Raw genomic sequence first — 72,089 nt, 5'->3', positions numbered from 1 at the left:
GATCTCACTCTTGATTTTCCTTCCTCTTTCCCGTGTGACATCAGAAATTACTGGGATTTTAGTATTCCAAAATAGGTTGCCCTACAGGAGAATTGAGTTTGTAACATTTGTAAGAGAGAAAGACAGAGAACCAGTCCAAATCCGTTCTACATATATCCATTGTGGTTCATGATATTACACTATATATTGCTTTTAACAAAGTGCAATACGTGACATAGTATTTTTTTTCCTGGTAAAAACCAATGTACCCAAATATATAAAAATCTGTATAATGAAAAATGCACCCTAGTCATTGAGTACTTGCTTACATGGAAATATAATATCCATACATTCCATATGTATATTCCTAATCTCTGCAATATCATGCAATAGGTTCACTATAACACTTCAAAAACAATCCCCCTTGGTATTTTTCCATCCATATTTTAATTTTTGTGTCACACTCCATTTTGAGAAAATTATAGATACTATCTCATTTAATCAGCAATCAAGAAATATAAACAGCACAGAACATATCAGCACTCAATGTCATTTAGTACAGTGTAGGGAGTGGGCTGCGTGTAGCAACGGAGCTAGTTAATGCCACAGGGCTAGAAGAAAAGGCTACTGATAATTTCCTCCTGTGGCTCAACTTAAACAAGTTAGAAGTAATTTGCATGCCATATTGAATGTTAAGAAACAACACCTTTTTACTGTGACCAGTGGGAAGGTTCACAGAACTGCTCAGAGTTCATATGGAGTGATTTATTCACATGTCTTTCATTTAATGATGTAACATCCGCCCTTCCAGCCTCTCCTTAGCGCTTCCTGTCTTTTTTCCTTCTTCAGTCCTAACCCCTTTGAGCTTTGCTCCTGGGTAAATGGTGGATTATTCTAAGATAGTCACACCTCACTGGTGTTACTATTCCCCTGAAAGACCTGTCTATTGTTTAGCTGCAAATTGAACCATGTTCAGTAAGGAACCCCAAGAGTGGTCAAGGGCCATGGGCTTGGGGCCTTCACCAAGCTCTATCCTGGTGTCCTTAAGGGGAGTCTGGTTCTGCATTCTTCTCCCATGCTATTCAGAGGCTTCTAGTGGCTGATGGGGGCAGCTGGGCATCATCTAGGTCTGTTCAAGGAGAATGATGTTCACAACACACTGAATGTTTTGGTGACTGACTTGTCTCTCGCTCTCTGATACTCAGAAACCTTATTATTTAATGCACAGAAAACCAGCAACACGACAGCTACACGTAAACAACCGTCTCTGTATGAATGAGTCAGGGGATGCGGTATTTCCTATAACAATTTTTTTTTTTTTTTGTAAACCTGGAGGACAATCTGTCATTCATGACTTTGGGAGTGTGGGACCTAAACACTAAGTGATCCTCCTAGTGGAGGAGACTCAGTACATCATTTGAACACTCCAGGAAATATCTGTTTGTAATCCCCGTAAGGAGTTTTTTTAAATCACTGACAGTTAATGACTAAAATAAATTAAAATGTCAAAAATAAGGCCACACCCTTTTGAGTAGAATTTGGGATCCTCAGAGAGATCTCTACAATATAGCATTAATCACTTAACCTTTCACCCAGTCCTCCTGGCCTCCCACTCTTCAGAGCATTTCTATATCAGCCCGTATTCTCAATGCAGTCAAATACATCCCAGACAAGAAGCCTCCTTTTCCCATCCTTTCCATGACTTGACACTGCCCCACCTTTTCAACCCCTGGCCTGCTAGTCATTGTTCTGGAGCCAGTTACACATGACCTTCCTCTCTGAATCATTTCTATTCCCACACGCTGTTAAGAACCAATGAAAAATACAACTTTCCTCTAGTTCCTAAATACTTCCTCCCCCCCTTCCCCCCTCCCACCCACTGTCATGATCCGAATCCTACCTTGCAAGTCTGACTAGACCAGAGAGTGTACACTGGTACAGATGGGAACTGGAGGCACAGGGAATCCACGGCGGATGATCCCCTCAGGAGCAGTGGTGTGAGTGGTGATACTGGGAGGGGATAGGGAAGGTGGGTTGGAAAGGGGGAACTGATTTCAAGGATCAACATGTGACCTCCTCCCTGGGGGACAGACAACAGAAAAGTGGGTGATGGGAGACGTGGGACAGGGCAAGATATGACAAAATACTAATTTATAAATTATCAAGGGCTCACGAGGGAACGGGGACCAGGGAGGGAGGGGAAAATGAAGACATGATGCCAGGGGCTTAAGTGGAGAGCAAATGTTTTGAGAATGAAGAGGGTAAAGAATGTACAAATGTGCTTTACACAATTGATGTGTGTATGGATTGTGATGAGAGCTGTATGAGCCCCTATACAGTACATTTATGTCCAATACATTTCTGTGGAGTACATAATAATGCATACCATGTGTTGGTGGCGGGGTACAATGGTGGTTAATGGTAGAGTTCTCACCTTTCATACTGTGACCCGGGTTCTCTTCCCAGCCAATACACCTGAAGGCTGAACTGATGGCATGATATAACAATATCAGCAGACAGCTGGAAGAAAGGTCTGGAAATCTACTTCTGAAAATCAGGCAAGGAAAACGCCATGAAACACAATCCAATCTTGTCACCTGTGGGGTTTCCATGAGTTGGGGGCAACTTGATGGAATCTAACAAAAACAACATAATATTTTATTCACTTATGTACACATTTGATTGTCCCTATTGAACCAAACTATCTTTCAATGATTAATCATACTTTGATCATCTTTTCTTCTTTATTGCACTATACTTGAACTTAATAGATAATATCTGCTCAATATGTTTGATAAATGAATGCATAAATGAGTGGTTGATAAATGAGAAAGACAACGAGGTTCTATAAACTTAGCGATATGCCCAAGACATCACAGAGTGGAACCAGGGTGGGAAATTAGATGACCCTATGTTTCTATAAACTTAGGTTCTATAAACTTAGCAATATGCCCAAGATATCACAGAGTGGAACCAGGGTGGGAAACTAAATGACCCTATGTTTCTGACTCCAAATCGTGCATCCTTTACCATATAGTCCATGGAGAGATAAAAATTACTCTTTGTTCTGACATCACAGTGATTGTTCAAGAAAAATACAAATAAACCAGTAAAAATAGACCCAAGACATGAATAGACAATTTACCAAAGTGGACTATCTTATGAAGAAATGTTTCAGTGCATTAACTATAAGAGAAATACGAATTAGAACAATAATGAGATACCACCTCACACCAACACTTTTAGCAAAATATTCAAAAAACAGAAAATCATAAATGCTGGCAAGGATGCAGAGAGATCAGAATGCTTTTACATTGCTGGGGGGAACTATAGAATTGTACAAACACTATGGAAATCAGTATGGTAAGTCCATAAACAAATGCAAATATGAGTAGCTTAAGATCCCTCAATCTCTCCACTTGGTATATACCCTAAAGAAATAAAAAAATACAATAAAGCAGACATATACACGGTTATGTTTATTGCAGCAATTTTTGTAATAGCAAAAACATGAAAGTGACAGATAACTCCTATTACAGAGGAATGAATAAAGAAACTCTGGTGAATCCATACAATGGAGTATTGTATATTAATACAAGGAGGCCATAGACGGGGGTGGGAGCAGGGAAAGGGGAGGAATAGGATATTGAGGAGGGAGGGAGGAAGGATGGGTGGGAACAGAGAAGGAGAACCAAGGAGAATGAGGGCTTAACAGGATTTTGTTGGTTTTCGTTTCTTGAGATGGACTTTGTAACTACATGCAGTGTGCTTCTTTTAAAAAACGATAGAAAATAAAGTTCATCTGAGCAAAACTGATTGTCCAGTTCAGCGTTACAGAAGTTCTCATGTGAAAGGAGCCTTAAACGTCTTCCAGCCTCACCAGCTAAGTGATTTGTAATAAACTCCATCTTCTTCCTTCCCTTCTCTACCTTCATGAGGCTCTTGTCAAGTCATAGTTAGCAATTGCCAATCCAAGAAGCCCAGAGACTTGTGAATTCCACTGCCCAACCTCTCAGACAGCCAGTTCTCAACCCACTGAATGTCTTCACCCAGGGTGCCAGTCTCTACAATTCCTCATGCCTGTTCTACAGCTACATTGTCCCTTCCATCCGTCAGTAGCTCATGGCCCCATAGCATCGATTCCTATTCAGTGCCCTCTCTCCTGGAATCCCTGAAGGATGCTCATGGGAAATTTGAAGATGTGAGTCCACCGAGAGGCACCTTGGAAGAAGGGCATGATGGTCCACTTCTGACAACTCCGCCGGGGAGAACCTGGTGGAGAAGGGTTGTGCTCAGGCATGTGGGTCACCGTGCGTCAGCTCTGACGCTACCTCAGCTGGCATGTGCTATATGCGCTCTTTCAATCAGCCACCAAATGATCTATTTTCTGATGTTACTTCAAGTTCAGTCCGGGCCCCTGGAAGCCCAAGGCTTCAGCAAGACTCTCTTCCAGGAAGATTCAGAGATATGAGCAATAAAGGTATGTATAAAGTTATCCTTTTTTTCCTAGTCACGTTTGAAATGACATCTTGCTCTCCTAACATGCATAACAATCCACCTGGTAGACCAATATTTATGCAGAAAAAAGTTTATCTTTTAAAAATCATCTATATCCAATACAGTACTTTCAATACAGCCAATCTAATTCATAAATGTGCCCAAGGACTAAGAGCCGTTAAAATGAGATGTCTCCTATATTTTCTCCCTCCCCCACCAATTGATGCCCAAAGGAGAAGCTAGCCGATCCTGCTGTTTACAGAATGACATCCATCACGCAGGTAATGGCTCATCTATCTCAATGCTTCCTTTTAAGTTAGCCCTTAAGAAGCTTGTGATCTCCCAAGTCAAGGGCCTCGGGAAATCAATCAAACCTCGTCCTATCAGGCCACCAGCCAGATCATTTTCCACCTTTTAACAAGGCAGTGGTTATTAAATGCCTTGTTTGAAAGCCCAAGTGGGGTCGTCAGACTTTCATGATGAGAATAATCCATCAATTGTCTGTGTACTACCTTTTCAGGGTCTTTGATATGAGTGATCAAGTAGGTAATGGCCTATGGTTTTCCAATATCTGAACGTTGTCTCCTTTTTCCCATTGGGGTTGCAGCCCAGCAAAGGGAATTTCATGACTAGAGGAACTTGTTAAGAAAGAAAAGAATTTCACTGCTTTGTTTTGATCAATGGGCAAGATGTGCCATGGGCCCCAGCCTCGAGGGTTGAGCCCCAAATTCTCTGATTTCTTTACCCAGCTTTTCAGTGACGAGAGATTCAGAAACCCATGCATTTCAGATAGGATACATCTTGTCATAAGATGCATGCCATACTCCTTCATTAGATGGATTCTTGCCCTGAATTTGTAGGAAGAATTCAAGATCCAATATTATACAAACTAAAAAACATGTATTCAAGTTGAACTCTTTTTAAAGGCAAAACAATCTAAAACCAAACAAGTAAATATCTATTTATAAGTACGTGTGTGTGCATGTGCACACACAGAACCCATATAATTGTAAGTGTGTCTGTGAAAACAAATCTGTCCTGGAGTAGCTTTCCTCTGCCATGATTGCTAAGGACTTGTGTCTGACACTCGCAGACATCTCGGTGAAAGATAAAAACAATCCATCACTGGACAAATGTAAACTACTTCTCTCTTCCTTCTGTAGTCTGTTTGATTTGCTTGCAAAGCCTGTTGGGGTTATACACGTTCCACTTAAGATCCAATCCTTTTTATTGTTTTTAAATTAATGAAGCAATTAAAAAGGAGACCACATCAAAACCCTCCCTGCATTAATCCAAATTTGCAGAATTAATCAATAGAAGTCAAATTTCAGCCTATGATAACTTCCAGTAAAAGGTGATTGCCTGGCATTTGACCAACTACATTTCTATTAAGCCAGCATTCCCTCCTTGTCAGGGCCAGGGGAGTAGACGTAGTAGTGGGAACCCTGAGAAATGGTGTGATCTTAAAGCATTTTAAAAAATATTAAAGGGAGATTAAATATGATTATATCGTTTTAATGTTCCACATATTTTTGAATTTTATTTCTTTGAAATTAAGTAATCCTTAAATGACATATTTGATCATCTCAATGTACCAAATATTTAATTACTTCCCAGCATTCGATTTCCACCATAAAGCGCATGAAGCGGGTGACGGAGAGTGAGCTTCTCATGTCGTATTCCTGTGTTACCTCAGAGATGACCTCTGGCTCCAGGCCAAGGAATGGGGTGAGGACACTTTGCACATACCGTCGAGCTTTGCTCACTTTCACTTTTGTTGAAATTAATTTAGAGATAAAATGATTTAGAGATGACTAAGGGAAAAATTATATGCGTCAGCTCCAGCCAGTTTACTGTCCCCTGGTCCTGATAGGAGTAACAATAGAAGAAAGACAATGGTTCTAAGATCCAAACCAAATCTGCGGATTCCAATTCATGTCCGTCCGTAGGCAGGAGTGGAACAGTTTCAGGGAGGTTCCAAAGCGGAAATGTGTGCAGAGCTCGACGATCACAGCCTTCGCCCGTGCAGAAGCTAGTGGGTTCTCACCAGCACTTTAACTTAGATACAGGGCTCCTAGTAGCTAAGGAATCATATGCCTTTTATTTTTATTTGTTTAATGCTTTAATTAGAGGGCTCTTACAAATCTTATAACAATTCATCATTCAGTTGTATTAAGCACACTTGTACATATGTTGCCATCCACATTTCCAAAACGTTTTCTTTCTACTTGAGCCCTTGGTATCACCTCCTTTCCCCCGCCTTCTTCCTCCCCCCTCCTACCCCCGTGAATCCTTATTCAGTTATAATTACTATTGTTATTTTGTGCCTTATACCCTCCATTGTCTCTCTTCACTCACATTTCTGCTATTCATCCCCCTGGGGGTGGGCTATAAATCAAATCTTGTGATGGGTTCTCCCTTTCTCCCCTCACCCACCCTTATCATCCCCCTACTCTCATGATATTGCCACTCCCACTACTGTTCCTGAGAGTTTTATCTGTCCTAAATTCAATGTGTCCAGAATCCGTATCTGTACCAATGTGTGTACTTTCGTTTAGCCAGATTTTTAAGGTACAACTGAGTCATGGGAGTGGGAGTGGGGAGGAGCATTCAGGAACTAGAGTAATAATATGTGTTTCATCGGTGCTATACTGAACCCTGGTTGAATCATCTCTTCCTTGTAAACCTCCTGTAGGGGGATGTCCAATTGTCTACAGATAAACTTTGGGTCTCCAATCCAACTCCCCTCATTCACATCCATATAATTGTTTGTTTTAGATCTTTTGATACTTGAAACCTGATCTCATAGACACCTCGTGATCACCCAGGATGGTGTGCTTCTTCCCAGTTGACTTATTTACTTCCCTGCTAGATGGCTGCCCGTTTAACTTAGAACCTTTAAAACTCCAGAGGCTATATCTCTTGATAGCCAGGAGCCATCCACTTTCTTACTACATCGGCTTATGCGCCCATTTTGTCTTCAGTGATCTTGTCAGGAAGGGGAGTATCAAAGAGTGCCAGGTTATTATAACAAAGTGTTCTTGTGTTTAGGGAGGCCTTGAGTAGAGGTCAAAAGTCTGTCTGCTATGTTAATACTTAACTTATAAATGCATGTACATTGGCCTTGATCCCTTTCGTTATAAATTAATATATTTACATATATACATGCCCATACCTGTACCTCTGTAAATATGCCTTTTATTATAGATTTAAGCATAGTTTTCAAGACATTTGCACAGTGTTATCCAACTTTTCTTCTTAAAATACACTCCTGGGGGAGAAGTTCGGGGTGTCATCTCTTTGCAGACAATCTGCTTTTACTTCACATCCTCGCTCTACTGTCTCCATGCTGTAGGCCCCCGAACGAGCTATTAAAGGCTCTCTGTCTCCGATGCCGCCTCCATCCGATAGACTTGATAATACTTGCATCATAAAGTTGACTCAAATTAGGTTTGGATGATTAATAAGATTATCAAGTGCTAAATGCAGGCCTGGTGCCCTGGTCGCGAAGTGGTTACATGTTGGGCTGCTAACAGTTCAAATCACCAGCCACTCTGCAGGATAAAGAGGAGGCTTTCTACTCTTGTAAAGCGTTACACTCTCAGAAACCACAGGGGCCGTTCACCCTGTCCTACAGGGCCCCTGTGAGTTGGAATCAACTTGATGGCAATAAGTTTATTTGGTTTAGAAGCGCATGCCCAGATGTTACGGATTGAATTGAATCCATAAATGTAATCCCTTAAAAAGACATCTATCTTGAAGTTTTACCTTGTTATCCATGAATGCGACTTTGTTTAGAAGTAAGATCTTTGAGAATGTTTTCAGGATAGTCAATATGAGGTCATATTGGAATCAGATGAGTTCTAATATGAGGTCAGAGTGCACTGAGGTGAGTGGTGTCCTTATAAACGGGGGAGCGGAGGCATAAAGAGCATTGGGGGAAGGTGACCGTGTAGAGATGGAGGAAGCTGTCAGAGTGATGCATCTGCAAGGGAAGGAATCAAGGAGTCTCAGAACCAATGGTACTGACGGAAGAAGTTCCAGCTGTACTGAAAGCATTACTCAAAAACAAGGCTCTGGGAATTAATGGAATACTACTAGAAATGTTTCTACAAGCTGATGAAGCAGTGTAAGCACTCACTTATCTATGTCAAGAAATTTGGAAGATAGCTACTTGGCCAATTGACTGGAAGAGATTCCTATTTGCACCCATTACAAAGAAAGGTGACCCAATGGAATGCTCAAATTAAAGAACAATATCATTTATAATCACATGCAAGTAATTTTTTGCTTAACCAAAAATGGTTGCAGCAATACATTGACAGGAGGCATCAAGCCAGATTCGGAACAGTACGTGGAACAAGAGATATCATTACTGATGTCAAGTAGATATTGGCTCAAAACAGAGGATTCCAGAAAGATGTTTGCTTGTGTTTTATTGACTATTCCAAGGCATTCGACTGCGTGGATCATAACAAACTATGTATAGCTTTGAGGACAATGGGAATCCCAGAATACTTCATCGTTCTCATGTGGAATTTGTACATGGATCAAGAGACAAGTATGCAACAGAGCAGTGGGATCCTGCATAGTTTAAAATGAGGAAAGGTGTGTGGCAGAGTTGCATCCTCTCACCATACTTCTTCAATCTGCATGCAAAACAAACAATAAGTGAAGCTGGATTATATGAAGAAGACTGTGGCATCAGGTTTAAAGGAAGGCTTGTTAACAACATGTGATATGCAGATGACACACCTTGCTTGCTGAAAATGAGGAGGATGAAGGTCAAAAAGGACAGCCTTCAGCGGATTGCAACTCAATGTAAAGAATGCCCAAATCCTCGCAAGCGGACCAATAGGTAACATCATGATAAATGGAGAAAACGTTGAAGTTGTCAAGGATTTTGTCTTACTCTGATCCACAATCAATGGTCATAGAAGCAGCAGTCAAGAGATCAAGAGCTATACTGCATTAGGTGAGGTGCTGCACAAGAGTATTGAAGAGGGAGGGTGTGACTTTGAGGTCTAAAGTGTACCTGAACTAAGCCATGTATTCTTAATCGCCTCATATGCATGTGAAAGTTGGACACTGAATAAGGGAGATCAATGAAGAATCAGTGCATTTCAATTGTGGTGGAGAGATTATTGAAAGTACTATGAACTGCTAAAAGGACAAACAGGTCTGTGTTGGAAGAAGTACGGACAAAGTGCTCCTACAGGCAACGATGGTGAGCTTCATCTACATATTTTGGACATGTTGTCAGGAGAGACCAGTTCCTAAAGAAGAACATCTTGCTTGGTAAAGTAGAGGGGCAGCTAAAAAGAGGAAGGGGCTTCGATGAGTAAGACCGACACAGTGGCTGCAGCAATGGGCTCAAGCACAGCAACAGTTGTGAGGCTGGTGCAGGATCAAGCAGAGCAGAGTTGTGCATAGACTTGCTATGGGTCAGAACGGACTTGATGGCACCTGGCAATAACAGCGCATGTATAACCTATGTGCATGTATGTATGCTTCCATTTATTAATAGCTATATACACTGACTCATAGTGACCCCTCAGGACAGAGTAGGACTGATTTTGTGGGTTTCCTAGGTTGTAAATCTTTACGGGAGTAGAAAACTTCATCTTTCTCCAGCATAGCTGCTGGTGGGTTTGAACGGAAGGCCGTCTAGTTAGCAGTTCAGTGCATAGTCCTCGAGGCCACCAGCGCTAGAAACTACAAATAGAGGGGAACTTGTATTATATTAGCACAGGACTGGGCAATGCTTCATTCTGTTGTTCACCGGCTCATTATGAATCAGCACCAACTCAACGATGGCACCTAGTAAGAACAATCATCTTATCACTTGGCTTGAGACGCATCAACTCTCCAATTAAGATTGGCCTGCCCTTCCTTCATTCCTATTGTTATGATTGTCCTTGTGTATTATCCCACATTGAGATTTAAAATTCAGTCTGGTGGAGTGCCATTATTTACAATGCATGAAGATTACAAAAGACTTGAGAATTCAAGATGCCAGTGTAGGAATCCAGAATTGTCACTAAACCGAGTCACAGACCACAGCTCCACTCTGTGAGCCTGCGGCTTGACAAAAGTCCTGCAGTAGCTGAAGTTTCACTTCATTAATAAATTGTCTTCCCTAACTTATAGGCGTACTAAAAGTGGCAACAACAACAACAAAACACCTCGAAGCATACTTGTTTTAAATCCCACAAATTCACCAGTGAATTAGAGATACAAGGGGGGCTTCAAAAAGTTTGTGGAAAAATTGAATTAAAAGATAATGGCACTTTTTCACATGGGTTTTGAAGCCTCCTCTCATATCTGCTACACACAGATATGTTTATTTCTACCTCTTAGATTCCATTTAGTGTTTATCAACCTAAAGACTCAGGCAGGAGAATAAGAGACAAAAGACAAAGCAAGCACAAAGGAAAGATTGCAGAAGAGGGTTTGCAAATACATTCTTGGCCTTTTCTTCCAGGGGAACTATAAAAATAAAATGACTCAGAGCACTGAAGACCAGAGATGTTACTAGCATCACCACACACCTGCTGACAGACAGGTGATTTTGCTAATATACTAAGTGGAACTTGAAATATTGAAAAATCGATTCCCTTTATACTGTAATGACCCAACCAGTGAAAACCGTACATTCCTATTGATAAGGACAACCTTGGAACAAAGTGAAGGAGCCTGGGCATGAAACAGAGCATTTTCCAACATCACACCATGCGCTCTTCCAAGAATGCCACATTCCCTAGCTTACCGAATGCTGCGGTGACTTATCTTTGATAAGTAATCTATGGAAACAAGATAGGTAAATAGATACTGTGAAACATATTTATAAATTAAAGATAATCATCTAGTGACTCTACCAAGGCAAAAGTTTAAACTCTGCTGGATATCTGTCCACTAGCATTATTAATGTATGGGGATATTCATAGTTTTTATGCATGATCGCATCGATGCATGATAGACTGAAGTAAAGTATATAAAACACCTGTTTTGTAAATAATTTTAGGACATCGTGAAGCTATAGCATCGTTCCCAGTGGATCATCAGGGAGAGCACTAACCAGGAATGTTTAGAACAGTTTCCAGAAAACTTTTTCCAGTGACTCTTGGATTTAGAAGGAGCAGCTTTGGTTTTGAGGGTCCTGGCACAATGAATGGATCACAGGTTTTGTTGGCTAGGTGGAGTAACAGTTTTTAATAAAGAAAAGCAGGTTTAAAAAGTTGTTGGCTATTGTCGAAGATATGTAATTCTCTAGTAACAGGTCAAAACAACCTTAAGGCTTCCTTCGATTTCCTGAATCCAGACATTGACTGAGTTTATTGGCAAGGATAATGTTTAGTGGATGTCTAGGATGACATATGATGAGCTAACCTGTGGACTAGAAGTCCTTGACAAGACACAGGGTTGGAAGAGCTTTCTGGAAAGGACAATAAGTAGTGACTTGCTATCATAGCCAGCCTCAAAGATGACTTCCAATAACCCCTGGCTCCTGGGATTTACTCTTCACCCACTGTATTAGAACTGGACGTGTTCGATGGAATGTGGTGGAAGTACTGGTCTATTACATCTGAAGCTAGATCACCAAGGGATTACTGTTTCAGCTTTGATCTTTTAAAAAAATCATTTTATTAGGGACTCATGCAACTCTTATCACAATCTATACATACATCAATTGTGTAAAGCACATTTGTACATTCATTATCCTCATCATTCTCAAAATATTTGCTGTTCACCTAACTCCCTGGAATCAGCTCCTCATATTTCCCCTCCTTTCCTGCTCCCCCTCCCTCATGAACCCTTGATAATTTATAAATTATTATTTTGTTATTTCTTGCCCTGTCTGACGTCTCCTTTTACCCACCCTTCCATAGTCCGTTCCCCAGGGAGGAAGTCACATTTAGGTCCCTGTAATCGGCTCCCCCTTCCAACCCACCCTCCCTCTACCCTCACAGTATCGCCACTCACACCACTGGTCCTGAAGGGATCATCTGCCCTGGATTCCCTGTGTTTCCAGTTCCTATCTGTACCAGTGTACATCCTCTGGTCTAGCCAGATTTGCAAAGTAGAACTGGGATCATGATAGTAGGGGAGGAGGAAGCATTTCAGAACTAGAGGAAAGTTGTATGCTTCATCATTGCTACATCATACCCTGACTGGCTCATCATCTCCCCGAAACCCTTTTGTAAGGGGATGTCCAGTGGCCTACAAAAGGGTGTGATTTAAAAGACAGTGGTTAGGAACAGTTACTGAAGTGTGACAGATTTGAATTTTAATCCTAGTCAGGTTATTCTGAGCACGTTTTTTTCTAGTTCCTCATCTCTAGAATATGGATAATGGTAACACCTACTTGTGAAGAGACAGTGCTTCGAATGGCCAAAAACTTTACGACACTCCATTTCTCCCCCTCAGCTGACATCTTTAGGCTTCAGAGACAACCATGGTACATCTCCTTCTGAAGCCTGTATATGGTTTTCCTATATTGGCAGCAGGGCCAAAGAGATACAATTCCAGTAGGATCACTCTGGAATGACACCCTGTGGATGACTCCCTCCCTCTTTGGGTGATCAGGCAGGAAAACTTGCACTGCCCTCTGGGCAGGGATGTAGACAATCCTTGAAGATGGAAGCTGGCGTGGAAGATCCTCCTGGTCCTAGGGCCTTTTAAAATTGCACATTGTCTGTTATCCGAGTTTACAAATACTTTCACTACTACCAACTAGATCAGGATAAGTACTTTCACTACTACCAACTCTAGATCAGGATAAGTGAACTTAACATCTACCAGAGTGTTTATCACTAAATAGAATTATTATTCCAGTAGTCTGGTGGGTACTCGGAATCTAGAAAAAACCTTCAAGGTGACCTACATGTGCAACATACTACCTATTATTATGGCCAAGAGTACGTACACCTCATTGGACTAAATGACCTTAGGATCCATTCAAATGCTGTAATTCTGAAGATTATACATATAAACACATGCATACTTGTACATGACATATATGCTTATACCTAATTACACATTCAAATATATATTCATACTGTTACATACAATTTTAGTTGAATATTTATATATCATTATTCATAATTATATATGTGTATGTATGTGTGTGTGTGTGTGTAAAAGAGACAATGCTAGTTGAGAAGAGACATTGCTGTGGACTAAGGACTGCATCCTGAATGCTTCTGATCCTGGCTATAGTCACCTCTAATAAACCATAGAATTTTGAGATGATGTGTGAGTTGGGTGTGCCCATTTCAATAAATGATGGAGCCCAGCCTGGAAGCAGAGTGCCACGAGAGGAATGGTTGCTGTCAGAATAGGGTCAAAGAAGGATGGAGACTGAAGGCGCGGCTGACTGCGGCCATGTGACAGTGTGGCGCTGGAGCGCAGACCAAGGAGGGCGCATGTGGCCTCCGCACTGCTCCCTTTGGAAGAGCCCGTGGAGCGTTTACTCTGGATTGGGTATTGGGAAAGGGAGGCATTTTCAGGCTGTCTCTCAGAAAATTGTCTTGCTGGATATCAATTGGGATCATATCATTTCAAAGTCCCCTGCTGTTAGAAGACCTGGTCGAGAATGAAAGTTGTATAATAAAAGCTACTGAATGATAATCAAGTTCTATTGGAACAAATTAATCATGTGCAAAAACGGGAAAGCATTTCATCAAGCAGAAACCAAGGAGAAGGCTTTATTATAACCCAGTATGAGCTGACACTTCATACTCCGGGGACTGGGGGAAAGCAATCAATCCGTGGGTGCTTACTCCCGTAAAAATCGGAGGCTTCTGGAGAGACTTTGCCCTGGGGATTCGATACAGTGAGTCTGGGTCAACTTCCTGAAAGACTCCTGGCCTACACCCAGCTAGATGCCTTCTAGCAAGCCAGGCTGTGCTTTGATTTACAAAAGAAAAACAAACAAAACGAAAACCTTTATGAAACTAGCCTTTTGTGATTGAGACATGGAAACTCTCCAGGCTTTGGGGATATATGTATTTTTTTTAATGTCAGCATTTGGAAAAGTATTTCACTTTGTTTTGCGATTGTTCTTGCCTCCCTTTCTGCTCTCCCTGCATTTCTGATAAGGCCGAGAACCATGGGCATTATCATTCCACAGCCTCTCTCTCTCTCTCTTTTTTTTTTGCCAATTCCAATTTGTTCTGAGTCCTGCAATAAATGAAATAAATAATAAATGAAAAGGCCAGAGGCAATGGCACCATCACCCTGCACACCCAGGGGAGAAGCCAGAGGTTGTAGTGAGCTCTCTGCAGAGAAGACGGAAAACAATGTCTCAGGGGCCCAATTATTTACTGTAGCTGCTGAAATGAGATGATTTATGTCGGTGACAAGGCTGTCCTGGAAATAGTAACAAACTGGTATAAATTTAGATCTATTATTAAAAAATCTTCCTTGGACCCAAAAGAGTCCAACTTAAAAAAATTTTAAGACTCTTTGTATGAATAGACAGATATCAAAATCTAAGAATCATTGAATGTTCTGATATATTTAAATATATTATATATTGTATGATGTATTCTAAAACATAAGCATGTATCGCCAGCTTATACTGGCACTCAAAACATGTGAATTAGACTGTAGGTAGAGGAGAAGGGACTTGTAATTGAGGACCAGCTTTAATTTTTCTGGTGCTGTAGACACATACCACCATGTTTAATTGGCCATGACCTTGGCGGAGAAGCAAGCATGGATTAAGCTCACCAGATTGAGATCAGGATTTAGTTACTTCAAAACAGCACCCTACAAGGTCACGTACTGAAAATTCAAAATGTCAAACAGCAAGGCTGGCTCCACTGGAGGAACATCCAAAGGAAAGTCCTGAAAGCCCTGGGAGAGCCCAGGGCTCCTAATTCCAAGGCCCTTCAGAGTCATTGGGACCGAGGAGCCAGCAGTTGACTGAAGTTTGCTGGGTCAAGTTACTGAATTGTCAGGATAGTTGGTCATACAGTTTTTCAAAAGTATACACTATCAATTAAAGAAAAGTGAACATCCCCCCGAATACATGTTCAATCATTCTTAAATAGGTGTTTTACTATGTGTCATGTACATTTGAAAGTACACACAAAACAGCTACTCAGATGCAATACAGAAAAATAATCAGGTGTTCTATTATATATCTTCTGATATCACATCACAGATTATAGGAATGTGGCCAAGATTTGCAGTTGAGAAGGATGAGGGTGATATAAATAGAATGGAATGGAGATGGGGGCACGTAGATGGCATCAGGAGCCAGGGACATTTGGTGTTTTTATGCCCACTGCCCATTGCTCAAGGAAACTGTGAATGAATATGAAGGCTGTCGGTGTAATTGCACACCTCTCCACAAAGTGTAGTATTTCTGTCCTTGGGATTGTCAGGAGTGTTTGTTCACAGGATATGCCTTCTTGACTGATCTTCATTCCACCCTTTTAGCACCCTGCCTTCCCACAATCCATATGGTAACTAGGAGATCGACCAGTAACACAGGCAAGACAAAGAAATGAAGACAAATTAATCCATGCAGAGGTGTGTCAGAGGTGAGACTGATACTAGGTAATTTACTCAGACTTTCGTTTTGAATCATCTGCACAGAATAATTGATTAAAGTTCAGGTATCTAGATAGTAACCTTACCTCCAAACAGTCTGCTGCAGTTAGTCTGCTATGGAGCTAGGAATCATATTTATACTAGTAGCCAGATGATGCTGATTCAGGCGACTGGTGGCCACTGTAAGCAAAGACTGGTCTTCCAGATCCTGAAATCATTGGCATCCTGGTCCTATCTCCATCATTCCACTCTCATTCTTTCAAAGAAGGTAAATCAAGATACTGGATGTGAAAGAATGTGCTAGAAGCCCTAGAAAGAGAATTGGGTAAGGCTGTGTTGAAGAGGTTCCAAAAATCCTCATGCAGCCCCAATAGAGCTTTCTCCTCCAATGATTGGTCCAAAAGTCTGTACTCAATCCACAAGCCTTCCGCTGCAATCTCTGACCAGAGGCAGCTCTTCAAGGTAACTTGAATTGTAGGTAGCATATTGCAAGAGGAATTATGGGGCAGTCATTGTGAAGCCTGGGACAGGCTATTGTGAAGAAGTGGGTATAAAGAAGGGGAATGTGGGCAATATGAACCTAGAGAATACTCAGAATTTTGGGCATGCACTAAGGGAGAAGACTAGAAATTGATGTAGGGACACACAAAGGAGGGTATTGAATATGCTATTTTCGTATATCACAGTCACAATAGGAGTCCTTGACGTGATCTTAACAGAGTTAATATGTAGAAAGTGCTGAGTTTAAGGAAACAAATCTCATAATTCTGGTGGTGTGGTGGTTAAAGACTTTGACTGCTAATGGGAAGGTCAGCAGTTCAAATCCACCAGCCTGCTTCAGTAAAGATGTACCAGCTTGGGAACCTTATGAGGTATGTCTATTCTGTCCTATAGGGGTGACGTAAATCAGAATCAACTGGACAGCATTCAGTTTACTTTTTTTTTTTACTCTACTAGCAATCAATAAGAGCCTTGAGAATTTGAATGCAAGAAAACCTGGCATGCATGTAGGCTCAATAGTTCAGAATGTTTGGTCCCTTATTAGGGAATTAATTATAAAAATTTATAAAGTCTTAGCCAGCAACTATCCTAGTAAATAAACAGCAACAAATGATGCTGACTCACAGTGATCCTACAGGGCAGTTTAAAACTGCCCATGTGAACTTACAAGATGAACTCTTTACAGGAGTAGAAAACTGAAGGATAGAAATGAAACGATAATTCTCGTATATGCATGGCTGTCCACAAAGAGATACATGGCTGCCTAGTCACAACTATGCAGGAGCATGATCCCAAAGGAGCCTTCAAAGAAATCAGCAAGTTTAATGTTAACACATCCTCTCTACTCCCAAATCTTACTCCCCGATCCTCTCATTACAACCAAGGAGCTACAACAAATAGGAAAAATCTAATCATTCAAATTTGCATACTTATTTCTCCTTCTTGGCATGTATAAGTCAAATACGACTTAAGAGGCAACGTGGTGATCCCTGGTGGTGTAGTGGTTATGTGTTGGGCTGCAATCTGCCTGGTCAGCAGTCTCAACCCACCAGCAGCTCCACGGGAGAAAGACTGGGCTTTCTCCTCGGGACACAGTGACCATCTCAGAAACCCACAGGGTTGTCACTACGAGTCCGCATGGCCTCGATGGCAGTGACGTTGGTTTGAGTGGTCGAGTAAGAATTATCATCCTTTAAACATTCAATTACTCTCTTCAGGATAAAATGTGATGCAATTGGGAATGCCCAAGTTTTCCATCTATTTGAGGTCACAAACACTATCAAGTTCTGCTATCAAGTGGACTGTGATAACTGTTAAAACAATTAGAACCATTTTATGTCAAATCTCAGATGATTTTGTCCCCATCTCAGTTTCAAAAGCCTTCCGACTTATGAATTTTAGTGTTAATTCATTCTAGTTGCCATCCGAAATGAAGCTGATGCATTTTAAATGGTTATTTTATAAGAGATCCTCTTTTCTATTCTAGAAGAAATGACCTTTATAAATTCTAAGACCTAATCATTTTAGTTAATTCAAAGCAGGTGGGAAATACCTTATAGGAAGTCATTTGTTATGCACAAGATTAAACCGAAATGTCATCACCTCTCCGTTACCCTCTCTCTCTTTAAGACTTCCTCCTAGATGGAATTAATTGTCCCTCATCGGTGTTTTCCTAGCATTTTACATAGACCCTAGTTTCAGAATGAATCGCATTATACTGTCATTATTTGCTTACGTCTTTGTGTTCCCCATAAATTTGACCTCCTTCAGGCTGAAGGTGTGTGCATCTTGCATGCCGTTCAAGATCTGATGGTGCATAACAAGGCGGGGGAGGGGGAGAAAAAGGAAACCGAGCTGATTCCAGGAACCCAAGTGGAAGGCGAATTTTGAGAATGACAAGTGCAACGAATGTATAAGGGTGCTTTGCTCAATTGATGTATACATGGATTGTGATAAGAGTTGTATGCACCCCAATAAAAATATTTATTAAATTAAAAAACAAGGCACCAGCTGAATGCTGGGGAACACACTGCTCATGCTTCTTCCAGCACATTGCAATTTGTTTTATGTGTTTATATGACTCTCTGTCTATTAAATTATGACCTATTCAAGGTAGGTAATATATGCCAACGGTCTATCTTCAAACTTCAACTTATGCAAAAGTATTTTACAGGTTTTGTACTGGAGTGGCATGCATTGTTAATTAAGTAATGAACTGCCAACCAAAATGTTGTAAGTCCAAACATACCTAAAGGCATCTCTGCTGTAAGGCCTGATGAGCTACTTCCAAAAGGTTACATATGGCCTTGAAAATTCGATGGGGTGGTTCTCCTCTGAAACCTGAGATAAGCATGAGACAGAATCAGCATGACACAACCAGCAACAACCATATCAGAGGGGCTTTGAAAAGTTCTTGGGAAAATGGGATTACAGGATAATGTGATTTTCCTATAAACTTTTTTTAAAAACTCCCTTGTACATAGTACAAAAGGGAAAAAAATAGATAACTGGAAACAAAAATCATGTCTGAGAGTGAGATGAAAACATACCAGACACATTTCAGAAAGGGAGCCAGAGAATTGCTTTGAGTTGTCCAATAGCCAAAGCAAAGAGGCCACTTTTGAATTATTCGATATAGTATCTGAAACATTCTAGCACAGCTTTTTTTTGTGAGACAATGATGCTTTGCTTTGGTATTTTAAATCTGTGTTTCTCTTTTTCACCGTCCGCCTGAATTTTGTCAAGCCGGGAATTGTAACAATGTGTGGCAAATGTGCCAGCTTTTTTACACCTAAATCCTGAATGTTAAAAAGCTAAGTTGTCCTTTTGATAAATAAATTGTGCCTGACTCAACTATATGTAGCCTTTATTTATTGTCTGGATGTGCAGCCTCATATCCAGACAATCAATACAGAAGATTGGAGAATGGATGCATTTGAGTTATGGGGTTGGTGGAGAATATTGGAAGTATCATGGACTGACTGCCAGAAAACAAAAAGTCTGTCTTGGAGAAAATGCTACTAGAATGCTCCTTTGAAGCAAGGATGGCCAGAGCTAGTCCCAAGCACTTTAGGCACGTTATCAAGAGAGACTAGTGGCTGGAGAGAGACGTCACACTTGCTAAGTAGAGGGTCAAGGAAAAGAGAAGAGGTGGAGGAGTGCAATGGCTGCAAAAACGGGCTCAAGCTTAGGGATCGTGAGGCTGGGGGAACGCTGCAGGCCAGGCCAGTGTCGCTGTGAGTGGGAGCCCGCTGGACAGCACCACGGCGGGTCCTCAGTTCACCGCTCTCTTCTCAAGAACACAGTGCCCTCAGTTCAGAATTGAATGAAGAAATGTATCAAATTGATGGAGAACTCAAGCAGAAGGAGAGGGGGATCCGTCTGAAGCATGTTATATTCTGAACAAATTATATTAGATTTTCGTACAAATAATCCCAAACTGGCATATTCATTTCATCATTCTAGGTCTTATCTGTGAAAGAAAACATTTGACCCATAAAATGGCAAAGTTTTCATGTCACTCTCACATTTTCAGCAGACTCTATTACCAACCAAAGCTTACAACAAAGCAATTTCCAGATACCACTGTACCTTTTCCTTCCATTTTACATACATTCTCAAGATAATTTGGAGAGACAGTTGCAATATTACAACTCCTTTAAACAATATTTTTGGCCCCAATTCACACTTGTTGTCTAGGAATTGCTTTCATGTGAGATCAGAACATTGAAGCCAGCTAGAGAAAATGACATGAGGGAATCACATTAGTGGGTTTAGTTGTGCCGCAACTATCGGGTTTAGACAAAATGGGAGTGCACACACTTCACACAGATCATGTATGAAGTCCATAGGCTTGTTCAACTTCACACTTAACTCTCAAGAACTGTAATCTGGCATGTGAGAATTTCCATGTGCTACAGAAGGAATATCACTAAGACCTCAAACAACGGACCACATTTCATGAGGTTCCAAGGAAATTAGTATGAATGAAGGGGGAGCTTCCATCCATATGTGAAAGTTTCAGGGTACGTTATATCCCTACTCTTAACCCTGAGGAACCTCACTGCCCGCACATACACCCCATGCACAAGGACACACAACTCGTGTGAGTACAGCATCGTCTCCATGGACAAGTGGAAGTCTAGGATTTTATGAAGAATTGAGGTTTGTTGCAAGAATGGGAACCTTGGCTTATCTCTCCTAGAACCCAGGTACCATGTCTGCCTCCTCCAGTTTCCTGAGATGCATCTTGCTCACGCAGTTTATATCTTTGCATAGTGTGTGGCACACAATCAAGATTAAACACAAACTTGTCAAAAGATTGAGTGACTGAATAAATAAGCAAATGAACACAAAATTAAAACAGTCCACTGTACACTTGACCCCACACAGAATGACACTTCTCATCTCTTGTTTGCTCTTGTTGCCCATACAGGAGACAGATAATAATGCTGTAGATTATAAAATGATGTTAACGTTTAGAAAGCAAGTTCATATCTATAAAACTCATTTTATTCCTATCACAACTCCTTATACACATTCATACATACATACAAAGTTCATGGAAATTTTCCAGTATCTTTTCATTTCACTTTCCCTTAAACTGTTTGATGTCTTTCCACATATATACATACACACCTAAAAATAAATGACATAAACATGCAAAAAGCCCTGGCAGTGCAATAGTTAAGCACTCTACTGATAACCAAAAGGTCAGTGCTTCAAACCCATGCAGTAGCCCTGCGGGACAAAGATCTGGCAAGCTACTCCCATCAAGATGGCAGGTTAGAAAATCAAATATGCAACTCTATTCTGTCACACAGGACCTCTGTAAGTTAAAATACACTCAATAACATCGAATAACAAACACACACATATGCATATGTGTATATGTATACATGTGTTTATATATGTGTGTGGAGATATATGTGTGTGTGTGTGTGTGTGTATATATATAGAGAGAAAGAGACAGAGAGAGAGAGAGAGAAAGAGAGAGACAGAGACAGAGACAGAGAGAGACCCTGGTGACATTGTGGGTTAAGACATTGGCCAAGGTCAACAGTTCAAACAAACCAGCCACTCCTTGGGAGAAAGATGCGGTTGTCTTCTTAAGCAAAGATTTACAAAGCTTTGAAAACCTTATATAGGATTTCTCTCAGGCAGAATTGATTTCATGGCAGCATATATATAGTGTATATATAAATTATATGAGGAGGTACCCCCCGCCAAAAAAAACAGTGGTAATAAACTCCACTGGGCAGAGCTTTCATAGTATGCACTTTTCCCAATAGGCAAGCATCAAGCAACTCACTCTGAGTTTGTGCACCCAGTGGCATCACCTGGGAAGGTTCTCTGGTCACAGTGAATTTTTTCATAAAAACAGTCTCGCTCGAACCCCATTTTTCATGATGGCTGATTTAAGAGAACCGCAAATGACTGTGAACTTTTGTTTCCTACTCATGAAAAATGCCACAGAAACTGTTGTGAGGCTAAACACAGCTTTCAAAGACAGCGCTGTGGAAAAAACTCAAGTGTATAAGTGGTTTTCTCGTTTAAAAAAGGTGAAATGCTGATTGATGACAAGTCTCATTCTAAACATCCATCAATTTCCTGAAGTGATGGAAATGACTTGTAGTGCATTTGTAGTCCATTCCACCAGGTCAGACTGTTGCTCAAGCTTTCTATTTAGAGGCTCTGAGAAAATTGCAAAACAGTGTGTGTCAGAAAAGGCCTGGTTTGTGGCAGACGGGGACTAGTTTTGCCACTATGACAGTGCACCTGCTCACATCGCCATCTCAGTGTGCCAATTTGTGGCAAAACCCAGCATGTCTCTCTTGTCCCATGTATATTACTCACCTGATCTCACTGACGGTGACTTCTTTTTGTTTCTGAGAATGCAGAGGGACATGAAAGGACAGCAATTTGATGATGTAGAAGAGATGGAGAAAAACATGAGGGAGGTGCTGTCAGCCATCCAAACTGATGAGTTTGAAAAATGTTTCTAAGAATGGAATTTCAGATTTGACAAATGTATTATGTACAATGGAGAGTACTCTTTTTACTAAAAGATCATTTTATTGGGGGCTCTTACAACTCTTGCTACAATCCATACATCAATTGTATCAGACATATTAGCACATATATTGCCATTGTTCTTCTCTAGACATTTACTTTCTATTGAGTCCTTGGGATCAGCTCCTCTTTTCTTCCCTCCTCACCTCCCCCCCACCTGCCCTCGTGGCCCCTTGATAGATTACAAATTGTTATTATTTTCATATCTCACACCAACTGCTATCTTCCTTCCTTCCCCTCTGGTTTCTGTTGTTCTTCCCCCTGGAGGGGGGCAGGGGCTTGAACATCACAAAATGCCAGTTTGATAGAACAAAGTATTCTTGAGGGAGGATGTGAGCTGAGGCCCAGGGCCCATGTGCAGCCTCAATGTATTGCCTTATAAATATATATATGCATAGACCAATACCTCTATTTTTATAGATTAATGTATATGTATAAGTACCCACCTCTGTTAATACCTCTATCTGTACCTTTGCTTCCTAGAGCCTTCCTCTGTTTCCTTTTGCCTCCTCCTGCCCCACTACCAAACACCAGGAAAAATACCCACTCTACCAAAGATAAAATAGAGGACTGAAATCTTCTTAAACTACATTTACGTACATCAAAAGACTTCAGCAAATGAGTAAAAGGGGAAGTCACAGACCGAGAAAAATATTTGGCACTGATATATCAAATAAGGACTAATTCTTAAAATGTATAGAAAACTGGAATACCCTAGTAAGAAAAATGCAAATAACCCAATTTAAAATATGACACGAGACATAAATAGACAAGTTACCGAAGATGATGTTCAGGTGGCCAGCAATCATAGGATGGAATGCTTAAGTTCATTAAACATAAGAGAAGTCCAAATTAAAACAACAGTGAGAGACTCCCCCCCCCCCAAACCAAAACAACTTAATAATGAATTCAGGAGAGGATGTGAAGAGATGTAACACTAATATGTTGCTAGTGGGATTGCATAATTTTACAACCACCATGGAAGAGAGTATGGTGTTTCCTTCAACAAACGCAAATACAGCTACCTTATGATCCTGCAAACTCTCTCTTTGGCATATACCCTAAAGAAATAGAAAACAAAATACATAAAGACACACACATCATGAAAATTTCAGCAATTTCTATAAGAAGAAAAAGACGGAAAGATGCAAACAATAAAAAACTTTGACTATAGAAGAATGGACAGCAAACACTGAATTGTTTGCATCTTTCAAAGAATGATGAATCTGTCAATCACCTCATGACATGGACAAAATGTGAGGATGGTATGCTTAGCATTAGTCAATTTCATAAAGATAAACATTTCATGACACCACTTACACATGCCCAAAAGAGCCAGCAAAGGACAAAGCTGGATTTTCCCGCCAGTGGGCGCAGATGGGCCTTACACCTGGAGCAGCCCACCTGGGCCAGGTGACTGCAACTCAGCCAATGGGATCGACCTGGGGTCATTCACCATGCCTCCCCCAGGAACCCTTAAAAAGGCTGGGACTGAGAGGGAGAGGGTCTTGTCTTGGCTTGCTTGTGCGGTCTGGTCGTCTTCGTGGGAGGGGAGAGATCCTCGTGTGACCTGGGGCAGTCTCTGCCAGGCTGCATGGTCAAAGGAATCCTATGGGTGCCGCATAAGACCTGAAACTTCTTTTAACTCTCATTAATTCACTTGGATCACAAGCCCAGCTTCGGCGTGAAATCTTTCTCGCATGGAGCCAAGGACCGCGGCTGAAATCTAGCCAGGAGAGAGAGACCTTACAGATTTACCAATAGAATTCAGAGGACAAAGCTCAATTAAATCAGTAGTTCCTAAATTGATCTCCTAGTTAATTTCAAAACAGTTCAGCTCAGAAGGTTATTGCGACTATATTTGGGATTCCAGAAGGGCTACCTTAATAAATGTTCTCAAAGCATGCACAACTATCATGAGAGCTTATTAGGAGAAGTTTTAAGAAAAATGGAAGCAGCATTGATGAAAAGGCCAGGAAAGCTATGCCACGAAAAGGCTTTTTTTCCCATCACAACAATGCACTAAATTCAGAGAACATTAAAAATGCCCACAGTGTGAGCCCCTCAGGATGACAAGACTGTCACTTGACATGGTGTAAATCAATCAAAGAGCCCTGAATTCTGTAGTGATCGGTTAGAGAAGTGGAAACGTCATCTTCAGAATTGCTACAGATCTGGATGGAGGGCATGTCAATGCACTACAGCTTCAAATTGTTAATATTATTGTTTAGTAAAGTTTCTCTGATTTGCAGCAATATTTTAAATTTATCCTTGTTTTTTTCTGAGTGTGTGTGTGTGTGTGTGTGTGTGTATGAGGGCTTCAAAACTCATGAAAATTTCTATTATCTTTCATTTCCATTTATTTTCATAACATTTTTTATGCTTGTGTGTGTGTGTGTGTGTGTAAATACCTATGGGACAGTTCTATATGGTCTCTATGAGTAAACATCAACTTCAGAGCAATGACTATATTTTCAGCAAATAAAACCCACTGCCATATGATTGACCCTGTAAGATGGGACAGAACTTCCCCTATAGGTTTCTGAGACTATAACTCTTTCTGCCACAGTTTGCCAACTGCTGACCTTGTGATTAGCATATGTGTGTATGTTTGTGTGTGATATGCTTAGCTATCATTATTTTGCCAGTGTTTTATTAAATTATCTATTTCACATTTAGGTAGAGAACACTTCTGAGAGCAGTGTTTCCATCTTTCTGACCTCTCCCCCCACCATTCTGTGCTCTTTGATTTACACCATGACAAAATGGTAGCTTGGACATCCTCAAGGGACTCAAATCACTTAATTTTTCAAAGTTCTTTGAATTTGAGTAACAAAAAGAAGTCTGATGGGGGAAGATCAAGGTGGGTGTAGTAAGATTTTCCATTAGAATCTCCTAGGGCAGCCCTTGGTACCCTCAAAGAATCAGTAGATGCATTGTCATGATGGGGGAAAGATTCCTTGGCATAATTTTCCTGGCCTTTTCCTCATCAGTGCAGTTTTAATTTTATTAAAAGTTATTCATAATATGCCCTGGTGTTTGTCCTTTGAGAAAACCTATCAAGATGATCTCTTCGGAATCCTTCAAACACATTTGCCATGACCTTCTGAGCTGACCTCTCTGTCTTCGGTTTCACTAGTTCAGAAAAGTCCTTCAGAATCCAGTTTCAATGGAACTTGAAAGCACCCTAACCAAACTTGGACAACATTTCACTGAGAGAAGCTGGCTGCAGCCAATCATGGATCACAGTGCATGTGATCGCTTAAATATGTTTTGTTTGGAGGAATCGGTGCATGTATGCATAGGAATCCTTGTATTTACATTCATAACAGACATGTATATTCACACACATATTTTTGTATTTAGATGTATAATAGGAAAGATCTTTTCCCTATGCCTTATGTTGCAGACAAGGGAAGGAAGGCCAGATAAAACTGATGTGCTGGTGGTTAAGAGTAGCCTCCACTAGTCTTCTAATACTATGTTCAGATCTTTCTCTCCAAAATGCTTGCTCCAGCCTTTCTGTTAAGCTGCCATAATTTCTTCTTGCCTCCCTACTTTCATTGTCCTTATAATGACCTAAGGGTTTCAAAGAACTGTATTAAGAGATCTACACTAAACTCACTGCCATCGAGTCAATGCAACCTCATAGGGCAGGATAGAATAGTCTACTCTATATGGGAGTAGAAAGCCCTGTCCTTTTCCCATGCAGGGGCTGGTGGTTTTGAACTTCTGACCTTGTGGATTGCAGCCCCACTTATAACCACTATGCTATCAGGGCTCTGTGAAAAGAGATCCTGGAATATATTTTGACAAAGGACCAAGTTTCCTCTCGGGCTACCTCATCCTTTAGCAAAAGAAAGGTAAGAGCATTGGAAGCCTGGGGCACAGTGAGGAAACCACAAGTAAGGTATAAAACTCAAATTATAAACATTTTGATTGGGACTTTTGGTAAAGAAAACTCCAGTGTGTGACCATCAAGGGACATGTAGTTGTCTTTGAACAGGCTGAAAGTCTGTCTGAGATGTAAAAGGGACAGCCGTAAGAGTGCTGGACTAGCAAACAGGGTACTGGTGGCAAGTGATGGAACAGCTATCAGTGCCCAAGGAGAAGAATGCACTTCTCTTACTGCATTGGCCATTGAGTGATCAATACAAGGACTTGGTGGGGCAGCAATTCTAAATCATTTACTTCTATCCGCTGAGCTTCCACGTCCCATAGCCCTTGTCGTAAGCGTTTTGCATATGTTTTTGTTGATAGCTGCCATAGCATATATTTTAACTCAAAGGTACTCCCTGGTGGGCTTTTAATTATCAGCAAGAACAAAGACAACAACTGCACTATGCTTTTTCCATCAGTGAGAAAAGCAAGTCTTAAAGAAGTTACAGGAGATGCTTAAGGTCATTCAACTAGTCAATGACTAGGTCAGGATTTAAATCCACTACTGTTTGAAACCAATTGCCATGTTTCTTCCACTATGTAGAAATGGGTGGAGGCAAGCCTGATATTTTCTGGTTACACAAAGGAGGAAGGGAATGCAAGTCCATATGTTCCCAAGGATGATTCCTATAAGGCAGAGATCAAACATACCTCCATCGTCCAACCTTCTTGACATAATTCTATCATCAACCATCCTTCCCACAATGTTCTACTTCTCTGACGACTCAGTAATCTGTTGCAATGGACACATGGAGTGTGTTACCACAAGTCGGGTTCAGAAAACATTAAAGATACAGATCTTTGTCCATAGCAGCAACTCTTCTTAGCCATACCATATGCCACATCTGGTTCTCATGCTCAGTTATGAGACCTCTGCCATATTTTGTGGGCCAGTCAATCCATTGCTCTACCTCATGGTCTCTGTGCTGCTCCTGTGCTCTGTCTCATGATCTTGGTATTGCAGCCTCTTGTGTCTGCCACTCTGCTATTGGCTCTTCTTTATTGATGGTTGCTGCATTACACTGTTCCTGTTTCTGAGATGGCTCACTTTTATACCCAGCAGAATGGCAATACTAATCAATCTCCAACTTAGAGTTTGCTACACTTATTTGCACGATTCCACCCAGGAATTTGGTGGAAGTTACTAAGATTGTGGATAGAAGAGCCACATCAAGAGATTTTGCTGCACCTTCGATGCAGACTACAGAAAAACATAGATGTGAATCTAAAAAAGAGTGCGCAAGAGTTCCCCAGCACTAGAATTCTCTTCTCCATTCAATAATAAAGCCACATTAAAGAGCCACTTTGAGAGAAAGGAAAATACAATTCATCAAATTGATGTGTTGTGTTCTTGTATTAAGAAGTTTACCTTCAAAACAAGGTGTTTCAGTCTTCAAGGTGGTAATGTGTATGCTCTAATAACTATAGACGTTTTGATTTCCATTACCTCAAAAGAAAATACTTTTACAAAAAAACGCAATCCCAAAGTTATCCAACTATGCTAATTTTTAAACTCTTCTTTTGATACATTAGAATATACATCATTTAAAAATCTAATATAGTGTTTAGCTAAAAATGTGTTGTGTTATCCTATATGCAAAACATATGAAAAAATAATAATGGGATTTTCCATATTCCCCAGACATGCCCTTTTTTTACTGCGAATCATGTTGAATCTAGCCATCAGCACACAGAGTCATACATTTAACCTGTGATCCCAGGGAACAAAAGCATCCCTCCAACTCTCTTCTACGCTGCCACCACCTCAGGCTTTGCAGTCTGCGAAGCAACACAAAGACAACATTCCTTAAGCTCCCGAGTCTTATGTATTGTTTTAATGATGTACAATTGATTCAATGCCTTTGAACTTCCTCTAAACATCAAAACCACTTAGGATCATTAAGATGCTTTCAGAATGCAGAGAATGTATCCCTCAAGTACTCTTTGCCAGGCACTGTAGATTGAACATCGCCTCTGCTCCAGCCAGCCTGGGTGTCAGCTCATTACCGTAAATGACTAACATTAGAAATGGTGAATCGCCAAGATGGATTATGGAAAACGTATGCAAGAGGAATTATTAGGTACAGTGCAATTACTTATTATGACCCTTTTAGCCATGCATGGTCGTGTGACTCCCACAAAGTGATGAGGTAGGACTATGTAAAAAAAAATGCTTGTGACCAACTAGGGGGATTAGACAACATTGCTAATAATGCAAATGGGGAGCATGGAACTTCTGAAGGGGTAGGACCATGCAAAGAGGATATTAAGAACCCTAAAAAGATGATTGGTCAGTCTTGCCATTCCCACTGTGTTTAAAATAGCCAATCCCAGAGAAGAACAGAATGGAGTGAATCCTTTGGGCCTTCTGGAAATGTGAACGTAGAGCCAGTAACCAGAGAGAAATTGTATCATGAGAGAGAGCAAGATGATGAGAAGCTGTCAAAGAGAAACACTGGCAACACAGCCAGGAAAACAGCACAGGAGTGTATGTCCAACTTCCTGGCCCGCAGAGTAAAATAGCTTCAGTGGCTGCACTGACCTGTGGGGTGAGAGGCCTATGAGTGCCTTTGGAAGCAGGAATCTTCCCAGGGGAGTGAGTGCCTCACCCACACAGCTAGAGAGCTGAGGGCCTTTTGGCTGCAGCTTACTGGTGGAGTAGAATGCTTTCCAGCATTTGTTGGTGGAGCTCAACAGCTACACTACTTGGCCAATAAAGCAAGAGGCTGAGAAGCTGGAGGCCAGAGAGAGGCCTCCCTGAAAACATCAGTTTGCAAACAAGAAGAAGCTGTCTTGACCAAAGAATAGCATGCTGAGTCCTTTCTACTCCAGTTATACCCTGTTACTTCCCTAGTAAACTCCATGACCGCAAGGATGGTCTTGGAGTTCTATGTGGCCATCTCAATTCATTATCAAATTCAGGAAAGAAGTAAACAGTGTGGAAGAATGGCTGGTGTCAGAATTGGTTTTAAAAAAACTTAGAGGATGGAAGGATACTTGACTCTTCCCCATCAGAATCAGCTTTGAGCTGATATTGATGGTGACTCTCCTCACCTGTTGTGAAGTTCAGAGAAGTGCGATGTGGCTGTGTCAGCATTTTGACACCAGATCATGTGTCAGCAGAGTGTGCGAGATATTCATGTAAGAAGAAAAGTATCCAGAGTTCTGAAAGAACCCATCTCTTATTCTAATGCTCATTTGCTGTGTGGGGTTGTGAGTTAAAATAAAAGTGATCACTTCTCGGATTTCTTTCCTTGAAGGAGCTCGCTTCTGAGGCGTGGCTCAGTTTGTTTAAATATATAAAACACCTGGGAGCCTGTAGCAGCTTGAGACTGGCTCGTAGAAGCTGTATCTGGCCTTGATGAACAAAGCTAAGAAGCAACCCTTGCCTTGGGAACCTCGTTTGAGGGGATTGCCAAACTGCTGTAGTGAATGGCAAGGGGACGGTGGGGACTGGTAGAAGTGGATCACATCAGAAAACTTTATGTTGGTAGAAACTGTGATTTTTAAATTAAAAATTTTTTAATTGTTGTTCAACAAGTCACATAGGAAAATAAAGTATATTTTAATGTATGTATCCATGATATACCTAATTATTGTGTGGTGGGACTTTCATAACTTACACACACATGCCTTAGACTTGTTAAATTTTTCAAAGTTTCCCTCCCTTAAGGTTAATCTCCTGATTTTGCTTTTGTTAAAAAATTAAAATGCAAAGGTACAGGTAGTTTCATAAAGTATCCTATAAGTAAGTTAGGGCTTTCAAAGTTTTGAAAACTCTGATTCATAGTAAGAATCATATTTTGGATTGAGACCAGCCTAAACAACAAAAACATGCCAACTCACTGCCACTGAGTCGATTCCGACTCCAGGTGACCCTATAGGACAAGGTAGAACTGCCCCTGTGGGTTGCTGAGACTATAACTCTTTATAGTAGAAAGCTCTTTCTCCCGCAGAGCAGCTAGTAGTTTCAAACCACTGACCTTGCTTAGAAGGCCGATGAGTAATCACCAGGGATCATCTGACCTTGCAACACGATATATATATAATAAAACATACATATTACACACTTAATTAAGCAGTACTACTTACTTTCAATAAGTAATGAATGAAGAAATGAAGCAGCAACATAACCACACAGTGATGTGTGCAGTCAATAACTATTTACCTAGAATATTTAATAACACAATGCAGTGCTTATAATAAAACAATATAATGAAATATAGAAACATGCATAGTATGACATGATTTACAATTATTAGCCCAACACTACCTAAAAAAAATTGGTCATTAATGCAGTTTTCCTGAGGACGCAAAAGGAAGGATATTTTTTAAGTGAACAGGGTCCAACTCATATTTACTTTCCTCCTGAAACAGAATGTATCTTATCAAGGGGGGGAAAAAAGAAAAGCCGTATAAAATATATTTTAGAAAAGCCACAACTTCCTAATAAATTCAGACTCTGCTCAAAGCTAATTCATATTATTCAAAGTACAAGTCTTAATTAAAATAACAACAGTTACAACTATTAAGTAAGCATCTGCCTTCAGAAATCCTCTCAATGCTTATCCAAAAGTAAAATAAAGCTAGAGTGATCCATAATTTATGCTGTGCAACTAATGAGAAATAGTGAGTTACTTTACTACCTACCCCCTTATTCATTGATTTATCTAAGCATGCATTATCTTTGAGCCTCTATGATATACACGAGGCTTTTTAATTGGGTCAGGAGACCCAAAGATGAATAAGAAAGAGCCCTTATCGTTAAGCAGCTCGAAATCTGATGTGCGATGCAGGCCAGTAAACACGGACATTGAATAAGATGAGTTCACTGGAGTTGTCCAGGATGGGCGGTGAGGACTGTGAATCTGTGGGTCTTGGGCAAAATGGAGAAAGGTCCACACAATGACTGAGAGGTTGCCAAGTAGACAAGGGAGGGAAAGGAATTCCCAAGAGAGAGAAGATGGGGCTAAGAGCTGAGAGATGGGAGAGGATGCGCTGAGCTGGGGAGGCCCTGCATTTCAGTTTGCCTACAGGGCACGATGCTGAGGGAATGGAGAGTAAGCAGGTAAGCAAGCATACACGCAGTGTCTTTCCCGCTGCGCAGGTTCTTCTGGAGAAGTGGCGGCAAGTCCGGTAATCAGGGCTGATGAGCGCCAAGGTACCATCTGTGTTTCAGAGCGATTTTCCTGGGGTGGGTTAGCGACAAGGAGACTGATTTAAGACTTGGGGTTTGACCTGAGGACACTTGTTACCGTCAGATCAGCCGAAACAGGTCCTGCCCTCAGTAAAGCCAAAGTCCAATTTCTAAAATTGACAACGGCAATTTATAGAAAAAAAGCACTTTCTTCAGGTAACGTGTTCCGTGTGCCAGCACTTTGACAGAAAGAGAAATGCTGGCTCCCTGGAAATAATCAGTCCTTTCTCTGCCACTGGCTACGCAAAGAAGGACGAAAGAAGTCCAGGTTATGGAAACATAAAATGCCTGGCAGATCAAAGTGGGTATGGCAGAGGATTCAGCAACTGCCACCCTTAAGCAAAGAACAGTAATGAAGAAATGAAGTTTGGTAGGCCAGCCAGTAGGATATTAAAGAAGGGAAATCATGACCTGAGAAAAACTGATGAGCCAAGCCCAGGATTAGAGGAGAGAGAGGGGGAAGCAGCAGGGAAGAGCCGTCTCCTCCCTGCCCTGCCCCTCTGACGGCGACAGATTGAAGGCCGCGGTGAAGGAAGACGGTCTGAAAACAGGCAAGCCAAAGAAAGGATTCAGCAAAGTAATTGCAATTTCTTCCTCTGATTATGCACCTTTTCCTCCGTGCTCGGCTGCTGTTAAGGCCGAGGCCGGGATGCATTTTCGTGTGCTGTCCTAAGAGCAGAGCTGGCTATTGACGGCAATCGCGTGGACCGTCACGGAGTTTCAGTCGTCTGGAGGCCCATTTTCATGGACTTTGTTTTTCCAGCTGAAGATTAGAGCTACTTTGGAGACTCAGAACTTTAATATCACTTACGTCGATGGGCCCTCCCCCCCCCCCTTTCTTTCTAGAATGGGCTTGAGTGCAATGGGGGATTAAACTGAAGTCATGAAATTATTTCTACTGAGCTCTTTAGAGAACAGTTCTATCCAGCCAGCCTAAAGTTAGTGAGCATTCTACTATTAAATTGTTAATACTAAAGCCTCCGATATTTGTCTGATTTTTTAATGATTTTTCCACATCATTAAGTAGAGTCCTATTTTCTTGTAATTCTTTATATTTGAAACTGATATGATCTTGATGGTCTAAGAATACTCTGCTGACCAAGAGCCCTCAAAAAAAACCCAAAACAGAAACCCAAACTTCGTAATCTTGTAACGATATGGATGTGAAAAAGGGAAGCTCAGATTCATAGACAAGCCTAGAGAATCGTGCCAGACACCGGCTTATCATGTGTGAGCGCGTGTGTACGATTGGCACGTTATGTGTGAGGAGTTGTTCTTTGGGCCCCAGTGATGGAGCTCTCCTTGGGAAATTCAAAGAAGCCATTCAAGCTCAAAAATTTGAAAACACTTATCCTGCCTCATCAATCATGAAATGTAATTATCAAAAGTTTCAATTCTGGAAGAAGAGGCAGAATAGAAATCAAAAATTTGACTAACTGCACTCTGCCACAGAATAGGGGGGGGGGAAAGGCAATGTCACAGTGTTCCCATTTAGATTTATTTTTCAATTAAAATATCTTTCCAGTTCCAGTTCCACACCTGCTTTCTAGAATTTTCGCTGATGCACAGTTGTGCCACCTACCTTCCTCCTATCTCTCTTCTCCACCACCTGCCCACAATGAAATAAACCATTTCTACCCAATTCCCTACATGGATCCCTTTGCCAGCAGTGGGCCATAAGGCAGCCACAACAGAAGACACTCCCGGGGGAGCCTCTTTCTCTGGGTCTGGCCACAGTGAGAATTGTCAGTTTCCTTAGGGAGAGGGGCACTGGCTCAGCTTCCAGCCAGAGCTGCTTGCTGGAGAACTAATTACTAGTGTGTGAAAAAAGGAAAAAGGACAGACTCGATTCAGGTCAATGTGCCTTCCACCATTGTTTACATTTGATTCTAAATCCATACAATGGCAGAATTGACATTTGCAGCTGGCGACTGCATTCATTTGCGAGGTTTTATGCTATTTTATGTTCAGTTTGAAAATATTTGAGGAGGCATTTATCATTAAGGCCTTGGCCTTTGCTCCTAAAGCCTCCGCCTCACAAGTGCAATAGCAAAAGCTGCTAATTAAAAGAAGGAAAGCGACCGGGAATCAAACGCAAAGGCCGCCCTTGCCTCGTTGACGAAGAGCAGGGGCACTAGGTGCTCACAGTGCTGTCTCGGCCCTCTTCGTAAGCTGCACAGCCCACACAGGTGGGGACACCTGTCTTAAGGACAGGACCCCTGGTGGCCTGGCGGATTACATCTTAGGCTGCAAACCGCAAGCTGCAACCCACTAGCCTCTGAGGAAGAGAAAGGGGGATCTGCTTCCTTAATGATTTACAACCGTGCCAACCCCCCGGGGCCAAGTGCTAGTCTGTCATATAGCGTCGCTATGAGCCAGTATTGGCTGGAGGGCAGCGGAGTTTGTTTGTTTGTTTAAGAATATGAAGGAGTCCCTATGTGGTGCAAACAGCTTGTCTGCTAGCCACAATGTCTGGGTGCGGATTCCACCCAGTGTCATTGCTACACTGACGTCTCTGGGCTTGCTTCCTCCGAGGAGCTGGCCACTTCCTCCCTAGAGGCTTTGCACAGCTGCTGAGCCAGACAGGACAAGGACAAGGGCAAGCAGTTGTTTAGTAAGCAGAGATACCCTTCTAGAGAGCAAAGGTGGTGCCCTCGCAGGTTAAGTGAGACCCCGGGGTAAGGACAAAGCCTTCCTTCTTTTAGGAGAGCGGTGACAGCATTCCACTGGCTCATTTAAGTCCAAACTGAGCCCTTTCATCGGTCTTAATGTTTCTGTTCGGATGGGTCCGTGGAGTCTCCTGTGGACTGGTCTTTGGACAGCTGCCTGAATTCCAGATGGTCACACGAGGTGTGGGCAGCTCAGGGAGAAATCGTCCTTTGGTGCGGTGGGTGCATGCTGGGCTGCAATCCACAGGGTGGGCAGTGGAAAGGCACCACCCACTCCGCAGGAGCAGGACTGGGCTTTCTAGGCCCCTACACAGTGACAGTCTCCAAAACGCACGGGGCCGCTGTGAGTCGGCATTGACTCCATGGCAGTTTGGTTTGGGTTTCCTGCTGGGAGTTAGGTGCTCAGCATCAGGTCTGACTCTGAAAGGACTTCGAAAAAAGTTCTGGTGACCTCCTTCTTAAAAAAAAAATCATCCATTGAAAACCCTCTGGAGACACCATGCTGCTCTGACTCTCGTGGGGTTACCCTGAGCTGCAGGTGGCTCGGGAGCAGCTAGCAATGTTTTTACTAATGTAACAATATATACTTTCAAATATCCTGCAAAATAATAGAGATGATAGAGGAAGAATGCCTCTCTGTGGGTATAGTCATTTTGAAAGAAATGGTGCCATACTTTTTTTGGAAATTAGGAAGGCAGGGCGATCCTGGGAGAAGCCAGTGTCATGGTGACACTGCATCAGCACTTTGCTGGTGGCGTGTAGAGGAGGCGACCTGCAGAAGAGCTCGCACCCACAGACACCTGGATGCGTCGAGAGTGCAGAACTGCCAAACGCCTGCTGATTGGAAGCATCGGTGGCAGCAATACTGGACAGCTCTGAAGAAGAGAATCTTTGCCAGAGCGCTCAGCTTGCTCCTAGAAGGCACACCGGATGAAGGTCCGTGACAGCAGGACAGAAGAAGGTTTCTTGGAGCGGTGGTAGCCCAGAGAACATGTCATTCCACCCTTCCTTCATCCTGCCCTGAGTTGAGATTCTGCTGACCCTTCACCCAGTCCTCACACTCACTCCTTGTGACTCATTCTCTCCTCCTCCCCCCACCCTGAAATGAGATTTAAGGAGCTGCCACTTGTGCTTTCGTTCAATGATGTCCCTATTCCGGTGCACCAATTCCTTCTAGTGGTGGAGAGAGTGTCCTCTCCTTCCTCACTGGACCGGGAACACCATTTGGACCGCCCGGTGCCCTCCTTATTCAGCCATACCCCCTCCGTCCCTGACACAGTGTTTGCTGAACTGCTAGACATATTGGAATTTGGCAAATCAAGAATGTTTGGGAAACTTCAATTTCTTGGCTAATTAGACATAAAATTAGGAAAGTGGTTGAATGACAAATATTAAACTCAGAGTCCTCCTCAAACTGTATATTAATGTGTAGAGCAGCGGGAATCTTTATTCTCTTGCTCTGAAAATATAATTATAGTGTGAGAAATGACTAGAAGGATCATCCTCTCCATTCTCCACTGCCTCCAGGTAGTTTATATTAAATTATCTCAGGAAGATGAAAATCTATTCTCCTTTTTTTATTTCAAAAAATGAGGTTGTAATTCTAACATTCTAGTATGAAAAAAAAGGCTTTCTGTTAATCACTTTGACCTTACTTCTTCTCTAAAACATTCTTAGTGTATTTTAAGTTGAGGCAGAATTAGTGGAATATAATTCATCTTGTTATAGTTTCCCAAGTTATATATAGATATAAATGTAACAGATAAAAATGTAATAGATAAAGTAACCATATGCATGAGTATATTGTATATTTAGTTAGTTTAAATATAACTAGTTTAAATTATAACATCTTAGTTTTTGTTTTTGACCCACTTTTAAATGTGTTATAGTTTTGCTATTTCCTTCTTTCCTTTTAATTGCGGTTATTTTGTGTTTTATTTTGTTGTCACTGTTGGGATGTTGTATGGTTTTCTTTGTAAGAAGTCCAGGAGAAGTAAATCTTTAGAGATAATAACTAGATGGATAAGTTCTTAGGGGTGTGGCAGCAAAGGTGCAGCAGGGGGCTCGGGATGGGAATAGAAAGCTAATAGCCATGAGCACAAAATGAAGAAAATATTTTAAAATTGTGGAGATGATTGCACAACTCTTTTTAATATGTTTAACCCAATGAGTTGTATGGTATACATATTATATGTCTGTACAATTGTTAAAAGGGAAAAAAAAGAAAAAAAATGCTAAGATTCTAGTTCATACAGACATAGGTTTATTTCAAACAAAACACATTTAAATATGTATGTTTGATCAGCATATAGGCTCCCCCAGTAATGCACTTGACTTGCTCTCCATAGGGTGCCTTTAAAAAAAAACCAAAGGCCTAATCAAAACCAGGGTTTCCAGGGAGATGTTGGTTCATAAAATTCAATGCAAAGAGCTCAGTTCATAAGATTATGGCAACTGTTTTTTGGAGATTCCAAAAGGGTAATATTGATGGATTTTCTCGAGGGACGCAGGCAGATCCCTGAATCTTATTCTGAAGAAGTTTTAGGAAATTGAAAAGCAGCCTGGGAAAGGCTGGGAAAGTTGCTCAGAGAAAGGGGACACCCTGATCTTGTTTCCTCCCTCTGAACTCAGAGGTTTTAAAGAAATCGATTGGAGTCCCCCAAGGAGGCCTGATTTGGACAGGTGTCATGGAAGAGCACAGAATTCTGGGAAAGTGGGAGAGAAGGAGACACCTCTCTGTGTTTTCATAGTTTCATTGAATATTATTATGATTTTATAACTATTTTACTTACCTTCATATCTACACAGGTGATAAGGCTATATAGATCAATGTACATATATAGATTATAAATTCAGACTTGAATCTATTTAAGGAGACTTGGTGATGAGGTGGATAAAGCACTAGTTTCCTAATCCATCAGTCAATAGTTCAGAGGAACCTGCCCCTCTGAGAAGATGTAGAAGTTTGATTCTGCAACAAAGCCCACATGGAAGAACACACCAGCCTGTGTGATCACAAGGTGCCAAAGGGATCAGTTATCAGGCATCAAAGAACAAAAAATTATATCATTGGGTGCACACCTCCATGATACGATTGCTGAAGACAAATGGGTGCATAAGCAAATGTGGTGGAGAAAGCTGATGGTGCCTGGCTATCAAAAGATATAGCGTCTGGGGTCTTAAAGGCTTGAAGGTGAACAAGCAGCCATCTAGCTCAGAAGCAACAAAGCCCACATGGAAGAAGCACACCAGCCTGTGCGATCACGAGGTGTCGAAGGGGTCAGGTATAAGGCATCATCAGAACAAAAAATTCTTACCATAGGGAATGAGAGGGAGAGTGCAGAGTGGAGACTCAAAGCCCATTTGTAGGCCACTGGAGATCCCCTTGCAGAAGGGTTTAGGGGAGGAGATGAGCCAGTCAAGATGCAACGTAGCAATGATGAAAAGTACAACTTTCCTCTAGTTCCTAAATGCTTCCTCCCTCCCGTCCTTCCCCCTCCCCTCGACTATCATGATCCGGATTCTACCTTGTAAGTCTGGCTATACCAGAGCATGTACACTGCTACAGATAGGAACTGGAAACAGAGAATTCAGGGCAGATGATCCCTTCAGGACCAGTGGTGTGAGTGGCGATACTGGGAGGGTAGAATGAGAGTGGGTTGGAAAGAAAGAACCAATTACAAGGATCTACATGTGACCTCCTCCCTGGGGGATGGACAACAGAAAAGTGGGTGAAGGGAGATGTCGTACAGGGCAAGAAATGACAAAATAATTTATAAATTATCAAGGGCTCATGAAGGAGGGAGGAGTGGGAGGGAAGGGAAAAATGAGGAGCTGATGCCAAGGACTGAAGTAGAGAGCAAATGTTTTGAGAATGATGAAGGAAATGAATGTACAGATGTGCTTTACACAATTGATGTATGTATGGATTGTGATAAGAGTTGTATGAGCCCTAATAAAATGATTTTTTAAAAGAAGTCTGTTTCTGTAGAGATTTATAATCTTGGATATAACAGGAAAATTATATTCTGTCCTATGGGGTCATTATGCATCAGAATCAACTTGATGGCAGGTTATAGATGCTGAATCTGCCTAGTAAGAGGACAAATTAGATCATTGTTTCAATCATGGGTGTCTTCTAAATAATACTTTATTGGGTCTGAAATTCCAAGGTGTAGGAATTTATATATGTATCTATTCCTTTTCTGTCACCATAAGGAAGCCTGGTGGCACTATCAGTAAGTGTTGACCTGCTAACCTCAAGGCTGGCAGTTCAAATGCACCTGTTGCTTTGCAGAAGAAAGATAAGACTTTCTGCTTTTGTAAAGATTTACAGCCTGGAAAATCCTGTAAAGAGTCACAGTAAGTTGGAAATGTCTTGATGGCAGGTGGATAGTTGGTTTGGGTAGCAAATATAAAATAAACAAGATCTTATATTTGAATTTGTAAACATTATTTTGACATCCTGTAAATAATAATTAGAATAAGGAGAGTGAATAAAATAGAACCTGGGGACTGACAGATGCAGACAAAGGTGGGTCATGGACTGGGGCTGTTAGAGTGAAGCGTTGAGAGATTCAGGAAGCTAGGGACACATTAATTGAGACGTTCCCACATCGGTGATGGATGAGGAGCTAGTTGTGACAAGAATCTGGCTAAGAGTGGGGGAGAGGTTCTCTGGACACCACCGCCTACACTTCTTCTCCAAACAAGCCTAGCGTGAGTTCCCAGTGCCTTTCTCGTGGCTTTGCTTCTGCTCTACAGTTAGATTTCATGACTGACTTCCCTTTCTGCAGCTCTCTCTCTGCCAAGACCAAGCCTGCCGCAGAAAGTTTCAAGGAGCTATGCTTTGCTGTACCAGTTAGTTTTCATCTGCCAGTCTGACTCAATAGGAACTACCCATCTGTCACAGTAGAACGACGCTCCATCACTTTTTCAGTAGCAGGTTTTTCCAAAGTAGACCACCAGGCCTTTCTTCTGAAGCACTGCTGGGTGAACCAGAACCTCTAACCTTTTGATTGTTTAGCAACTGAGTGTGTTAAGCATTCATACCAACCAGGTACTTCCTACTTGGTCAGACCCAATATCTACTGTCATCCACCTCATAGAGATCAGCCTTTACATCTTCTAGTCCCCAGGTTTATGATTCTTATTCTAATTGTTATTCACAGGGATGACAAATGATGTCTATAATAAAGGTAAGTATAAAATTCCTACGGCTTCCAGATGCCAACCAACCAACAAATTGCCATTGAGTCATGGCAACCCTTTGCAGGGTTTCCAAAACTGTAAACCTTTATGGAGGCAGGAAGCCTCATCTTCCTCCCGCGGGGCGGCTGATGAGTTTGAGCCACTGACCCAGGGGTTAGTAGCCCAAAGCCTATCTCACAGGACCTTAAAAGAAGGAAACCCAGGAGAAGAAAAAAAGAAGCGTTTGGGGGTTGTTTACTAACTGAAGTGTGTCCTCGAGAAAGTTATATCGAAGTGCTAATCTCCAGTACTCATGAATGCGACCTTACCTGGAAAAAGATTTGTGTGGAGGCAACTGGTTAACGTCAAGTCATACTGGGGTGGTTGGTGTCCCGTATCCTCGAGTCAGTGGACCTTGACTGAAAATGAACTTGTAAAAAGAGGAGAGACACACAAAGGTAGATGCAGAGGGAAGACAGCCATGTGGAGACCGAGGAAAGATTAAAGGCACACTCCACAAGTCAAGGATGACCTAGGGTGACCGACAGCTAGTGCCAGCAGGAAGAATCCTCCTCTAGTCTCAAGTCTAGAGAGTCCACAGAGTGCAGGGCCATGCTGACTGAGGCTCTGCACTTGGACTACTGGTGTCCAGAACTACCTATTTCTATTGCTTTGAGCCCCCAGTCTGTGGGACTTTGTTGTGGCATCCCTACACACCAATAGAAGGTGAAATTGGTACTCAGCGTGAAACAGGTGAGTCCCCATTTTGCCAGAAAACACTGCAAAGGACTTGAACAAAGGGCAGCGAAGTAAGTGGCAGAGGATGTAATTCAAGGTAGCTCAGCCTGAATGTGGAAGATGGCACAATCAGGGAAGACCCACATATTGTTACAAGTCTACATCAGAGACAAACTGACAGAATGCAAAAAGTGACTGGTACAATGCTACGTTAATAGCAATGGCCACAATTCAAACCAAAGTGTTCTTCTTCAGAGTAGATGCTCAACTCTGCAATAGAAATGAAAAGTGAGATACAATTGATATGAATGAAATTCTCCTTGTGGCTCATTATTCTCCAGTTGGCACCTGACTCAAGCTGACTTGCCATCGCCGAGACAGGTTGCAGATTGGACCTTTGTGATCCGGGTGGCTGTCACCGGCTGGTGTTGTGAAGCCCTGTCTTCTTGGTGCCCTGCACTGAGGGGAGAAAGAGAAGGCTTCCTGCTCTGCTGCAGAGTGCAGGGCCGTTCTCCCCTGTCCTATAGGATTGTTGTGAGTCGGAATCCAATCGATGGCAGTTTGTTTGTGAGAGCAATTATCCCTAACACCGAGACATCACTCTTTAGCGTTACAATCTTTGGACAACACACTGTTTGTTTTGACCTCTGCAGTTAGTCAAACTATTTTCCTCCTAAACATTTACAGTGCAGTAAAATGTTATGAGGAGTTTACAGACTGCCAACTCTGACTTACAACTCAAAGGTTGTAAGTGGGCTGTGCCACCCATTCTGTGCTCATTAAAAGGCTGGGTTTTATATTTTACTCGAAAAATACTTACAGGTGTGTTGTAAACATGGAGGCTTGAATTTTCTGGTGAGGCCTTTATAATTTTTGCTTGCAGAGTATTTTTTTTTATTTCTAGCCAACAGGATGTGTGTTTTTCTGGTTGTGCATAGAGGCCATGGTAAGTTGAGTAAAACTAGCTTACTGCCCCCAGAGTTGATGATCGGATCCCATGTGGGAGTTTTAGAGTTCCTCTTGTGAATGGTTTGAGTGGAGGCTTTTGTTCTTCTGGGCAGGCGGGAGGGGCCATGTCTTACCTCTCTCTTCTCACCCCCTCATGAGGCCTTTCAAGTTATTCATCATGGTGTGCATTATTCAACAGATGTGACAGACCATTCTCCCACCAATTAAAGTCACTAAGCTGAGTACTGGAAGCCACTGAGAGTAGAGAGGGAGTAGAAAGTCTGCTCGGAGTCAACGTTGCCTCCATCTGAGAAGTAGAAGACCAGAGCCACCAACTGGGCCACCTCTCCTCCATTGTCTGTAGCCAAGTAGTCATGGGCTCCACCTTGGTCCTGGTGCTTTAGATGGGTGCAGTGACCTACTGTTCCACCGTGGGCACTTCCACAACGTGTCTCTGCAAGCCCCACACCATGGACCAGCCATGATCATGATAAAAAGTAAACAGTATAGCTGGCCACCCAAGAGCAAGATTCCACCTCATGAAATATGGGAGAGCATACAATTGTTCTGTCATTGGATGGTAGGCTTTCCAGGGAGAAAATTCCTTCTGTATTGAGATAAATCAAGAGTGTTTTCAAAGAGAACATAAAAGAATGTTTGGTTAAGTCAGTCGTGGGCACCGTGAAACCAACTGCTTGTACATCATGGCCCTGCCAGTTTCTGGGAAGATATTTCTCTGGACCTCAATATCCTCACCTGTAAAATGGAGTCAATGGTGACGTATAGGATTTTTTTGAAAGTTACCAGGAAAAAAAGTATAAATAAAGCCCTAAGTATTAAGTTCTGGGCACACCTTGTACATTCAATAAGCATGCTAGCTATTTTCAAGTTGTAGGTTGAGTCTTGCCTTTAGAAAGAAAGAACTCGGCGCCTAGTTTCTTGGATGTGACTTAAAACACTATCTAATACTGAAAGGAGTTATCGAGCCATTCTTTCTAACTCCCTACAGAGGCATTACAAACAATTGCAAGGAAATTGGGTAGATCTTAATTCAACCTTTCAACCAGTCCGAAAGTGATTGTTTCCAACTTTTTCCAAGTTCTATTTTCCAAACAGCAATGAGCCTTTTCTCTTCCTGAGAGAAGGGGTAAAAAAAACAAACAAAAAAAACCCCAAACAGAGGCAGCCTCACTGGCTGTGTCAATGGATTCTGTGGGTCACGGAAGCAAATGACAACGCTAATACAGTGGATCTGAGGAATTGCTAATGTCATCAGATTGTTGAACAAGCTCTGGAAATGGTCCCTACTGCACAGCACCAAGGGTATTTTTCTAAACCGTTCATTGCTTTCAACAGCCCCATTGTAAAACCCGCTAAAAGTGAGAAAAGCAAATTCAGCAGCAACCTGTCTCGTCAAGACAAAGAAACCTTCCTCACTGGGAAGCTGCTCGCTGAGAAATGCTCAGCACCGAATAAATCCTGCTTGAATACTGCCCCTCCTAAAAGTCTTAGAAAGATTTGTGTCGAAATTGTACTTGCAGGTGAGAGGAGAGCCTTCCGTCGGGTCCACACAAAAGACTTTTCATTAAAGGAAGTGAAAATTGTGAGATTCCCTCCCCCTGGCCTTTTAATATAATATGTACTTCTCTTAAAAGTCACTAAAAAGCTTACCTGGCCAACTAAGTAAAAGAGACAATCACGTTTAGAATTTCCGTGAGTCCTTGTCCTGCAAATGGTAGATACTTAACCCCCAAAAAAAGACTGCCCTTGAGTGGATCCTATCTATAATTGCTCAGGATGTAAATTTTAGGGGCATATGTAGCCTCAGTCTTTCTCCCGCAAAGTGGTTTTGAACCTCTGACCGTCTGGCTAGCAGTCCAATGTTTATCTGACAAAGCCATTAGGGCTCCTAGTAGATAATTAATATATTTTTATGCCTTTGTATGTAAGGTGATACATATGCCACAATTACCCTGGACAATTCCAGGGTACACTTCTGGGCTGAATAAAGGTATTTAATGTCTCCAAAGTGTTCCATCCTGGACAGGAAACTCTATAGACACCCCTGCCCCCTGCCCTAAAGAAAGTTAGCAAATATCTAACCACTTATGCCTGAAGTAGGATTTATGTAGTGTTCCACCAACATTCTCACTGGATAGTACGTATCAGCATGTTTTCCTTATGTGGTGTTAAGTTTATTTGTTGGGGGAGAGTTTTTCCCTTTTTATTTATCAAGTTAACTTTTTTCAGACCTGATCTGTAAATAAACAAGTATCTATTGAGTGTCGTTTATGTGAAAAAAACAAGTTGATTCTCATTACCAAGCAGTTAATATTCTGAGACATAGTTGGAAGCTTTCATTTGATTGAAAATAAAGTCTTGTGTGCTTTCTAAATGAGTTTTATAAGCCAGTTTGATTTTATATAAGGTATAAGTATATAAGGTCTTCGAATGGCCATGACAATGAGCCATCCTCTAGACTGGAAAAGACGCCAAACTGGGTGACTGGAGATCTGGCTTCTCTGCCCACTGGCTAATTAGCCATGGAACACTACGGGAGCCTGTTCCCCTCATCCATAAAATGAGAGCTTTGGACAAGCTAATCTCTGAGGCTCCTTTCAGCTCTAAAATTCTATGATCTGATGAACCATCTCTTTTCAATTGATTAAAACGAGTGCTCAGAGATTTCCTAAAGTAAACAAGCCGGGCACAATTCCAATTGGTTTGTTTTCTATTTTCCTTCTCATTCAGTTTCCCATCTGAGAGTCTGAGGAGGGATATAAAGTAAATATTTCTAAATTGTCATTTAGAAAGGACACCTGAAATCTTAGCCACCTAGAAAGCCTTATATGGTATCATTCCTAAGTCATCCAGCTCCAGAAATGTACAAGGAAATAGCCTGTACAAAAAGTTATCAGCTTTGGCCACACAGAGTTTCAAGCACCTTTTATTTTATTATCTTATAAACTTCAACTTGCAGGATTAAATGGCCGAAAAGGATTGATGGAAAAATAAGCTCTACTGGTCCTGTCACCAACTCAGGGATGGTCAGTCTCTAACCTTCTTAAAGCTGCTGGTGCATGGGCTTCCTAGTAAATGTTCACCAGCTCTCAGCATCAAATGACCCCACTTGTTGGCTCGGTGATTTCAAAGAAGCATTCTACTTCCCACAAAGATGGTGCTTCAGTATGCTCTAATCCATTGGCATTCCGATGGCAGAATCCTTCCACTGAATGTAGATGTCTGGCTCAAGGAATTTTTATTAGAGAAAAGCTCATATTCAATTTCTGACAAAGACACAAAAATCTTAAAATCATATGGTAGGTGCCCAAATAAAATCATCGCAATGAGTTTATTGTCTTCTTTTTTAAAATTTTACATTCTTTGAAAGTATTCTAACTTCACCATAAAAACTGTAAATCTAATCTTGGTGGAATCAGAAAGGAATTTGCATTTTGATTTTGGATACAACTGGTGGCCAATGTGTGTATCGTAGTAGTGAGAGAGGTCAGTTGGGGGATAAAAATAGTGCTTAATATAAAAGAATCAGCTCTGTTTACAATTTAGATAGAAATGAGTGAACATAGAGGGCAGACTTGAAAGTATGTGCACTCCACAGGCAGCAGGTGGAAGAACAGAGGAAACAAAGTGGAGAATTCACCAAAAACAAACACCCATTAGACTTTAGAGTTTACAACTCTTGAGAGCAATGTTCTGTATCTTTTTGTGCCAGATAGAATCAGATACAGGATTCAAGAGGCCAAGCGGAAAATGAAAGTTGTTCAAGAACTATTAAGAAATGCAAGATGGTGTCAGCAGGACATTAAACCGAGATTGGAGCCTACTAAGCACAGGAGAAAGCCTCATGTCCATGTAGCCAGGCATGTCCATACCTAGGATATAAGGGGGTATCCCCCCAAAATGGAATTGTGCTGGCGGGACAGTGCTTTTGCACCATGCATTGAGCGACTTCCTCTGAGTTCGTGCACCCAGTGACATCACCCGGGCAGGTTATCTCTGCTCATCGTGATGTTTGTGGGTGTGTGAAAAGAGTTTCACTAGAACCCCATTTTGTTGTGATGGTCAATTTAAGAGAACGGTGTGCAGCTCCGTAATTTTGTTTCCTGCTTGGGAAAAGTACCATAAAAACTGTTGTGATGTTGAACACAGCTTACAAGGACAGCGTTAGGGAAAAACTCAAGTGTATGAGTGGTTTTCTCACTTCAAAAGAGGTGAAATGTTGATTGATGACAAATCTCGATCTGGACATCCTTCAACTTCCCACACAGATGAAAATATCTACTCATAATGTATTTGGAGTTCATTCCACCAGGTCAGCCTGTTACTCAAACTTTCTATTCAGAGGTTCTGAAAAGATTGCATAACAGTGTGTGAAAAAATCGCCTGGTTTGTGGCAGAGGGGAGACTAGTTGTGCCACTGTAACAATGCACCTGCTCACACAGACATCTCAGCGCACCAAGTTTGGGGCCAAAAAATCATGTCTCTCTTGCCCCACACACCTGACACACCTCGCTCCATGCAACTTCTTTTTGTTTCAATGTACTAAGAGGGACATGAAAGAATAGCGATTTGACAAGATGGAAAATGTGAAAACAAGGGGGGGGGTGCTATAAGCCATAGAAACAGATAAGTTTGAAAAATGTTTCCAAGAATAGAATCACAGATTTGACAAATGTATTAAGTGTAATGGAGAGTGTTTGAAGGTGATAAGGTATTTTGTAAAAACTAAATACATAGCTTTGAAAAAAATCTGTTTGGGGGGTTACCCCCTCATATTAACTCTGTAGGAAACAGAAAATGTATTCCCCAGATTGTACCCCATACTATATGCCAAACCTAAGATGCTGCTTGCTAACACACAGTCTATAACTACACACTTGGAGATCACCTGCTTAGAGGTTATCTCTCTGAGGGTTATCAGCCATCTACAGCAATCATACCCTATAGTCTGTCCCAACCTGGGTGGGACACACTCCCTTGTGATAAGGATAGTGTATTGTTTCCCTGAAGGAGAGCCCAAAGACAAGGTCAAGCCAACTCAAGGAGGCTCAAGGTTAGGCTGCCACCTTGACTTTAGAGTCTGCCTATCTTGTCACATGTATACCCTAGTGCCTCCTCTTCTTATTCTGTGTATACCCCTAGTTCATCCTCCTCCTATTGTATGGATGCCTATGGTACAACCCCTTCCTGTTATGATGTAATTAAGGGGTGCTTGCACATCCCCTAAGGGAATATAAGCCATGATTGGAAATATATCCACTCTGTCTACACAAACCTGGCTGCTGGGATCATGACACTCCAGGAGCATGCATGAGCAATTGCATGCTTTATCTTGTCTGATATCTCTTTAATTTTACCTTTCAATTACACAACCGCCCCTTGGAACCATTCTATTGTGGGGGCTGGTACCCCACATAACTCCTACAATTTTACTGAATTTCACAATAATCCTGGAGGTATAGACCATTCTCCAGGTTTTACATATGACACTGAAGCTTATATCAGTGTTTGACTCAAAGTCAATAAGGTAGGGAAAGGCCAGATCTCCTAGCAACAAGTCTAATGATTTCCATGCCCAACCCAGTTATCCTCTTTAAAACTGTCAGAGCCAGCAAGCACTCAAAATTCTTCCTGGACATTTCCGAGTCCTATGGACATTTTCACTTTAGCCAGGTAAATCTCCTCAACACGTCCAACATGTCTGTGTGTGTTTTGCTCACACAGTTTTAGGCACATAAATATTAACTACAGTAATAAGTATATGCAAATGGCATTCATTACAGTAATAATATGTTACAATAAATCATTTTACATGTTTAAAAACATTTTCACTCATTTTCTTTTTTCTAGGGGTCTTTATTGATGGGTGTTTTTTTTCAGTGGTATTTTTGCCAGTTTTATTTGAAAATAATTCACAAATCATATACTTCAATAGTTCAGTCATATTAAGAAGAGTTGTACAATCATCACTACCACCTATTTTAGAACATTTTCTTCTTTCTTGTACTCATTGTATTTAGATGCCCATTTCCCTTCAACCTCCCCTGCCATATCCCAAAGAAACCATTGATCCAGTTATTGTCCCTATAGATTTGCCTATCCTGGATTTCATATACACAGAACATAAAAAATTAGAAACAATAACAAAGTAAAATACAATTCTAAAAGAAAACAGAAAATATTGAAAAGCAAAACAACTTTAAATAAATAAAAAAAAAAGAACTCACTGTGTGAGCCCCAAATCCACTCTTAGGTCTCTGGTTTAATCTATGTCCCTGGTTCACTTTAGAGATAGAATTATCATTTTGTGTTAGAGAACATTATCAATCACCCCCCCTGGGGCATACATTAATGCTATAAATAGTGCCATTCATTTAGGCAATTGTATAGAATTTAAAACACTGTTGAGAAAAAGAAATTATACAAATATAGGCTGGCTATGAGCTGTATTGCTAGATGAATTAACTTACTCTTGTGATTCATAAGTCTTGGAAAACTCTGAGCTGAGTATAGGGCAAGAGAGATACATCCCCACATCTATTCAAAATGATGTGCCCAATCCCAGTATTCCTGTGACGCTGAACTGCTTGTAATTCCTGCATGCACGAGGTGCGTCTCACCTTGGGCTTTTCAGATCTATGCCCTGTGTTTAGAAATCCCTTTTCCAGATTATTTTTCTATCACCTCCTCCAGATATCCATCCGATACATCCCCAACCTGTGACAGTCCTGTGTTCCCATAGAGACTATTCACAGTCCTTCTCAATTGCTGTGTGCTGGGCAGTACAATGTTCCTAAACCGAATGACCATTACCAGTCACATCGCATGAAGTCCTTAGGAACTCTAACTAAATTTATCCCAAAGGTCTACCAAAGTGTCCAATTTCACTGATGTGAATGTGTATGAATGTCACAACCATCGACGTTGGAGTACCAAGATCGAAAGAAAAAATGTAGTTACCATCTAGCCGAATTCAACTCACAGTGGCCCCACATGTTACAAAGTAGAGCTGTAACCAATGGAGTTTTCTTGATTGTAATATTTACAAAAAAAGATCATCAGGCTTTTCTTCACCAGTCACTGGATGGATTTGAACCGCCAACCTATCTGTCAGTAGATGAACATGAAACATTTGCACCACTCAGGGTAGTAGAGCTAGAAGTAAATGTTAACTAGTCATAGGGCCCATGTAAGAAATCAACTTTCTTCCAATTAATTCAAGAATACTCCATAATTTTTTTAAATGTCATCAATATGTATGGAGAAGAAAAACGGGGAGTTATTTGCTCTACTTTGGATTCTCCGTGGAATAGCATTTCTGAGTAAAGGTCTGTAGGTTCTCTTAATAAGAGAGACCATGTGAGACAATTCGACGAACAGATCCATTAAGGAGCCCTGGGGGGTGTCATGGATTAGTGTTGCACTGCTAATTGCTAACTCCAAAGTCAGGAGTTCAAATCCACCAGTCACTACATAGGAGAAAGACGAGAACCCACTCGATGGCAGTGAGTGTGGTTTTGGGTTCTTGTTTTTTCCTTTGAATTTGGTTTAGATTGTGTGAGGTGATTTTAATTGGTATTGGCAAAACTAAAGCTTTTGTCCTTTCTGTTTCCTAAGTAAATTCTTCAAAGGCAACCATCCACTCTAAGACCATAACATAGTTCACCTTGAGGGAAGAATGCGAAACAAAACTCAAAATCAATTTAAAAAATCAGACTTCTTGGTTGGATAAAGACTGGTGGAGTCTTCAAGACTACAACCCTGTTACCCTTCAGGTCTGAAACTGAACTCAGCCCCATGGTTCAATTTCCAGCCAAACAATAGACAGACTCTGCGATAGTTTGTTTTTAGTGCCGACATGGCTTCCGTAGGCACACGTGGGAGGAGTATAGCCATGCAATCAGGCCAAAGCTTGATTGGAGAGCAACTGAGCTCAATGGCTCCCAGGAGGCAGGCCTCTCTCTCTGTTTCTCTCGCTGCTTCACCTTCCTGTTGAGGAGCCACTTTGAGCCACACTGATGGCATCCAGAGACCTGGAGATGTGTCCACTGCCCTTGGATCTAAAAGACTTTGCACCCACCGGTCTGTGATCTTCCAGCATTCTGCATGTGGTAGCTGTGGGCATAGTATTGGACTTATGGACTTGATCTGGACTGGGCTGGGATGTTTGCTTGATATAGAATTACCTCTTGATATAAAGCTCTCTCTTTTAACCATATATGAGTGTCCGTGGATTCCTTTCTCTAGTCAACCCAGCCTGACACACAGAACAATGATACTTGAGAGGTGGACCCACCATAGAATAATCAAACTATAGCACTCACTCAAAAAAAAAAACCTCAGCAAAACTTTAAGGGTGTGCAAAGAACAACAAGGGGTACAGAGCAAGGGAGTACCAAAAATGGCCAGGGCGTGTGGCACCTCATCAGACTTGACTGGAAAATGTTCCTAAAGGTCAACAAATAAACCTTGAACTTTTTATAGGCTTTTCTTGTGTTTTGTCATTGGTTTTATTGTCATTGTTTTGTATTCTTTTGTCATTTTGTTTTGCTCTGTCTTGGGTTTTTTTTTGTGTGTGTGTGTGCACATTATTATCTCTGCAGGTCTATTTAGATAAGATAGGCTAGATAAACAATCTGGAAAGAAAACAATGGGACTGATGGTTCCAGGGCACATGGGAGAGGGGGAGGTTGGGGAAAGGAAGTGGTGTTAACCAACCTAGGGACAAGAGAACAAGAGATCCAAAATCAGTGGTGAGGAGGGTGTAAGAGGCCTGGTTGGGATTGATCAAGGGCAATGTAACCAAGAGTAATTACTGACACCCAAATAAAAGCTGAGTATGATAGTGGGACAAGAGGAAAGTTAAAGGAAATAGAGGAAAGAACTAGGAGGCAAAGGGCATTTCTAGAGGTCTAAATAAAGGCATGTACATATGTGAATATATTTATATATGATGATGGGGAAGTAGCTCTATGTACATATATTTATAGGTTTAGTATTAAGGTAACAGATGGACAGTGAGCCCCCACTCAAGTACTCCCTCAATGCAGAAATACTTTGTTCTATTAAACTGGCATTCCATAGTGCTCTCCTTCCCAACATAATCACTGAAGACAAATGGGTGTATATGCAAATGTGGTGAAGAAAGCTGATGGTGCCTGGCTATCAAAAGATATAGTGTCTGAGGTCTTAAAGGCTAGAAGGTAAACAAGCAGCCATCTAGCTCAGAAGCAACAAAGCCACATTGAAGAAGCACACCAGCCCGTGTGATCACAAAGTGTTGAAGAGATAAGGTATCAGGCATCAAAGAACAAAAAATCATATCATTACGAATGAGGTTGTGTGCAGATTGGGAATCCAAAACTCATCTGTAGGCAACTGGACATCCCCTTACAGAAGGGTCACATAGAGGAGATGAGCCAGTCAGGATGCTGTGTAGCAGCAATGAAACATACAACTTTCCTCTAGTTCTTAAATGCTCCCCCCCCCATTATCATGATCCTAATTCCACCTTACAAATCTGGCTAGACCAGAGGATGTACACTGGTACAGATAGGAACTGGAAACACAGTGAATCCAGGACAGATGATCCCTTCAGGACCAGTGGTAAGAGTGGCAACACCACAAGAGAGGAGAGAAGGTGGGGTACAAAGGGGAAACGGATTACAAGGATGTAAATGTAACCTCCTCCCTGGGGGATGGACAACAGAAAAGTGGGTGAAGGAAGACATCGGACAGTTTAAGAGATGACAAAATAATTTATAAATTATCAAGGGTTCATGAGGGAGGGGGTGCCAGGGAAGGAGAGAAAAATAAGGGGCTGATACCCAGGGTTTAAGTAGAAAGAAACTGTTTTGATAATGATGAGGGCAACAGGTGTACACATGTGCTTGTCACAAAGGATATATGTATGGATTGTGATAAGAATTGTATGAGCCCCCAATAAAATGATTAAGAAAAAAAAGAACAAAGTTCAGAAGGGTTAGAAAAGGCATAAGGAAAACAGGACCCGTAGGAAATAAATAAAATAAGGGATGTTACAGTACAGGGTTGTAATCAATGACGGGGACAAAATGTGTATAGTTTTTTTTTTCTTCTTTTTTTTAAGGGACTCATACAACGCTTATCACAATCCATACATATACATACATCAATTGTATAAAGCACATTCATACATTCCCTGCCCCAATCATTCTCAAAGCATTTGCTCTCCACTTAAGCCCTTTGCATCAAGTCCTCTATTTCCCCTCCCTCCCCACTCCCCCCTCCCTCATGAGCCCTTGATAATTTATAAATTATTATTTTGTCATATCTTGCCCTATCTGGCGTCTCCCTTCACCCCCTTTTCTGTTGTCCATCCCCCAGAGAGGAGGTCACATGTAGATCCTTGTAATCGGTTCCCTCTTTCCAACCCACTCACCCTCTACTCTCCCAGTATCGCCCCTCACACCCCTGGTCCTGAAGGTATCATCCACCCTGGATTCCCTGTTCCTCCAGCTCCTATCTGCAGCAGTGTACAACCTCTGCTCTATGCAACCTTGCAAGGTAGAATTTGGATTATGGGAGTGGTGGGGGGCAGGGGGAAGTATTTCGGAACTAGAGGAAAGCTCTATTTTTCATCGGTGCTACGTCGCACCCTGATTGACTCATCTCCTCCTCTAGACCCCTCTGGGAGGGAATCTCCATTGGCCGACAAATGGGTTTGGGTCTCCACTCTGCACTTCCCCCTTCATTCACTATGGTAAGATTTTTTTTTTGATGATGCCTTATACCTGATCCCTTCGACATCTCGTGATCGCACAGGCTGGTGTGCTTCTTCCATGTGGGTTTTGTTCCTTCCGAGCTAGATGGCCGCCTGTTCACCTTCAAGCCCTTAAGACCTCAGAAACTATCTCTTTTCATAGCCGGGCAGCATCAGCTTTCTTTGCCACATTTGCTTATGCACCCATTTGTCCTCAGCAATCGTATCATGGAGGTGTGTACCGAATGATATGATTTTTTGTTCTTTGATGTCTAACAACTGATCCCTTTGGAACCACGTGATCACACAGGCTGGTATGTTCTTCCTTGTGGGCTTTGTTGCTTCTGAACTAGATGGCCGCTTGTTTATCTTCAAGACTTTAAGACCCCAGACGCTATCTCTTTGGATAGCCGGGCACCATCAGCTTTCTTCATCACCTTTGCTTGTTCACCCGCTTTGGCTTCAGCGGTTGTGTCAGGAGGTTGAGCAACGTAGAATGCCAATTTAATAGAAGAAAGTATTCATGCATTGAGGGAGTGCTTGAGTAGAAGCCCAAGGTCCTTCCGCCACCTTAATACTAAACCTATAAATATAGACACATAGATCTGTTTCCCCATCCTCATGTACATGTCTTTGTCTAGACCTCTATAAATGCCCTCTGTCTCCTAGCTCTTTCCTCTATTTCATGCTCCATCCCCACCTGGGTTACAGCTATACCTCTTCTTTACGTTACCTTTCCCTTGATCATTCCCTACCAGGCCTGCCACTCCCCCCTCACCACCAATTCGGATCCCATGTTGTTCCCTTGTCCCTGGGTTTGTTAACACCACTTCCTTACACCCCACCTCCCCCTATCCCAAGTCCCCCCGGAACTGTTGGTCCCGTTGTTTTCTCCAGATAGTTCATCCAGCCAATTTTATTTAGACAGACCTGTGGAGATAATAACATGCACAAAAACAAGACAGAGGAAAACAAAGCAACAGTATACAACAAAACAACAACAACAAACCACTGACAAAGAACAAAAAAAAAACACATCAAGAAAGAAAAGCTTGTAGTCAGTTCAAGGATCGTTCGTTGGCCCTTAGGAGTGTTTCCCAGTCCATTCTGTTGGGGCGCCATGCCCTGGCCCCAACGTCCACCCCCAGCACTCCCTGGGTACCCTGCCACCCCTTTCCCCTGCTGTCCCGCTGCACTCCCCCAGCGCTTCGCCTTGTGTGGTGGGATCAGGTCAGGTGCAATCCCCACACTGTGTCTCTGGTGCTGTCCCCCACAGGGCCATGGGTCAGTGAGGGTCATCATGTCCCATAGTGGGGCCAGTCATGTTGTCAAAATGTGTATAGTTTTTAAAGGAAACTGATCTACTCTGCAAACCTTCACCCACCACAGGACAGCCAAGGTAGGAAAGCCTCTTTATCCCCTAATGAACACACTTAAAAAGCCATTGCCGTCCCGTTGACTCTGCATCACAGTGACCAGACAGGGCAGAGTAGAACTGCCCATCGACTTTCCAAAGCTGCAATCTGGATGGAAGCAGGCTGCCACCTCTTTCACCCATAGGGCAACTGTGGGTTTGAACCAGAGACCTTTGGATTAGCAGCGCAGTGCTTAACCACTGCCCCACCAGTATCTTATAGCTCAGTTCTAATTTGGAGACGAGGAACAATTCACAGGTCTGGTAAAATGTGATCCACATTGCAAGTACTAGCTGCCACAGCTCAGCACAGTTAGAAGTCAATTAAGGGAGGCCCAGGATTAAGACATCATGGAGACTGAATGATCTCATACCAGCAGGAAAAAGTTGTTCCGTCAGTTCAGGTTCATGGTCTTTGGAGCAGAAGGGGTTTCAAAGAAGAAAGAAAATACTGGCAATTGTGGGCTGCTGCTTTCTGCAAGACAAGGAAATAAAGAAGATTCCCACCTAAACATATCACCAGCCCATCAATATTCTTTAACTAGCGGATTATTTTTTTAAACATACTTCAGGTACGAATCTCAAGCCCGTAGGTTCATGGAAACAGCTAAAAATACCCAATCACGGGGTGAACCACAACATCCTGCCGTTCCCTCCATATGCTTTATTTTCTTTCCCTGTTTATGGGATAAAATAGGTGAAATAAAAGTAAAAGTTTAATTACAAGAAATAAAGAGTCAGCCGTGAAGTTCACAGCCAGTTTCTGTACTTGTGTCACATAGCATGTTGCCACAACACGACTGTAGGCTTTTGATTGTGCAATAAAGTGATTCCGACAATAAAAGCCATTAGTTTGCAGGTGTTCTACGGTTTGCGCAGAGAGTTTTGCAAGAGCTGGCACCGGTGATGAATGTGTTCCCAAACCACGGCGCTGCTCTGCGGAGGCATGTGGCCTCACACAGAAAGGCTTTGCACACCTGCAGTAATTGAGCAAAACTAGAATGGGAGGCAAGGGGATCGAAGGAGTGCGCACCCTCTCTCTTTAGATGAAGGTTGCAGTGTTAATAAGTTCACAAGCACAGAAAAGCAATGTTGTCTTTGCTTCCTTTTGCCAATCCACATGATGACTAATTAACATGTGTGTTCATCAAAAACTCATAAAGGGAAGAAGTCGCATTCTGACCCTGCTCCAAAGTAAGAAGGAACAATGTGGCCTTTAACGTGACTCTAATGTTATTACCGAGTCCCCCGGTGATGCAAGTGGTTAACATACACAGCTGTTAATCAAAAGGTTGGATGTTCTAGTCCACCCAGAGGCAAACAGAAAGGCCTAGAGATGTATTTTCAAACATCCAGTCACTGAAATTCGTATGGATTAGAGTTCTAGTATGGCCCATAAATAATTCCTCAGAGTTGGGACTGGCTCTACAACAGCTAATTTGTTTGTTTGATTGCTTGGGTTATTACTTTGATTATTACACTAATCAGTTGGTCAACAAACATTTACAAGCTAACTCCTTAAGGTGAGTTCTCTTACTAAGCTTAAGAAATAATGAGGATGTGAACTCATGTTCTAGGCCCGCTGAATTCTTTTTATTGGGATCATGTTATACACCACTCCACATTTACAGCAACCCAAAGAAGAGCTGTCTGCTAGAAGTGTCACGTTCAAAGAGAACCACCTCTGAGCAAGAGAAGAGATTGTTTATCATTTATTAAAGAATTTCATGAAGAAAATAATATATGACTTAAAAAATATTAGTAACTTACTTCTTTCCATTGTCTGGCTAGTCAGCCTTATCATGTGTCAACTCCCTCCAAGACTTGATATTGCTCCCCTCGATTCACTCTTGTCACATCTCTTGAGGGGCTCATCACAAACAAACCTGATAGGGAGCATCCCTTCCTTTGTGTCTTGGGAAGAGAGTTAGAAAGTCAATTGAAAGCAAGAGCTCTCTTCTGGTTCCAGTCATTTCAGCTCCAAGACTTTCTCGTGAGCTCATTTCCTCAAATCCTAGGTAGAGTTGGCCACCGTTGTGATTTGGGTCTTACTAAGCTCTCCTGGATCTACTGCATTTCCTCCATACAACCAATCTATCATTTTGTCCATGAACATTATTGGCAGGAGAAATCACACTTCATTGAGGGTGATCTAGGAGAGCTAGTCTACAAGGGGTTAAAGTTAGGTCGAGGTATCCTATCTAAAGCAACTCACAGTAAAATGATTGAAGCAGTGATTCAACATCTGTAGAAATTGCCAGAAGTTCAGGCCAGGAAAATATAATAGGAATGCCAAGTTCAAAAGTCAGGAGAAGGTTGCAAAAGTGTGGTAATGCCAGAGGTCAAGATCCAGGAGGAAATAGAAGCAGTGTCAAATCAGATAAGGAAGGAAGTCAGATAATCCAGGCAATTGTTCTGACACTGAGGGCCTGATTTGACTTATCTGAGTTGGTCAGTAGGACCTAGTGTGGAGCATGATGGTGGCTGACACATTCAAAGTCGGAGCCAACATGCCTCCCCTGAGAACTTTTGGTTCTTTGTCTTTTAATTTTTATTTTATTCATGCTGTAATTTTTACTACAGATTAAGAATCTAACAACAAAATAGATGGAAAAAATGGGTTCCCACTGATTTTTTTTTTGGAAAAATATTTTGTCATTCTTTATTTTTTAAATCATATTTGGGGGCTCTTAGAGATATCGTAACATTGCATAGTTCAATCACATCAAGCGCTATTATATAATGGTTGCCACAATCAGTTTCAAAACATTTTCTTCCTTCTTGAATTCCTTGATATGAGCTTCCCTTTATCCCCTCCCTCCACCACCCTACCCCCCATGAACCCTAATTTTTTCCCTAAAGTAGTTTGTCTGTTTGTTCTTTGCCATATTTTATACAATCTAACATATCCATCCACATACAATTCTGTTGTTTAATCCCATCAAGTGGGGTTATACAATCATCAATGCTATCAGCTCCCTGTACTCCCCTCCCCCCAACTTCCCGTACTCTCAGGGAACCATTGCTTTCATGTACCCAGGTACCAAATGATCTTAAACATACAAATGAGCACACGAAAATCTAACATAATTAATGAGAAAAACAAATAAAAACCATAACAGAAAGGGGAGGAAAGACCAGTGGTTGAAGACCTAACTCCGTCCCCTATGGGAGATGAGGAGAGAAGAGAGAACAGCAATCGAGCCTATGCTATGGCTAAACTGAGCTAAACTGTCCTTCTGATATGCTTTTATTTTTCAAGCTCGATTTCTCAAACACAGAGTAAAAAACATTCATAAGGTACTGCTTTGTACCCTGCCCTGAGCTAAGTGTTGCAGAAGTCATGAACGTTAAAACAATATAGTCACTGCCCTCAAGGATGGTCCGATCTCAGTAGAAAGAGATTGTAGGTATGTTTCAACTAGATGTTGCTCAGAAACAGCTCTTACCCAACTGCAGTGACTTAAAATAGATTTTAAATGTATTCGCTCATGATTATATGAGCCAGCAATTTGGGTGGATTCAGCTGAGACAATTTCTCTCTGCCCTTCCTGCTGTCCACTGTGCTCACGTCTGTATCTAGGACCTCAGTTTGAGTAATGTGGGATGGCTGGCCTTTCTCTCCACAGGAAGAAGACTACAGGCCTGGACAGAGAACGGGTGAGTTCCAAGAGATGCCATGCCAAGCCTGCAAGGACCTCTAAAGGCCCATGCTCAAGACTTGCACAATGCCACTTCTACCCCGTTCTTTGGGTCAAATGATGACACTCGTCATCATCTAGGAGGTGGATAAATTAATTCCATCTCTTCAGAGGACATGCTACCAAGAATTTATTGCCATTTTTAATCTGTCAGAGTCTTCCATTGGTTATAATTATTTCCATTCCTCCACACACCAAATACAGTCATCCAAGGCCAAACTTTTACTTTGGTTGTATAATTATGGTTTCCAATTATATAACCAAACGCATAATCTGGTATCTCATGAATTCTATCTGGTCCAAGTATAAATGAGGTCCTTGGCTACAGCTCTTTTACATGTGGTTCCTCTTGATTCAAATGTATGTCTACTAAACATAAAAGTGTATCTGCACACGCCCTCACCACTTATTTAACATACAATAGTAAAATAGCAAAAGAATCATGAAAACAGACACTGTCATTCAAAAACAAGGAATATATAGGAAGAATAGGTTCTTCCTATATAATTTTGATTCAAGAAAGCCTGGAATTCAGTCATGTACCTGATACCAGATCACCCCACTTTAGGAGGGGAGAAATTATTAAGGGCCAGCTCTGCCGCATGGAAAGGTAAGTTGTTTGGTGGCCTTTGGCTCCATCCTCTGAGTTGTTCATGCTGCTTTATAATGCGTCTAGTTATTTAGCTATAGGAAAAATATTTTGTCTACAGATGAATTGCTTTTTTTACCCTACTTCTTGCCCAAAGAAAATTGGGGCTCAAAGTCATCGTTTCATTTTGAATGCTTAGTCCCTTTCCTTGCAAGTATATACAACTCCTTTGAAAACTTTGTGGGTTTTTTATGTTCTGGTTATACTCCATTTCACTAGGTGAAGGATACACAATTCTTTTTGATCTATGTGACTTTCTTTTGGGGACAGTGTTAATGCCCTTAAATTATTTTGTTTAGCTGAGAGAAACTACTAGGCACTGCAATAAGTCTTTCTGAGATATTATCAAAGGCCTTAAAATTTTAACACCCCAGCCCCTTTGGAAACAACACATATCACACAGTTCCTGGGCTGAGGACCAGATACTCTGGATTACGCCAGACCAAACCTAATGATACATGCATCATCAAATAAATAAACTATTTAAATAAATAAATATGTAGCTAACACCTGTGCTAAATGGCATCTCTCTTGCCCCTACCCCTACCCATTTGCCTTCAAGACCCACAGAGGTGTAGGGAAAGAAAAAAGCATATGGTAATGGGGTGCAGATCACTAATCCAACCAAGGGGAGGGTATTGTTTATATGTCCACTGGAAAGGGAGACGAGAGTAGACCTCATTCCAGTGTGCCAGTCCTTGAGAACAACATTCCTGCTCAGAGCAGCTCATTCCCAGAGATGACTGCAGGGCTGACCTCAGCTCAAGATGTGACATCCTCTCCCTAGATGACAGCGCTATAGAGCACAGCCCTGAAGAGACGATTCAGGGAGAGCAGTCAGTCTGACCTGCACTCATGGTGGCAAACCGAGAGAGGAGGGCAATAGACCAGCATTGGGAGCTACGCCGCGAAGACTCTGAGGTATCCTGATTGTAGACTTCTAACTCATGGGGCAGTGCTTGGCACCTCATCCGATCTGGTTTGTTCACAAGGGGGCCACACCAAAAGTCTAAAGCTGTACTAGGGTGGGGCGGTTGGAGGGCATACTCGACCACTCCATCCCTGACTGCAAGAAGGCCAATGGGGACTTGTAGGAGGCTGGCGCCTTTTGAACATGATGGCTGAGGACTAAAAGGGTGTAAGTGAAGTTAGGTCAGTGGGATATGGAACCCCGAAAGAATACGGGGTTGGGTTGAGGGATTATAATAGGTCCTGCTTACTATTTAACAGAGAGATATTCATCTATTCTGGGTCAGAGTACCAGTTAGATTTGGAACTATTTATTTGGCCTTTCTATCTCTCTCTTAAAAAAAAATGGCATCTATCTATATAAGATAAGCAGGATAAGCAATCTCATGGAGACAGTGACAGGGCTGATGGTTGGAGGGGCGAGTTATGGGAGGGGATAAGGTGGGGGGAGGTGAGTGGTGAGCCAATAATGACAGGGACAGAGGAACAGCAAGGTTTGTAAAATGAATGGTGAGGAGGGGGTAGCGTTCCTGTTCATGTTTGGCCAATCAAAAAATGTCCGAGAAGAATTACTGAGCGATGAACGATGGGCAAGCATGATACTACAGGAGGAAAGTAAAACTCATATATAAGCATAAATATAGATGTATAAACATGCAATCATATAATTCTATAAATATAGGTGTGTCTATACATGCACATATATGTAAATACTATAAGGAAGCAAATGAGGCCTTCACTAAAACCGTACCTCAGTATGAGAATGGTTGTTCTAATAATGTGGCACTGTATGATACTCACCTTCCTGACTCGATCTCTGAAGTCAAAATGGGTGCTTAAACAAACGTGGTGAAGAATGCTGATGGTGCCTGGCTATTAAAAGACATAGCATCTGGGGGCTTAAAGGCTTATAATTAAATCAGTGGCCATCTAGCAGGGAGGCAACAAAACCCACATGGAAGAAGCACACCACCCTGTGTGATCATGTGGTGTCTGTGGGAAGAGATATCAGATGTTCAAAAACAAGCAACCAAGTCAGTGTGGATGTAGTGGAGACCCAACCCCCCCCTGCAAGGTAATTGGACACCCCCTCTCAGAAAGGCTGCACAGAGGGACGGTAAGTCCAGGGTGCAGTAGAGTACTGATGAAACACATCACTATCCTCTGGTTCTTTGCTATTCCTCTCCTTACTACTAAGGCTTACGTTTTACCTCATTAATATTGTTGGACTTACATATGTTCATTTGTATAATTAAGATCGTTCAATGCAGGAATGCCAGGATGGCTTACCCTTCAGAAACAGCAACTGGAGTCAGGATTCCCTGAGGATATGGGAAGAGGGTGATGGAGTTGAAGTAGGGGAAAGGGGAGGGATAGCAATGATGACTGTGTAACCCTACTCGAGGGAGCGATAACAGAATTGTAGGTGGATGGAAATATTGGATGGGGTAAGATACAACTATATGTATATTATATATAATAGAATAATAATAATATTATACAAGAACATTAAGGGTTCCTGGGAGAAGGGCTGGGAGAGGGAGGGGATAGAGGGGAGCTGATACCAGAGAGTTGAAGAGAAAATTTTTTGAAACTGATTATAGTAGCAATTGTACAATTGCTCGATTCATTTGAATTATGACTAATAGAAGAAAAGTCTAACTACCCTTTGTTTAGATTAATAAGAATCTATCATAGACTAGATAAACTGGAAATACAAATTTTTTCCTCTAATCTAGAAAATCCTGGGTCCTCCAGATTTCCTCAATTTTCTGCATACAAATGGATTATTTCTATAGTTCATCATTTTTTTTCTCTATAACTTTTCAACATTCTGTCTCTAAATTTCCTTAGCTAGATCTTCAAGTGTATTAAATTAATTTTCTATATTTCAAGTTACAGCATGCAAGTACCACCAATTGTTTTGTTTCAAAGCCAGTGTCTGTGATTCAGGTTTTTGTTATGACGGCACCCCACTTCTAGATAGGTACCAATTTCCATTTTGTGTGTTTTTGCTGGACAGCAAACCACCTCAAAAATTAGTGGTTGAAAACATTTATTCACTCATAGTTCTGTGGGTCAACAAATTGGGTTGGACCCAACAGCATGCTGGCTTGAGTTATCTGGCTATTGCCACAGCTGAGAATGTAACCTCTTAACAGGATAGGCGGCGGCCCTGCGGTGGCACCATTCCCTGGGGAACCAGCCAGCCTGCTAATGGAAGGTTGATTCCCCTGGAACACTTCCATGTGCTGGAAAAGCAGCACTTTTTTCTCACTGGACTCAATGCTTTTTCGAGATATGGGTTTTACCTTCCCTTGCTACCGTTCTTATGCCCAAATCACCATCTGTGAACTCACAGTCTGTGTGTTTCTAATCACAGTGATCTACACATCATTGCTCTTGACGATGGGACTCATTTTTCAGGAAACAAGGTAGATCAATGGAATTATGCTCATGGAATACACTGCCCTCACCATCATCCTCATCACCGAGACTTGAGAGAATTGGGGAGGGTATTTTAAGACTGTTAATGCTCCCATCTGGATTCCCAGACATAGCAGAGCTGTTCCAGTGCCCTCCACGAGATAGGGAATGCTCTAAGTTGGTGACTCATGCTTGGGAATGTTTCTCCCATAGGCAGGATTCAGAAACCTGGAGGTGAAGTATCGGCAATAGATGTGGTTCCTCTCATATGACTCCTAATCATCTGCTAGTGAAAATGTGACTTCTTATCCTATCAACTTTGGACTCTCCTGGTTTAAAAGATTTTGTTCCCAGGGGGGAATGTTTCTTCCAGATGATACCAAACAATCGTTTCATTTACTGTAAGTTACGAGGACACGTGGACACCTGGGAATCCTCATGCCAGTGAACTAAAAGACAAAGAAAGAGATGACCATATTGGTTGTGATAATGATCCTAAATCAAACTCTAATACAACAGACTCATTGCCATCAAGTTGATTTTGACTCATAGAGAGCCTATAGGATAGGGTAGAACTGCCCCTATGGGTTTCCAAGACTATAACTTTTAGGGGGCGGAGTAGAAAGCCTCATTTTTCTCCTACAGAGCAGCTGCTAGTTTCGAACTGTTGACCTTGAGGTTAGCAGCTGAAGATACAGTCTACTACACTACAAGGGCCCCTCCTATCAAGGATAAAATTACTTGCTGCTGCACATGAGGGATCAAATCTACCCCCTGCTGTTGAGTTGAACTGATTCCAACTCACAGCAATCCTACGGGGCCGACTGAAACTCTCCCAAAGGGTTTCCAAGGCTGTCATCTTCACAGAAGCAGACTGTCAGCTCCTTCTCCCACAGAGGAATGGTGGGTGAGAGTCACTGACCTACTCGTTACCAGCTAAGCACTGGCCCACTGAGCCACCAGGATTCCTCGCAATAGAGACGGAGGACTTTTAATCTTGCCATGTCCTGTGACAAAAGTCAATAGAAAACGATAGGTAGGACGGCTAAAATAATGAGCCTTTGGGATTGAAATATTATGCCCCCCTTCCTCTCTCCCTCTTGCAGCCAGACAAGGAAGTTGAGGTGCTTGCTTATGATGAAGGAAACATAAGAATGATACAGGAAGAAAGAAGTTATGGCGACCACATGACTAATGCAGAAGACTGTAGTACTTAGTATTTCTTCCCAATCTTATTCATCGATGACTATGAGGAGATCATAATGGTTAATAGTATATCTCAAGATTACAGTTGCAGGACTTAAATCATGGATTCTATAAAACAACTCAAATCAAAAGATGACACATTTAGGAATAAAGTTCCAAATGATCATGGAATCCATAATTTCTGGAGTCACTGAGGCCAGATGACTCCCTGAGGGTATCTTCAGACATTTCCTCCTCGAATCTCCTCCTGAAATCACCTTTGAACCAAATAATAGGTTAGCCTGATGAGACAAGAATGTCTGCAGGGAGCATTATACTTTTTTTAAAAGAATTAACTATGTGTGATCAAATTGATAACAGCAATTCAACAAAGGTCTATCAGAGGTTGAGTGAGGCAATGAGTTTGTGTTATGATAAAATGTTTGGGAAAAGTTAGTGAGAAAGGTGACACCATGTGAAAAATGTAGCCAATGTCATTGAATTGTACATGTGGAAATTGCTGAAATGATGCATCTTGTTCTATGTATTTTCTACAAATTAAGAAATATATATTTAAATTATGGATTACCAATAGGTGAGTGTGATGGAGCTAGAAAAGAGACTCACATCACCCAAATATGAATGAACTGACATACGAAGCTTCATGAATCCATGAAGAATGAATAAGAGCGTTTTGTATTATATCATATTAAAGAGCAGCAAAACCTTGCTTGTCTTTATTTTAAAGATAAACATGATGAAAAGAAGCATATGGATGCCAGGTTATCAAGATGTTGGCCACAATGGAGAGTTCTATCATGAATTGCTAGAACTGGTGACTACTCTTCCTCTCCTGACCTTCCCGGTTTGGTCCACAGCTGGAGAAATGGCAATCACTATGCTCTGACGTTTTCTGAGTCAGCGAGGGGACAGTCTTATGAGAGATTCAGGAGGGCTCCAGTTTGTCTTGTTGTCCTCTGGCTCAGACTCAAAGCTTCTCCTTGACTAGAATCACTGCTGACCACAGCAGCCCCAGGTCCGCCATCAGATGCTTGGCTTCAGTAACCGTAGAAGAGCAACAGAATCCCATAGGTGCCCTCTGTATATGGAGACCTTTCCACATACACCCTCCTTTCATGGTACCATTTTGGCATCTAGATGTGCTTGACTTCTCAAATTTTCTTCTCAAGTGTACCTATCATCCCAGTGCTTCAGAAGGAATGGTGAGTAATTCTTTAATCCACCAACTCCCCCTTTGAGATTTCCCCTCCCCAGCTCCTTCCACATTGGACAATGTACAAATGCAGTAATAAATCCATTACACACAGCAATCATAGCGGCTCTGCTTCCCTAACTGCACCCCAACTGAATCAAGACATGTAGAAACGTGAGATGACTGAACAAATTATTGAATAAAATTGTTTGTAACGGGGAATGGCCCTCCTTTCCCACGCCGGGTGTGTCTTTTCACACCTACTCTCTAGTGAAACCCTCCACCTCCAGCCTCACGCATCATTCACGAGCTTGGGATAAGCACGTGGATGTATAGCAGTGTCCTTTCCTCCTCCTCTGGGAGTGAGCCTGCCCCTGCAAGCAGTCTGAGTTAGCCACTTGAGTTTGACCACGGCATGTCCCTGAAATGAGATGCGATGGCTCTGCCTGTAACTGAATGGGCAGGTCCTACTAATTCTGGATTATAAATTCCACTGCCCATAGTCTCCACTCTCAGAGTTGACCAGAATCAAGAGAAGGCTCATATTTTCACCATCATCTGTCCTATTTCTCAACTGGTTTGGGGTGGGGGGAGTAGGGTTAATTATTTAGCTCCCTTAGACCCCAATAGCTATTAATCAAGGAGACCTTGACTGGAAAGACTTTCAGCAACTGTTAAAAAGCATAATGAAAATGGTATAAAAGAGGAATGATGAGGTGCTTGGTAGTTTGATGGTAGAATGATCATATCCCAAACATGAGACCTGGGTTTGACTCCCAGTCAACTGGACCCCAGGCACAGCCATCACGCCTCTGTGCACGGTGACTTGTCAGTTGCTACGGTGCTGAATGGGATTCAGCAGAGGTTCTTGACTAAGACAAACCAGGAAGAAAGGCCTGGAAATCTACTTCTGAAAATAAAGCAAGGAAAACCCTTAGGATTGCAGCAGTCTAATTTGCAATCATACAGGACTTGGTAACACTTTGATCCATTGTTGCTGTGAGTCCAGGGTGACTCCATAGCTCACTGCCATTGCCAGTGCTGACTCATAGCCTGCCCTGTGAGTTTCCAAGGCTATAACTTACTTACGAGAGCAAGCGGTCTTGAACTGCTTACCATGTGGATCGCAGCCCAACACATAACCGCTACACCACCAGGGTTCCCTGAACTCCACAACAGCTAACAACAATCCTACTCTCAAATTAAACCATTTACTGCTACAACTGCCTTAGAAAAAAAAAAAGAATTGAGAAGGTAGGTACAATAAACAGCATGAGTAAAGAAACTACGGGCAAGAAAAAGAAGATTAGTATGAGAAGTAGATGTCAACTTAAGTTTTCCAAGCAAAGCATAATGAGAAATGAGGCTTGAAAAGAGAAAGGATGGAGTGGGGCTGGGGGGTTGGAATAGGGGGGTGGAGCTGACAAAGGAGCAGCTGACAAAATGCTAAATGTAAGTGTTTAATAATAGTTCCTTTAATTTTGCTCCAATGACTACCTCTTCTTCATATTAAATTTTATGACCAGCTTCACTTTCAATTTAATGAAATTTAAAATCAGACCTTTTATAGATCTCTTTTGTTGCTAATCGCCTTTGCCCTTACTATCTGAATCAGAGGGGTGACCTATCCAGACTAAGAACAGCTCCAGGCTCTTCTTGGCTATGTTCTCACCCAGCACACTGCCTTTACTGGACTGCACTTGGAATACACGTCTCTGGATTACATTTAAGACTCTCCTTAGAAGCCGAACCCTTTCAATGTGCTATAAAAATTGCTCTAGGGTGCTGGACTGAGAGGGACAGAGGCAGAGAGATGGGATGACAGAAATGGTTCACCCAACTCAGTATCTCGGAGGAATTCAAGCAGTGAACCGCGTCTCCATGTCTCAGTTCGTCCGTGTGTTATGAATCACACTGTTGGAAAGCATGCTGATATTTCCCTTTGGTCCCCTTTCTGCCCTCCCTGCTCCTCCCCACATTTCAAATTCATTTTTACTCCTGTTCCAGGCCTAATGAGACTGTGATCAATGTTTTCGGGGTTGACCCTGCCTTCGCGTCTTCAATCATACCCTCTGTGTCTGATCCACTACACTCTTCTCTTTGTCAAAGGATGGGTTTATTTAGTTAAGAAAATGGGAAATACAATCAGGTCTCAAGTCCACAAACGGGCCTCTGGTTTGAGTGTCTTCAGATCACGCCAACCAGCCAATAGCTGACACTGAGCAATGCCTTCATAGATGCTGTCGCGGGCTTGTAATATTTTCTTTCCTTTTAAAGGTATGTTTAAGTCTTCTTCTCCCTTAAGTCACGTCTTGGGTGGTGTGCTCTGTGGGAGGACTCTCTAGAATTGAAGGGTCAGAAGTTAAGTCTCAAAGGCTCTATCCCCAAGCAGTCTCCTGCCTGTGAGCTTGGTCCTAACAGCCAAACGTGCAGTCCAAGATCAACACCTGTGGATGGCCACAGCCGTGCAAGCTGCTCCCATCATCCTGACAACCAAGAAAGGGAGGTTTCCCTGACTGACACCCTATGAATAGCCCTTGAAGCTGCCTTTCCTACTTCTGCAATTGAGCCAATTTTATGTTCAGTTGATTCTACCGGGATTGTATGTTTGCACATTTTGTTGCTGGTTTGAAGAAAATGATTATACATTACACTTGCACCCTTGGAGGGGGGGCAGGCAGTGCTGTGATAAATGATCGCTTGTCTTTGGATAGGAGAGGAATCGAGCAGAGAGTAATTGAACTTGAATACCAGTTGGAGACATAGCCTTGGAGGTAACTAAGTCAAAATGGTGCAAGGGTCACGCATCTGGGCACCTACCACACCGGATAACCTACCTGCATATTATTTGGGAAAGTTCAAAGGACAAAATATTCTCTCATCAGAAAGCACATACAGTTTCCATAAGAATGCCTGCGTCTTCCACCCGAAGGCACATTTCAAAACAAAGTGTTGGGAGAAGTGGATGACTCAGGACTTCCGGAAGCTTCCACCAGGACTGTAATGAATGAAAAGAGAGCTTGAAGTAGGAAGAAAGAGGGGAATATGGCGTTTTCCTCTTAGAACAATCTGTCCGGCATTATTCCATGGCGCTGCAATGACTTAAGAAGGAAATCTTGAGATTGCCTCATCTCATTTTCATAAATTGCCAACAGCATATTTGGACATATTTTTATCCAGAAAACGCTTTACATTAGCCTAACTACTTTCACGCATTTCTAGATTTATTTCCTCAATAGCCCTGTGCTGTCATCAGAAAGTCCATGAGTCCTTTTACTAGTGAGGAGGCTGAGGGAGGCCAAGGCTTGAGCCAACGCTGACGCAGCTGGTTAGTGACAGCATTCACCCAGGACACCCACCACAGCCTCATCCTATTCAAGCAAGCGCCCTCCTTGCCACGAGTGTCTAGACATTCCGAGAATCCATGAAAATGGCATTTTTGATCGAGACCCGAGTGAGGAATCGTGTTCTGCGTCCAAGCCAAACTATGTTCATATTGAATTCAGGAAAACAAAGCCTCAAATGTGAATACATGTTGCCTCACCTCGCAGGAAGGATGCCTGCCTTGACTTGCTCACAGTACTGCCCTGGCAAAGAGCTAAGGACAGTTTGCAGTCTCTCGCTAATCCCACATGCCCATGACAGGATCTGTGGGCATGTGTGATGATGCCTGGTATACACATAGAAAAACGGAGACCCGGTGGTGAAACACAAAGCCAAGTAAGGCGTTTTCCCAGAAAGACCCTGCATGACCGACTCAGGCCATCGCATGCCAAGACTGCACGGCCTCCACCTGACCATATTTTCAAACGCTTCCTCCGGCAGCCTATTCTTAAAAGGCTGGTATGTTTCAACCGCGAGGTACACATCATTTGGGAGCTAGTTCATGAAGAGGTTCAGAACATGGGGAGACGCGGATCCAGTCCCTATCACGGGAGATGGTAACCGTGGTGTTTGGGAGGAGTTAATGGTATGTATGAAAAGGGCATGTCACCAGGTAGCTGGCAGGCACTATGAGCTCAATAAATAGTGACAGAAAATTAGTCTCTGCCTTCAGAGATATGAGGCAGCAAATCTGCATAATCAATACACACTACGGAGGGAAGGTAGGGAGGAAGAAAGGAAAGAAGTGAAAGGGGGGGGGGGACTCCCTGGGGAATCTGACTCACTGTGCTTTTCCTGTGTCACATTAGCATCTTTCAACATGGTTTCCACACCTGAAATTGGGGCGCTTGGTGATCTAAATCTCATTTGAAAATGTGTATTTCGCCCATCATGTAAAGTCTACCCACCCCCCTTAATATAAGTCACTTGTCACTTCGCAGTGCAGGCTTTTTTCTTTTTGGCTGGAATAGCCAAGAGTTACCTCACCCAGTCCACATCGTGCAGACCCATTCTACTGTTACTTGTTCAGCCTTTAGTGTGAAAGAGCTGAGAACCATGTCTGAAGGAACTAAACCAGTTCGACTCGCCCTACGGTGCAGTAGTTCGAGTCTGGCTCCTCAGAGAGCCAGTCCTTTGATTCGCTCCTAAAGGAAAGTACCTTCCTTTCCCGCGTGCCCACTGCAGCGGGGTGCTCCAGGATGCAGAGCGGGTATATGACGAACATTCTGAAAACTTCCTGAGCCAGCTGAGGAGCGATGTTAGAAGAAGGCACAGAATCACTGGCTTGTTGGCTTTTATGCAGTGAAATTCCATCGATTATCCCTCAGCTCTAACACCAAGCCTCCTGACCACTGAGGAGACTTTGGCACGGCTATCTATCTTCCGGTCTGTCAATATAATATTATCAAGTTTCTCTACATTAAGAAAGGTATAAACAGCTATGCTTTATTGCTTAGAAGGGGCGACGGCTAAGTGGACGGGGTGAGGGGAGCGGTTTGAATTCCTTTTAACCTTGCCTGGGTGGTGGATCCAACTACTCTTTCAATGTTTAATCCCATTATTTAATGTGTGAAAATAAATCAAATAAAAGTGGGCTGACAGAAGTGGCAATATAATATCCTTTAATCTGCAGTTCAACGTGCATTTAAAAATAATCGTTTTGAAAGGCGCATTTGATCTTAGAAATGCATATTTTGCTTTTTCTAGTGTTTGTTGATTTGAAAGCTTTGAGGTCAGCCCAGTAAATATTCCGTTTGCTTGGCACAAACTGTGCAGGAATCTAATAGAAAGCAATATTGTTGAAAATGGATATCAATTGAAAACAGAGAGCAGTGTCAACTATTCCCCACTGGGCACAGACAGCAATAAAACCAGTCAAGCATTACACAGCCGAGCCTGCCAAATGTCATTAGAGTAGAGAAAAAAAGAAAGGAACATGCTAGGAAATGAAGCACTTTACTTTATTTTCCCTACAATTTAAGAAAGACAAAAGGACCAACACTCACTCACACACACACACACACACACACACGCACAGTGTGAGAAATGTTAGGGAGTCATTGGGAGAATGAGGATAAAAAGCCTAAAATGATCCAAGTTCATGTCACTGCTATCTTAAGGTTAAATTTTTGGTTGGGTTTGGGCAATTTTTTCCCTTCCAAAGGTGATTATTACAAAGAGTTTCAAACAATTCCACGGCTTCTCTTTTCCCTCCGAACTCCTTTTGGCTCTGTACTTGTGATCACAAAGTTTTACGTTTTCCAAAAGTCGCATGGCGACGTCATTTTAGGCAGTCACGTTTTTCTATCATCAGTTCGTTGAAGACGCTGAATTCAGAGGGCAGGGTGAAATGTGTGATTTTTCTCCCTTACCACCAAATTTCAGGGAAGGGGTTCTTTGCGGGGTTGCGGGGGTTGCTTTCTTCTGTTTTGTTCCAGAAGGAATGGGTTGTCAGGAAGCCTTACCCCTGGATGAAAGAAATATTGACCATCTAGCTCTGAAATCTGAGAGAGCCAGAAAACGATTGCTGGGCAAGGAGGCCAAGGCCAAGAACACAGCCCGAGGCAGGAGAGCTGGGAGCCAGTGACTTAGTCCACACTTCTGCCCTCTCAGATGCGTTTTCATTGATGATTTGTAAATTTTCAAACAAAGAAAAATTGTCTCCTACAGACAATGGTCAGCCACACAACAGCCAGCCAAGAGCTCCCCCTAGCGAGGTTGCACACACATCAAAGGGAGGACCCCTTTCTCTCTCTCTCTCTCTCTCTCTCTCTCTCTCTCTCTCTCTCTCTCTCTCTCTCTCTCTCTCTCTCTCTCTCTCTCTCTCTCTCTCTCTCTCTCAGATATTTGACTCTTGGTTCTGAAATTTCACCTGACCATTTTTCTAATAACGTGCCAACTCTATACATGTTGCTCAAACCCTCAAGAAATTAAACTACTTTTGTGTGGTTCAAGTCCACGCCAGCGATAAAGAAGCGAGACCAGAAACTGTCATTCTGATAATATCACTCTGAAACAGGGATATTCACATATTGGCTCCAACTCTGCATTCTCAAGTAGACGCCATCCATGTAGAAAGTCCTCGGGGGCAGCGTATTACTAGGTAATTAGCATAATAATTTTGTTGTGTAAACAAAATAAAAGACAGGCATGACGACAAGAAATATACCGTAGACTTTACTGGTGTCTACAGCTTCTACTTAAAAAAAAAGAAGGAAAGAAAGAGTCTATGGTCCTGAGGCAGAATTTGACTTTTGTTGCGCAGTTGCTGAGAATAAAGGCGAATGGGGGTATGCCAGCCGCTTATCCTGGAAGTGCCCGCATCCGCGCGCGCGCATGCACACACGCACACACACGACCATGTATTTTACTGCTAAGCAATATTCAGAACACTCTTCTCACTCATATTTAACAGAACTAATTTGCTGTAACGCCAGCATTGCATTTCCCAAATCAACTCTAATTCCTTCAAATACGTTTTGGCTTCCTCCAAAAGATAGTTTATTGGCTTTATGAGCCAGGATAGGGCTCTGAAGGGAGCATCGGCGTTCTTTGGGGGGACAAAGGTATCAAATGTAGAAATCAGATGCAGAGATGAGAGGGGTTTAATGTCTTTCTAAAAATTCTTTGAGAGCCAAATCAACATTTTCAGTATAATTCAAATGACTGCTGTTTTCTAATTAACAGCTGCTTGTGTTAAGCACCAAACGCTCCCTTGATCCTACTGATATGTTTTTTTTCTTAAATCACACGTCCACAAGACAAATGATAATAAGTTCTAAAATGGTAAAAAAAAAAAAAATCTCTTTCTCTCTGGGCATTTCTAAGCCTCCAATGTTGGTTGTGAGCGGTCAAGTCTGATGACACTTGAACTTGAATCTGGCTGACATCAAACGGCATATAATAGATAGATGACTGTTCATGCAGAATTACTTTGGTCACTAACCAGCTCTGAGTTACAAATCATAAACACAGGAAGATGAAATGAAACCCATGAGTTGGAATCAACTCCATGAGAGCAAGTTTCGGTTTGTTTGTTTTTTGTGAGTGTGTTTGCTTGTTTGATTTGGGGGGAGGGCCAGTAAGTTACCACCAAGAGAAGGATGACAATTAATGCCAAAGTCTTGGCAAAGCATTCGTGGGAGGCAATGCCCTGTAAACACAAACTAAAATTTCACTCCTGTTACAATATTTTCTGGAAAACATATTAGCAGCTTCAGTTAACATACTATGATATTTTTATATCCTTACCATTATTATTACAACCTCCACAAAACAAAAGAAAATAGTGGGGGGGGGTAGAGAGGGGTGTGATGGGACCAACAGCAAAACTAAGTCATTCGCAAGACTTGTGTGGATCCACGTATGTTACCACCACCATCAGAGTGGGGCCTCCATGTCCCTGAAATCCACGTCTTTGAAGACTCCTCCTCCAAGTCTTTGTTGGACGGTGGATATATACGTATAGAACTTGGTCTGCAAGACTGGTTTTTCTTCTCTTACCAAGAAAAGAGAGGAAATTTTCATGCTCAACACCTCCCTGAATCCAATGGAAGCCACTACATAAAGAAGTGAAATTAGACCTATTATGTTAATTAAAATTCTGCAAGCATCTCGGAGAGTGTAATCTGGTCCAATGTGTTTAAAAAAAAGACATCATGAAAATTAGCTAATGAATATTGTGCAGTCACTTAGCTAACATAAAATAACTCAACCATTTAAATTACACAAATTCCAAAATGGTCTAATTTACAATACGTCGTTGTTTGCTTGTTTGTTTTAGAAAGTGCTTAACCTAATAACAGGGTAAGCTTGCACTCTTTGAAAAATTCCAATTTTTTACAAATTAACAAGAGACTCACTGCTGAATTTTCATATGTCTTTTGCTGTTCTAACCTTAACTCCTGAGCTCTGACAATGTTTGCTGCTTCAATCCATCAGTCAGACTTTGGGCCTGTCACTTTTCACTAGGTTGTGAGTTAAGACTCTCAGATTTCCAAACTGCTTGATCTTGAACAAGCCATGGTGCCCCTTGACTTAGTTCCTAGATCTGTATCTCTTAGAAAATGACAACTGTTCAATTGACCCTGTG

Source organism: Tenrec ecaudatus, chromosome 5 (genome assembly GCF_050624435.1).
Source record: "Tenrec ecaudatus isolate mTenEca1 chromosome 5, mTenEca1.hap1, whole genome shotgun sequence".
NCBI lineage: Eukaryota > Metazoa > Chordata > Mammalia > Afrosoricida > Tenrecidae > Tenrec > Tenrec ecaudatus.
The sequence above is the reverse complement of the archived record's forward strand: the minus strand, read 5'-3'. Positions refer to the sequence as shown.